This window comes from Parasteatoda tepidariorum, chromosome 9 (assembly GCF_982258835.1).
Source record: "Parasteatoda tepidariorum strain Cologne lab strain chromosome 9, Ptep-v5.0, whole genome shotgun sequence".
Classification (NCBI taxonomy): Eukaryota; Metazoa; Arthropoda; class Arachnida; order Araneae; family Theridiidae; genus Parasteatoda; species Parasteatoda tepidariorum.
In genome coordinates this window covers 53,131,001-53,201,969 of record NC_141763.1, presented here as the reverse complement: position 1 = coordinate 53,201,969, position 70,969 = coordinate 53,131,001, and the positions used below count along the sequence as shown (strand labels likewise).

Genomic DNA, 70,969 nt, shown 5'->3' with positions numbered 1-70,969 from the left:
CCGATTAAGGATTTAAGATCAGGGTAAGAGCTGCCAAAGAGTTTGTTCCTCAAGTGCTCGAATCGTTTGCAGTTGGTTAAAACATGCTTAATTGTTATGTCGACTTGACATAGAGAACAACAAGGTGCAGGATCAGCAGTCAGTAAATGTTTATGGGTGAAACGGGAATGACCAATACGCAGTCTATTAATTATAACTTTGGTTTTGCGATCAACGGATACTAATTTGTGGTCTTCTAGAGAGGGAAAAATTTCGTGCATTTTATTGTCTTTTTGTTTGCTCCAGTGTTGTTTCCAAGCCAGCTGTATTGCAAATTTACATATTCGTTTCAGATCCAAAGGTGTTAAGAGGTTCCTGCATACGTTTTGAGTGGTTTTAGCCGCGGTATCAGCGCGGTCATTCCCGTGTATGCCAACATGGGACGGTATCCAGCAAAAGTGAATACTGTAATTTTCACCACATAATTTTGTGAAGCGACTTTGAATTTTCTGCAATATGGGGCTTTTTCCAATGTGAGAAAAGCTTGAAATGAAACTATAAGAGTCTGTATAGATAATCCACTTACGGTAAGTTTGGTTTGAAATAAAATTAAGTGATAACAAAATAGCATAACATTCCGCAGTGAAAACTGATGAGTCATGATATAACTGTTCAGATATAGTTCTCAAATTTTCTATGACTACACCGCAACCAACATGATTATCGTGCTTAGATCCATCTGTAAAAATCGGTATAAAATCAACATAATCATTACGATGTTCATAAAATTTTTGAATAAAAATACTTGAGCTCGTGTCAGTTTTTTTTAAATTATTAAAAACATCTAAAATGTAAACTGAAAGATCAACCCAGGGTGGAATTGTCTCTGTATTAGTAAAAACATGGAAATTTAAAATGTTAAGGTCATTTAAAATGCGGATGATTCTAATTCCAAATGAAGGAATATAAGAGGGCCGTGAAGAGAAGTGAGTGACGTACTGTGGGTCAGTAATACTTGAATACAGTGGGTGATTTAGACTCGATTTAATTTTAAAATAATAATCCAATGAAAGTTTAAGATTACGAAAATGAAGAGATGGCTCAGAACACAACGCATACAGACTTTCAACTGGTGAGGTTCTAAATGCACCTGATGAGATTCTTAGACCTTGATGATGGATGGTATCCAGATATTTTAAAACAGATTGACGAGCTGATGAATATATAGGGATGCCATAGTCTAGTTTCGAGCGTATAACTGCACGATAAATTTTAATCATTGAGTCCATATCAGCACCCCAAGAACAATTTGTGAGGACTTTTAGAATATTTAATGATTGAGAGCATTTTTTCCTGATATAATTAATATGTGGCTTGAAGGTTAATTTAGAATCAAAAATCAGACCCAGATATTTTGTTTCTTCGAAAACCGGAATGACGATGTTATTTAGAGTGATTTCGGGATGGGGGTGAAGACCACGTTTGCGGCAAAAATGCACACAATGAGTTTTCTGAGATGAGAAGGTAAAACCATTTTCATTTGCCCATTTTAAAATTTTATTTACAGCCAGTTGCATTTGTCGTTCAATGAGTGACATATTTGTTGATCGGCATGAAATGCGGAAGTCATCCACAAATAACTCGCCATAAACTGAAGCAGGAAGTTCATTTAAAATGCCGTTTATTTTCAAAATGAAAAGCGTCACACTTAATACACTTCCCTGGGGAACTCCCTGTTCCTGAGGGTAAATGTCAGATAAAATTGAATTAATTTTTACTCTGAAAGTTCTGTTGGATAAAAAGTTTTCAATAAAATGAAACATATTTCCACCTATACCGCAATTGATAAGATCCCGAAGTATTCCGTAGCGCCACGTTCTGTCGTAGGCCTTCTCCATGTCAAAGAAAACTGAAACTAAATGTTGATTTTTTAAAAAGGCAAGGCGAATATCAGTTTCTAATTTAATTAAATTATCAATAGTGCTTCGCCCTCTGCGAAAGCCACTTTGATATTGAGTAAGGCAGTGTCGGGTTTCAAGGAAAGAGATTAAACGTCGATTGACCATTTTTTCGAACATCTTACAAAGGCAACTTGTTAGTGCGATAGGCCTATAACTTGAGGTCTCTTCGGGATTTTTTCCAGGCTTGAGAATGGGAATCACAAATGCTGTCGACCAGTTTTGGGGGAAAATTCTCTCTGTCCATATGCGATTATATAATTGCAGAAGTTGGTTTAAGGCTGTATTTGGTAGATTCTGTAACATAGAGTAGTGAATTCCATCGGGACCAGGCGTTGTTGAATGGGTGTTTTTTAAAACATATTGAATTTCATTAAGTGTGAAAGGTTTATCATAATCACTGTTTGAGTTCTTAGGCATTAATTTAATTTTTTCACTCTTTCTTTTTGTTGTGGCGAATGGTTCTTGATAACTAGATGAGCTAGAGACCTTAGCAAAAGCATCGGCGAGAGCATTTGCAATATCTGGAATGTGCGAGAAAGTTACATTATTACTTTTGAGGATTGGAATATTATGCTGAGTGTATTTACCGGATATTGCTTTAATTTTATTCCAGATAATGTTAGAGGGTGTATTATATGTTATGGAATTAACGTACTTTTTCCAGGATATATTTTGGGCGTTCCGTCGAACTCTACGAGCTACGGAGCGAGCTTTTTTAAATGCAATGAGGTTATCTATAGTAGGGTGTCTGCGGAAAACTTGCCACTGTCGTTTTTGTTCCTTTTGTGCTTGCTGACAATCATCATTCCACCACGGTTTTGGATGTTTTGGCAATTTATGTGATGACATTTTTGTACTTTGTTTAGCTGCTTCAAGTAATGTGTCTGTGAAATATTCAACTGCATTATTAATACTAGCTTGATTTATCAAATCTTCATCGACTTGTATGCATGATATAAATTTAGTCCAATTTGTGGTGTTCATCTTAAGTCGAGGAGTTCTGGGAATTTGGTAATTATTGAAGGCGGTATGAGTAAGTATTAATGGAAAATGGTCACTATTGAAGAGATTGTCATGCACATGAAATGACCAGTATGGAAGTTGAGATGGACTACAGATAGCTAGATCTATGGCGTGAAATGATCGTGAAGGTGCGTGGAAATGAGTGTTTTCTCCTGTATTCATAATGCATAAGCGATGATCGTCAATAAATTTCTCAATTATGAGTCCTCTACTATTGGAATCAGAGCTTCCCCAAATAGGGCTATGGCCGTTAAAATCTCCCAATATTATAAAGGGTTGCGGAAGTTGAGAGATCAAGTTATCTAAATCAGTTTGAGACACGTTATCTCGAGGAGGGAGGTAAATGCAACAAACTGTAAGCAGAAATTGAATGGAAATTTGAACAGCAATTGCTTGTAAATGAGTGTTAATTGTGATTGTATGGGATGGATATACAATGGAAGTCATGATCATGACTCCACCACAAGCTTTATTATTGTCTGTATTGTCTTTTCTAATTACATTATAGCCGCGAAGTTTGGTTGTTTGATTTGGCTTTAAGGAGGTTTCTTGAATACAAATGCAACATGGTGCGAATTTATTAATAATGTCAATGACGTCGGGTTTCGTAGAGTTAAAGCTTCTGCAATTCCAGGATATTATTTTGGCCATTACCTTTTAATTTTAAGTTTTGAATTTTTCGGACAGAGGTTTGGTGGAGTATCCAACCCTACATCGATTTGCATTTGTGGGTTTGGAAGTTCATCTGCAGTATTTTCATCTGTGCTCATTGCATCAGATTGGGAACATTGATGTTCTTGCTGATCTTTAGATTGTTTTAGTTTGTTTTTATGAAATCTGTTTTGCCTGCTTTTTGGTATGTATTTGTGTTTGGAAACTAATGGAGACTGGGTTAGTTTCTGTTGTAGTACACTTACTAATTTTGGAGTCAATTTCAAGTATTTTTGTTTTTCTGAAGTGCTTTGTGAAGGTGTTATAGATTTTTCAATATTTTGTGTTTGTCGATGAGATTGGGAAGATATTGTTTTTGATTTGCTAGCTGTTTGTCTTGGTGATAGAGTTTTTAGTTTTTCATTATGTGGCTCTGTTTCATTGATATCATATTGGATGCCAATAGATTTTGTACTTTTTGTGTTAGAAACTGCGGCAGCATATGAAATATTTTGTCGGGGCTAGGAATTCAGGAATTTAGCTTTAGCTTCAGTATACGATAAGTTTTGTAATACCTTTATGTTTAGAATTTGTTTTTCTTGTTTCCATTTCAGACACTGACGAGAATTAGCAGAGTGTGGTTCGTTACAGTTTATGCATTGCTCAGGGAGTGTACAGGTTTTAAATGTATGATTAGGTTGACTGCAACGCGAACATGTTTCTTTTCCTCTGCAGTTGTTGGTTGAGTGACCGAATTTCTGGCACTTGAAGCAGCGCAATGGATTTGGTATATATGGTCTCACTTTGCAATTGATATAGCCTACTTTAATGTCGGTAGGTAGCGTGGCTGAGTTAAATGTCAAGATTAAGTGTTGAGTAGTTATAATGTCATTGCCTTTTTTAATAGTTATATGGCGAGCATCGATTACATCTTGATTAGAGAGTCCTTGAACGATATCAGTAACAGAAAGGTCTTGAAGAGATTTAACAGTGATAACACCTTTGGATATGTTTAGAGAATTATGAGGAGTTACAATGATAGGAATATTGTCTATTTTATTTGATTTCAGAAGAGACATAGTTTGCTTATTAGAAACTGTTTCGACTAGTAAATCGCCAGATGGCATTTGACGCACATTTTTCGGATTTCCTATTTGTGATTCTAGAAATTTTTGTACTATAAATGGGGACATGGTGGAGAGTTTCTTTTCTGGTGAGCTAAGTATTAAGAATCTAGATTTTGCAGCATCAAAGTTTGGACATTTGGAAAGATCAAATCTAGGTGGATATTTGTTGAGACTGGGTGAAACACCAGTTGAAACCATAGCAATAGATAATTTTCGTCTGAACACTCTCACGCCCACCACCGAGCCCAACAAGGGGGGTAGAAACACCGGCTCTGAACACCTCAGCCTCGGTGCTCTGCCCAGAGTAGTGTCAGATATAGTACTACACCAGGGGAGTGTGTATCCGCCAAAACTATCAGAGTTCAGGGGCACTCTCCTTATGCAGCGCTAGTCCCTAGCAGGATGCTAAGCATGCCCTACCAGCCGGTTGAAAGGGAGGGGGACCTAACCTCCTTCCACTCGTCTACAGTGAAGCTCGGGCCAAAGAGTACGCAGTCTACCAACTCCGAGATTGAAATGCCCCCTTGGGCGCCACACTCGTATGAGCGAGCAGACAGGTAGCTCCAGGCTCCCGTTTTCCACCTTACGAGACGCAGCACACGGCAAACGTGCTGGTCAGCAAAAGCTAACGTTGTTAGTCTGTAAGCTTTAGAGAAAAATTGGTTACTTAAAATAAATAGGTGAAACATGATAAATCAGGAAACCTGACAAAAACAGTAAAACACAAACAAAAATCTGAAGATCTGTAAATGATAAAGTGTTTTTGAATGAAATGAAATAACATTCGCTCACTAGGTCATTATAAATATTTGATAAAAAGTCGGAAACTCAAAACAGGACCGTCGCAAGAGAGAAATGGAAAAATGCTCAGGTCCGGCTCGGGGCCCCGGGTGCGCCGTACCCGTCACACAAGAGTGTGCCCCTGGGGGGAAGTGCGAGCTTTGAGCCAAAGTGACGTCACTAGGGAAAATCGGAGGATTGGCGCGGCGAGAGTTTCTTCAAAGGAGTGAACCAGCCCTTCTATTATCTTTAGCCCTGGGTCATCACTTCTTCATATCGTTTCAAAAAGCTCTGGTGATATACGCCCAGTAGGCGATTATCGTCAATTAAATGCTCGTACAGAGCCGGATCGTTATCCTATCCCTCATTTGCAAGATTTTAATAATACGCTGAGCGGAAGGAAAATTTATTCAAAAATCGATATCGTTCGAGCTTATCATCACATCCCGGTACACCCAGATCATATTCCAAAAACTGCGGTCTGCACAGCATTCGGTCTTTTCGAATTTCCGTTTTTAAATTTTAGCCTTTGTGGTGCTGCGCAAACCTTCCAAAGGGTTATGAATGAAGTTTTAGGCGACTTAAAATTTTGTTACATGTACTTGGACGATATTTAGTATAACAGATGACGAGCATAAAGCTCACTTACGTATTATTTTTGAAAGGTTAAATTAGTATGGTCTGACAATTAATGTTGCTAAATGTGTTTTTGGCGTTACCGAAATCTCTGTTTTTAGGACACTTAATTAATGAAAATGGAACTAAACCCCTACCGAACAAAATCGAGCCGATCCTTAATTTTTCACTTCCGAAAACAATTAAAGATCTTCAAAGATTTTTACATTTTTACCGTAGATTTTGCATAATGTAGCCCAAAATCAGATACATTTAACGTCTTACTTAAAGGGAGCAAGGAAAAACGATAAAACGAAGCTTGTTTTGTCAACAGCAGCGAAAGACGAATTTAAAAATTGCAAAACATTAGTTGCGAACGCAGTTCGTTCAGCTCACCCTACGAAAGACTCGCAATTAATTTTACAAGTCGAAGCGTCAGATTTTGCAATCGGCGGAGCACTGTCACAACAAGTTAGCGAAAATTTGCAACCCCTCGCAAAAACTTATGTCCCAAACAACCTTCTTTGATCACTTCCATACGCTAGAAAAAATTGCAAGCGCAAAGAGTAGAAATATTGCCAAGCGACGCCAGGGCCAATTTTGACTATTCACTAAAAGTCCTTAAGAAAGAATATGAAACCCTAAGATCATTAGTAGGTAAAAGTGGCATCACTGGTTTTAACAAAATGGTTGACAGCAATATTCAAATAAAAACCAAAGATCCCAAACCTATCAAGTAGAGTTGGATACGAGTGATCTGAAACAAATTTTAAAAAACACGCAAACCCTTCAAACTAGCTTAAACAAAAATAACGAACTGCTGGCTGCCCTAGATAGTCAAATTAACAAACCCACCACCCCAACATCCTATGCACAGGCAGCGTAAAAAAACAAAAAACCAACTCTACTCTCAACCCCTAAGCTCCCAACCACCGCCAACCTTCCAATCCCCCCCAACAAGATAAGCAGGTAATAATCAACTACCTGAGCGCTCTACAAACCACAGCTGCCGTAAACAAGATTAATGTAAAGCCCAAAGTAACCTCCATTAACTGCAATACAGAAAAAGACAGGACCCAACTGGTAAAAGATTTGAACGAGAACGACTTCACCTTGGTTGTGCGTAAACAACGCAGGCATTATTATCACAAACGTGCCCTCTTTTATTACTACTGAACAACTCTTTGATAAAATCCACTTAACACAACCCAAACCAACTTCCCAATTAAAATCTACAAAGGCAACAAACACAGAACGAATGCCAACCTACAGCACTGGGTGGTTTCTGTAACAAAAGTTTCAGCAAACATCAGTTTCTATATTTCGGCCTAAGCAAATCAAAGGTATCAAAATTCAATAACATAATCAGGTGCAATAACTGCCAAAATCTAAACCACAAAGAACAAAACTGCAAAATTAACCCAATATGTATGCACTGTGCAGGAAACACCACACCCAGAGCTGTAAAAACCAGGACTCCTGTGTATGTTACAACTGTTACTACATGAATGACTGGACCCCTCTGCATATTTATCACAAGACTAACGACCGATTCTGCCCCACCTATATAAATGTTAAGTTTGGCTACTGGCCATAATTCTTAATTGATTAACCAATTCTAATTACTTCTAATTATCATTATATTACTACTATCCATCCTTAACTTAATTATCCACTTATTTCACTGACCATCTAACTATTTATTCCAGGATCACCCATTATTCCAATAAGTTTAATATACCATCAAGCAATTGCCAAACCAGCCACTGACACTGCCTAGACCTCATTCCCTAATTATACATATTAATTAAGCTCTCTAGCCATTAAGTTGTCTTATTCTATAGATATATTATAGCTATATAACAAATACTGTCAACCAACTAAAATAGCCAATAGCCTAACAAAGTTATTCCAAAATAATTGTATAATACTGCCAACCAAAACCTTCTAGATCAACAACCATTATTTAATTTCAGTTCAATAATTAGCATCACCAATAACACTAATGAATTAATGCACTAAGTATTAATAATAAGACCAACTTCCTCAACTAAATTAATCATAATTTAATTCCTGCTTTTATCAGTTCTCAAGGAATCAAGCTACAATGTCAGCTACAACAACCATTACCAACAATTAACATACAAATTAAATGCCTATAAATAAACTTAAATAACTGCAGAGCGGCAACAGCCCTCTCAGCCAGATACGCCCAAGATAACAATATAGACTTAATTTTAATCCAAGACTCATATGTAACAAACAACAACCTCTATGGCTACCCCAAACAGTGGACAACACACCACTCACAAAATTAGGAGGCCTGGTTGGTCATAACCAAAACAACCGCAGTTAACCTTATACCAGCCACGCTTTCAACCGCTTTCTCTAACTTAAATACAAACCTAGGTGATATAATAATCGGTTCGCAGTATGTCAGGCCACACACAGATCTTTTAACAGAACTAGATGAGTGGAACGGACTAATAAAGGACAAACCACTCATACTATGCGCAGATCTAAACGCCAGGTCAACCCAGTGGGGCTACAATGCAACAGACAACAGAGGTGACACACTAATCGATTTGAAAATAGCCCACGACCTGATGAGACTAAATAAACCAACACCCATAACAACCTTCTACACCCCTAACGCGCAGGGTAATCCAGATTTTACAATAGGTAATCGTGACGGCTCCACATTAATCAACAACTGGACCGTAAACGACACACACACTGCGAGCGACCACAGATACATAACGTTTAACTTGAGCCAAGCATTAAATCAACCTAAATCGAATCGACTAAAAACAAACTTCGGCAACCATAGCAATTTCACCAGACTAATAAAACGAGAGGCCAAAGGGCTAATAGATAATTGTAACGCAATAGGTACCGCGACCGACCTAGACGAATACACCAGAGATCTGATTAATACCACGACAATAATAGCTAAGAGAATCTACAAATATAGATCAGTGAAGCACTCCACCACGCCGACCTGGTGGACCAAAAATCTCAAAAACGAACGCAATAGATTAAAAGCACTAAACATCAAATTCAATAAATGCAATGACCCAGTCTCAAAAGAACTAAACAAACGAGAATATAACAAAGCAAAATATAAAAAACAAATCACCAAGGCCAAGGAGAAATCCTGGATTAATTTCTGCAATTCCTAAACTGATCCCTACGGCTCAGCTTATAAACTGGGTCATAACAAGTTATTCAAACCAACCGACCTAAACTTAATACTACCCGATAATAATATCCCAAACAAACAAGAAGCCCTGGTGTACTTATCAAAATTCCATTTCCCAGATAAGGACGCAACAATCGCGGACCAACCACCTCCCCACACACAACACAGAACCACCAGCAGTATGAGATGCACTCTTCGCTTTCCTAACAACCAAAGCACCAGGTCCGGACGGGCTAGACTTTATGATTTGGAGGCGCGTTTTCGACGCTGAGCCGCAAATATTAACAATATGGGTAAACAAATGCTTAACCTTAAACCATTTCCTGAGCAATCTAAAATCAGCAACCGTGGTGTACTTTTCCAAATCTGGCAAAGTTCCAACTCAACCAGACGCCAACCGGCCGATCTGCCTACTACCAACACTAGGAAAACTCTCAGAAAAAATAATTCACCAACGCTTAATACATCAACTGGAAACAAACAATAAACTAAGTAACACAGATCAACAGAATCGGCATTAAAAATAGTAATCAATGAATCTCAAGCAGCAAAAAAGAACAAAAACAGCACTATAAAATGCTAATCTCAGCGGACATAAAAGGTGTTTTCGACTCGATTCACTGGGACCAAATCATCAATAGACCAAATGATCTAGACTGTCCTACACAACTAATAAATCTAATGAATAGCTAATACGCCCCGCAATTATAGGTCGGTGGTTAATGAATTAGGCGGAGTACGATTTTCAAATTGAACACATAGCAGGAGTAGACAATCATTTAATAGATTACCTATCGCGATTTGTTGACTTCAGCCAGGGGGATAATAATCAGTCAAATGATGAGGAGAGTCAAAAGGAGCAGGGTATGAAACAGGAGAATAAGAAAGCGCGGACCCCTAAGAGTATAACAAAAGAGTTGCCTGGAAATCAGAATGAAGAAGAGGAAACTCTTATAAGGCAAGTTGTGATTTTAGAAGGAAAAAAAAGAGAATGATAATATCATCCATAGGTCAATATTACTTAAAGAGTCCTTGGAAGACAAAGAAATAATTAAATTTAAAAAAGGAATAATCAGTGGGAAATTGCCTATTAAACAAAATACGGAAAGATTCTATATAGATGAGTCATGGTTATGAATGCATTTAGGAAAAATTGATATTAATAAAGAGTTAGTCAAACAAATCGTTGTACCGAGTCATAGTCGGGCGACAAGAGCAATCGTGGCCCTGTCGTTCTTTATTTCTTTTAAGGTTTTTGGACTAATGATCTGCGGGTGGGGATCAAGGTAGCACCCTCGTTGGAGAAGGGACCCGACCAATAAAAAGGGGACCGAGGTTTTCTAAAGGCGAACAAGATGGAAAAAGAGGGAAGAATGCGGAAGGTGGCTAACTTGATGTAGAAAAAGGAAGACGCACAGTAGGCCAGAAGACCTTGAATTTTGGCCAAAAGTCAAAAATTAAATTTCAACTAAAACATGTTTAGTCAGCTTTAATATCGCCCAAATTAAGTATTCATAATCATTCCAAACATTTTAGTTTACTTTTTGGGCCGACGAGAGTGCAATGTAGTGAAAAATATGTTTGAAATTTTTTTTTAATATAACTTTTAAATTTATATTTCAGAAGTATATATATATAAATTTCACCTTTCTGTTACATTTTTATCAGAGTAATTAGTCTGAAAATACAGTGCAATTTTTCAATTTGTTGAATTAGTTAATACTCTTGACAAACTTATAGTTTATATTTTATCATTTGACATTTTACAATGTTTGACTCACTTTCAAAACTTATCTCCAAAAAGTTCCACGAGGTAATTAGCTAAAATTTTTTTTGTTGTCTTCTTTCGAAAAAACCTGCCCCATTTTGCCCATATTGCGAAGGTGGACTAAATATACCGAAAAACAAAAATTTTCTTTTTTTCATTTTTTCGCGTTATTTTGTATAAGATATTCATATAAAATATTATTATTGTTCTAAATGAAGTTTATTTATTGTGAAAATTGCATCCTACTGTCTGAAATATTTGTTTTACACAATGGTTTCAAATTTTTTTTTATATAGATGGCGCTGTTTTTCAATTCCTTAATATCTTATGATAATGCAATGGAGGATATCGATTTTTCTAAACGAACTATGTTATGTTTATAGTGAAAATAACTCATTAAATTTCGGATTTAATTATTAATTTTCGGATTTAGCATCATTTATAATTTATCGTATATGAATGTATTGAATAAATACGTTTCACAGGTGAGATACAGGTGAAATGCATAGAAATGATGCAATATTTCCATTGGTAGATCTAAACAAACATGAACTCGGACTTGGAGGTTAAAATTTTAAAACAAGAATTGGTTGATTTAGTCCACGGAAGATTCGGTTATGTGTCACAATGCACAAATTTAGTATTGAACTATATTATGGAAAAAAGAAATGTAGATATAAAGATGGTAGAGTCTGATGACTTAAGTAGATTAACGAATTCTGTGAATACATTGTTATGCAAATTCAAACAAAAATGGGATGCATCAAATCGGATGAAGGACAGATTTCTCAAACAAAATTCGAATTGGTTGCAATCTGCTTTTAAAGTTGGAAGTTTGAGAATCAAGATTAAAGATTTAACGTCTACTTCTTCCGAGAAAAAACGTCCAGGAAGACCAAGTCTCGAATTTTATGAAAAATCGGAACGTTCGAAGAGGCCAGAAATTGCTACAGTAAGTTTAGAACTTAAAAATGATCCAAATAAATTATTACAAGTGTGTCGCTACGCTGCTAAAGAATCGGGAGATAAAGATATGGTGAAATTTGTAGACAAAATTGTAAAAGATCGAGAACAGTCAGCAAAAACAAGGAAAATGTTTGATGAGCCCAGGAATTTAATAGTAAAAAAAAAACACCTGAAGAAGCTTTACTTTTTTTATTAAACAATTCACTTTCTAAAGCTCAGTATACAAATATGAGATTAGCCAGCATAAAAAGTGGGGCTGATATATGGCCTGCTTATAATATTGTCAGAGAAACTAAAACTATTTGTAGACCACCATCAAGTTCAATCATTATAACTGAGACAGTTGCAGAAGTATTACTTCAAGGTTTATTAAACCACACCGTAAGCAGAATTTGTAGTTATCAGTCAGAAGTGATTCTTCAACTCATGAAAACAGCAAATACAGCAGAAACAGAAGTTTTATTATTATTTTAGTATCCGTAACTACTTTAATTCCTCTTCAACTATCAAACCAAAATGGTGAGATATTATGGTATAATAGAACACCTCAATCCACAAGATTTTGTCGTCCCATTAAGCTTCAGTTTATTAAAGAATCTAAAGAAGTTATTCTGCAAAACAAGATCGCTTTTGAAGAACAAATAAGGAATTTCGATCAATGTACGATTTCTTTGGAAGACAAAATTGTTCATGTGCATTTTAAATTATATTTAACTTTGATTGATGGCAAGGTCTTGAATATAATAACAAACACAAAATCCATGCAATCTTGTCCGCTTTGTCATGCTACCCCAAAATCTTTTAATGATCTATCCAACATTAATACTGACAAGTTTTTTACGAGTTCATCATCATTGCAACATGGATTAAGTCCTCTACATGCTTGGATCAGAATATTCGAGTGTTGCTTGCACATCTCTTACCACATTCAATTTAAAAAATGGCAAGTCAGATCTGGTGTTGATAAAAAGTTATTTGCACATAGGAAGATAGACATCCAGCGAATTCTGTGGGAAAATCTGGGCTTGAAAGTCGACAAACCCAAAGTTGGTGGTTTTGGGAACACAAACGATGGCAATACCGCTCGCAAAGCATTTCATGATCCTGAAGAACTTGCTGCTTGTCTCGATATCAATAAGAAATTATTGTGCCATTTGAAAAACATTTTAGTGTCTCTATCTTGTCATTTACCCATTAATCCAGATTCCTTTGAACGATATTGTTTAGCAACTGCTAAGCTTTATGTTTTTTTATATCCCTGGTTTCCAATGTCAGCTACATTGCACAAAATTTTGATTCACATTAGTGAAGTCATTCGATCATGTACATTGCCAATAGGTGCATTAGCAGAAGAAACCTCAGAGGGAAATAAGAAAAACTACAAAAGTTTCAGAGCACATCATAGTAGACAATGTCGTCGTCGTGCAACACTACAAGATATTTTTAATCGTGCAATGGATTGTTCAGACCCCATTTTATCGAGTATGGATTTGCAGGAGCGAGTTTCAAAGCAAAAAAAGGAAATTTTTTCTCCTGGGGTGATAGCTGTATTGGATTTGCCTAAAATTCCACAAACAAATTGCGATACAGAATTGCTAGATGAAGATGGAGTAGAAAATTGGACAGATAATATGGAGTTAACAGCTTCTGAAGACGAAGATGACGGAGATTGAATGTTGGTTACTTAAATATCGCATTATAATCAAATTTTTTTATATTTTTGATAGCAAAAACAGTGAAATAATTCATTTCTTATGTCAAACAATCAACGAATAAATAATTTCTCGATTATGTTGCTTAATTTTTATGACCGAACATTGTTTTACTAATTTTAAGTTATATTTTTTATATATTAATAAAAAATTAATTGTTTTAAGCGATTGTTATTATAGATATTATTCGAAAATATAATATGCTTTTCATTTTTAATATAAAATTACGAAAATTATTATATTTCCACTGCTATATTTAATTATTTAAAGGTTCAATATTATTTTTTTATTTTTGCTCGCCATATTTCAGCCTCCCTTTTGTTTGTTTTTCGGGTATTTATAGTGTATTTCAAAATTTCAACTATGAATTCAATTAACCTGCACATAAAAACCCCTAAATACAAATTTTAAAACAAATTTTATCGAAATACTAATTTTGGCACAAAACCTTGGATGCTGGCCCACTGTGAGACGTGAAGGAAAGTACCCCCCTCTCGTGATGTATGGTGAGAGTGTTCTTAATTAGTGTTTTCTCTTGTTGATTTGCTAGGCCTCCTCCTCATTACCACACTTAATTTAAAATACCCCCTTTTAAATATCCTTATAATTCATAGAAATTAATAATTTCTAATCCCGTAATTTTTATTCTAATAATATGCATTTAATTTAAAACTGAATAAAATGTACTTTTTATTTAATGAATATAAGTTCTCTCCTCTGGATTCTTGGTCACATTACTTCAGTCCTAATCAGACCGAACTAGGGTTAGGATTAATCTAAATTATCTATTGAAGAATCATAGACAATTAATTCTCAGTTTCACAATAAATGTTGCAAATCTATTTAATCACCTTAAATAGCCACTACAAGCGAGTATAGTTCAAAATACTGAACAAGGAAAAGAAAAACTAAATCTTTGCCAACAACGATGGTCAACTATTGAGAGGGAAGCGTTTTGTGTCATCGAAGCTTTGAAAAAGTTTGATACTTGGACTTTTGATTCCAAAGTACAAATTGTGTCAGACCATAATCCCCTTACCTACCTGACCCGAAATACGCTTCATGGTGAATTTGAAAGTAAATAAAATAATATTCGCTCACTAGGTCAATGCAATTATTATGTGATTGTCAGAAATTCAAAACAGGACCGTTGCAAGAGAGAAATGGAAGTATACGAAGGTCCAGCTAGGGGCCGTACCCGTCACAACTTTGTGCCTGAGATAACACCATATCTAAAAAGGTTTGATCGTCTAACAGCTCGGATGAAAGAACGAGTCGAATGCAAACAGGATCAACAGAAAGCAAATTTTGATCGTCGTCAACGATCACTATACTTCAAACCTGGTGACAAAGTTTGGGTAAACATCCACCCAATTAGTAAAAATAAGAAAAGTAGAAAATTTATGCCCAGAAGAGAAGGACCTTACGTAGTTCTAACTAATCGATCCCCAACAACTTATGAGATTGCCGACCCGGCCAGTCCAGACCAAACTCTGGGAACTTATCACGTGTCATCTTTAAAATCTTATATGGAACCCGAAGTAAAAAGAGACACTGGAGGATCTGTCGCTCCTGTAAAAAGAAGGGGACGTCACAGGAAAGATATACTGGTTCCTCCTCGAGGCGCCATCAGAGCCACAGGGGGAGTCTGTGGAGAAACTAGAACTAGCAACGCCTCCTAGAAGAAACTAGAAAAAAACTCAGAGAGTGCGTGGTAATAGACGAACGATGCAACCTGCCATGCAGAGCTCCTTACTTTTTACTTCTTCATATATGTTTTATATGCTATGTCTGTGAATGTGCTGTGTGTTTAATTATAATCATGTTGGTTAAAATAAAATAAAAAGTGAGCTAGCCATTGCCTTTTATTCCCCCCTATGCACCACACCTCACAAGTGTAAATAAAAAATAACTTATGCATGTGGATGGTAACTTCTTAAAAATTTTACAGTATAAACAAGTACATATATTTATGATCAACACTCTATTTAAGATAGAGATAATGATTTTGCCCTATTACATCAAATATCAAACCACAAAAGTGAATTTAAAGAAGCATAGTTATAGCAGTATAGTTATAGAATTTATAGAAGCAGTATAGTTATAGTAAAACTAAAAGATAAATTTAGGTAATATATTCAAAATTACTCACTGTTTTTACAAAAATTAAATTACCATCATTGTCAACTTTTACACATTTTCCACCAATTTCTGTAGCTTTTATGGTATAAGTTATTTGGTTATTAGTAAAAAACAAACAGCATACATTTTTTGAAACAAGACCTACCTTGACGTACTCTTTAAATAATATTATAACATCATTATTTACATTATCATGGACAATCTCCAACTTTATCATCATTTGAATGAATTAATGACTCTGAATAGTTGACATTTTCTATGGAAAATATTTAATTGCAAAAAATCATCTTCGGATAAAGTGTCAGGTTTTCACAGTTTGAAAAAAATATTTGGATATTTTTCAATGGTTTACCAATCAAAAGCACAGGACTAACTGTACTTTGAATGGCATGTCTTTTATTACCATGAAGCTCTGACACATATGATACAACTGGCTCGCTACAGCTTTTAAGAATTGATGGAGAAGAAAACTGCTGCTGAAGCAAAAATTTCCTAGTTATTTGACTTCGAATGCCAGTGGGCCCTGTACAACATTTCCTTAATAAAGAATTCTTTTCTTCATCGACGAACATAGATCTAATCCATATAGAACCCCAGTTCAACACACTCCTCGTTATATGAAGGAGAGAATGTACGTTGAAAGTCATATGCACCTTACCATACAACTCTTGCATGCCAACAACGAATCTTACCAAGAATTTATCGACGATCACCAGTTCTTCTTTAGATGTAGACTTTTTCAGTAGTTTAAAAACTGCTCCAACTAAAAGACTGACATGCTCAAAGTACTTCTCAGGTAACAGTCCTGTAACTGATGGAAGACATATGTACAGTAAAAAATTATAACTCTTTCTGTTTTCTATTGGTCGAGGTGTACGCCCTCCAGGTTTTGGCATTATGAACGATGACGTTCGCTTGTTAATTACCTTGGTTCGTGATTTATTACCAATATAATACTCTTGTCTGCAACTCGTTATGTCAAACCATAAACTTTCCAATTTTTTTACAACACCCAAATAAATTCCATGCACAGAATCAGTAGAAAAGCCTTGAATAACATTAAATTTTGGGATAGATATCAGAGAAGATGGTCCTTTAATACCTAAAAAATTTCTGCCAATGGAGTCTGGCAGTTTCAACCTCATCTCGGTCCTCATAAAAGACTTTCTCTTTAGCTATGCGAAGATAGCCCCCGAAAATGAGGAAATTCAAAAATTCAAACTGCATTCGTTTGACCATTTTTTGACCACAAATGACCACCTTTTAAATTTTTTTGACCACCCTTATTTTGGACATAATCCTGAAAATTAAATTCGGGGGCTAACTTCACACTTTCACGCCAAATGAATAAAAATCAAATTTTTATATTGTATTCGTTTGACCACTTTTTGACCACAAATGACCACCCTTTAATTTTTTTTGACCACCCTTATTTTGGACACAATCCCAAAAATTAAATTCGGAGGCTAACTTCGCATTTTTTCGAAAAATATATAAAAATCCAATTTTTATATTGTATTCGTTTGACCACTTTTTGACCACAAATGACCACCCTTTAATTTTGTTTGACCACCCTTATTTTGGACATAATCCTGAAAATTAAATTCGGGGGCTAACTTCGCATTTTCACGCCAAATGAATAAAAATCAAATTTTTATATTGTATTCGTTTGACCACTTTTTGACCACAAATGACCACCCTTTAATTTTTTTTGACCACCCTTATTTTGGACATAATCCTAAAAATTAAATTAGGGGGCTAACTTCGCATTTTCACGCCAAATGAATAAAAATCAAATTTTTATATTGTATTCGTTTGACCACTTTTTGACCACAAATGACCACCCTTTAATTTTTTTTGACCACCCTTATTTTGGACATAATCCTAAAAATTAAATTAGGGAGCTAACTTCGCATTTTTTCGAAAAATAAATAAAATTCCAATTTTTTTATTGTATTCGTTTGACCACTTTTTGACCACAAATGACCACCTTTTAAGTTTTTTTGACCACCCTTATTTTGGATATAATCCTGAAAATTAAATTCGGGGGCTAACTTCGCATTTTCACGCCAAATGAATAAAAATCAAATTTTTATATTGTGTTCGTTTGACCACTTTTTGACCACAAATGACCACCCTTTAATTTTTTTTTTGACCACCCTTATTTTGGACATAATCCTAAAAATTAAATTAGGGAGCTAACTTCGCATTTTTTCGAAAAATAAATAAAATTCCAATTTCTATATTGTATTCGTTTGACCACTTTTTGACCACAAATGACCACCCCTTAATTTTTTTGACCACCCTTATTTTGGACATAATCCCAAAAATTAAATTCGGGAGCTAACTTCGCATTTTTACGAAAAATAATTAAAAATCTAATTTTTATACTGTATTCGTTTCCCCACAAATGACCACCTTTTAGTTCTGGTTGACTACCCTTATTTATGCCGTAATCCTAAAAATAAGACTTGGGAGAAGCATGAATTTAGCCCCCGAAAATAAGAAAAATTACTTTCTTAACAACATTCGTTTGGCCACAAATGAACCATTTGAAAATGAGAAAAATTAAAAAATTTCAAGTGCATTCGTTTGACCAATTGTTCGTTTGATCAGTTGTTTAAAGTAACTCCATCAGCAATCGAAACTGGCATGTGTCCTCACTGTGGAATTTTGAAGAAAGATTATACTTTGATTGAAATTCCTTATGATGAAATTATTGAGCTATGTTTGAAAGAGTACATTGAAACCTTTGTGGAACAATATTTCTTGGATAAAAAACTGAAATGTCCCAATTGCGAATCAGATATGACAAAGAAAAAAAAGCCTGGTATCCATATATTCTGCGACATAGAAATTGTTCAACAGTTTCGCCAACATCACAATGAACAGACGGTACTTCAAGATATACCAGAAAAAATATTGATTCAGAAACAGCAGTATATATTAGCTGGATTCGTACAGTATATGGGACCAATCGAACACAATTCAATAGGACATTATATTTCCTTTTGCAGACGAATACGGAATTCCTGGGAAATACGAGATGATATGCTAGGTGAACGTAAACTTTTAAATGATTCATTAAATAAAAAAATTAATCCACATATTTTGGTCTATACAAATTATGAAGATTAGTCGAATTAATCTTTTTAAATACTGTTCGAATTTTTCATAAGTAGTTGTTTAATGTAGTGCACAGAAAGAAAACATATTTTCTTAATAGCTAATGATCATTTGATCGGATTTTCAATTTGATCATAAGATCAAAAGATTTCAAGGTGTTCGCTTTCTTAACAATTGAAAATTATTTAAATTGTAAAATACGAAAAAGAAAGTTTTGATATTAAATTATAAATATTAAAATATTTGTCTTTTCTGAAACTTAAATTTCAATGGGTCTACGAGACTTCGAATTGTTCAATTGTTAAAATAGTAACGAAATGATTCATGAAAGAATACCTTTTGAAAAATGTGTTAATACACGATTGGATTTACTTCTATTTTATGTTTTTTTTAGTGCTTTTAACAATCTGTCTTTATCTCATTTCATTTGTACATACTTTACATATGTTCTTACTTGTATTAGAGTAATTATTTAACACATTTATTTGGTTACAACATTGTGAAAAAAATACCTTTCTATTTGTAATTGCTAAAATTCTAATAATGATTAAGACCCGATTGTAAATAGTATTGGTAAGTTTTGTGCAGTTTGTTTGAAATCGTTTTCTCCATTGTTTTTGCATAAATTAAAGTTATGTCAGTTTGAGAATGTAATTTAATATAGTGATAAGATATGTGTTTCTATTTTGTATATAATTATTTCTATATTTTACAAAAATCAATGTTTTTAAAAATAAAATGCCTAAATGCTAATGAAGAATTCTTAGCTACTCTTAGATTTGAGAATTTAATTTAATATAGTGATAAGATATGTGTTTCTATTTTGTATATAATTATTTCTATATTTTACAAAAATCAATGTTTTTAAAAATAAAATGCCTAAATGCTAATGAAGAATTCTTAGCTACTCTTAGATTTGAGAATGTAATTTAATATAGTGATTAGATATGTGTTTCTATTTTGTATATAATTATTTCTATATTTTTCAAAAATCAATGTTTTTTAAAATAAAATGCCTAAATGCTAATGAAGAATTCTTAGATAGTAAAGCTAAATAATACTTGTTATTGTATGCTAATTTAATATATAACTAATTTTATGTACCATGGCTAAAGAAGAATAACTATTTACTATCTATATATATATAATATTGATGAGAGCTAATACACTACTGGAGAAAAAGGTGTTATGGTTGGTTTCTAAAATAACTTTATTGCTATGAAACTATTTCTACTCTTTTATGGAGGAAATATGTTAAATTTTATATATCATTATTGAGAAAAATGTTTTTAAACAGTATAACTACTTAATAATTGTTTTAGAAATGTTTTAGATTTACTACAATAAATATGTTAAATTTTATATATCATTATTGAGAAAAATGTTTTTAAACAGTATAACTACTTAATAATTGTTTTAGAAATGTTTTAGATTTACTACATCTTATTAAACTTTTATTTTTCTACTTGTAAAACAATTTTAAAATAACATTGCAGAAAATAAAGATACGATTAATGTGAACAAAACTAATACATATAGTTTTTAGCATTCCTCGTTTTTATGGATTATAATCATTGCATTTGAAGTACATAGTCATTTTGGAATTTATTTTTAAAATTTTTATATTGCAAGAAAAAGTTTTTGATCATTACTACGTTTAGATGTCAGCTATAATTAAAATATATTATATCGATATCGCTAAAAGAAAGACTGAAATAAGAATTGTCGGAAAAACTTCAAGGTCGTCATTTGTAGTCAAAAATGTTGTGCAGTTGAACGAGTTGAACGAGTGCAGTTGAAATTTGTTATTTTCCTGAATTTTGAGGACTAACTTCACGCCAGTTTTATCTTTAGGAATATGTCCAAAATAAGGGTGGTCAAAAAAAATTAAAGAGTGGTCATTTGTGGTCAAACGAGTAAAATATAAAAATTGGATTTTTATATATTTCTCGAAAAAATGCGAAGTTAGCCCCCGAATTTAATTTTTGGGATTGTGTCCGAAATAAGGGTGGTAAAAAAAAATTAAAGGGTGGTCAAAAAGTGGTCAAACGAATACAATATAAAAATTTGATTTTTATTTATTTTCGTGAAAATGCGAAGTTAGCCTCCGAATTTAATTTTTGGGATTGTGTCCAAAATAAGGGAGGTCAAAAAAAATTAAAGGGTGGTCATTTGTGGTCAAACAAAAACAATATAAAAATTGGATTTTTATCTATTTTTTGAAAAAATGCGAAGTTAGCCTCCGAATTTAATTTTTGGGATTGTGTCCAAAATAAGGGAGGTCAAAAAAAATTAAAGGGTGGTCGTTTGTGGTCAAAAAGTGGTCAAACAAAAACAATATAAAAATTGGATTTTTATCTATTTTTTGAAAAAATGCGAAGTTAGCCCCCGAATTTAATTTTTAAGATTATGTCAAAAATAAGGGTGGTCAAAAAAAATTAAAGGGTGGTCATTTGTGGTTAAAAAGTGGTCAAACGAATACAATATAAAAATTGGATTTTTATCTATTTTTTGAAAAAATGCGAAGTTAGCCCCCGAATTTAATTTTTAAGATTATGTCCAAAATAAGGGTGGTCAAAAAAAATTAAAGGGTGGTCATTTGTGGTCAAAAAGTGGTCAAACGAATACAATATAAAAATTTGATTTTTATTCATTTGGCGTGAAAATGCGAAGTTAGCCCCCTAATTTAATTTTTAGGATTATGTCCAAAATAAGGGTGGTCAAAAAAAATTAAAGGGTGGTCATTTGTGGTCAAAAAGTGGTCAAACGAATACAATATAAAAATTTGATTTTTATTCATTTGGCGTGAAAATGCGAAGTTAGCCCCCGAATTTAATTTTCAGGATTATGTCCAAAATAAGGGTGGTCAAAAAAATTTAAAGGGTGGTCATTTGTGGTCAAAAAATGGTCAAACGAATGCAGTTTGAATTTTTTATTTTCCTCATTTTCGGGGGCTATCTTCGCATAGCTTTTCTCTTTTATGTTATACTTTACCGCGCCGTTTATGGTAAAACCTGGATGAAGGCACCAGGAATAGCTATAGAATCTGTGAAGATGGGTTCGCCGCTCATCGTAAAATCAAGTTTATACTCATCGTAAAATTTCATTAGCTGTTTGTCTTTAATCAATTGTGTTTTTAAGAGTTCCGACGTCATCATATTCTTAGAATTGTATAAATACTAGCACGCATATGGCAGCCTGCCAGTATTTTTCCCATCACCTGCTGTGATGATGTTTCATGTAATTCAAACCAACTTGTATATAATGTAAATATGTTCAATAAAATATTAGTATTACAAAGGAGCTATCTTCGCTTACTTCAATGGTGACCCGGACGTCTGACGATACAAGCAACTTTTATTTTTCATCTTTCCTGTGTTTGCTTCTTGTATTATTCTTGGATTAATAGGAAACTGCAACTATGGCGGAATCGTCTGCAGTAAAAATTCCCATATGGTCGAAGCAACTTTCCAGCTTGCGGCACCGAAGCCAATTACAGAGAGCAAAACAAAGTTTAACTACTGTCTCGCCCACCTTCCTCCCGAAGTAGCCACAGTTGTAAGGGACGTCATTATAACTCCTGACGCAGACGATCCTTTAAAAAAGCTGAAAGAAGAAATTATTGCACGCTGCGGGGAAACAAAGTCCCAGGAAATTCGACGTGTATAGTTGTTTCCTAGTTGTTCTCTGGAGAGCAACTAGGAGATAGAAAGCCTAACGAACTATGCAGAAGAGCTGAATCCCACAAAATCTCAGATTCCGTACTTTTGGAACTATTTTTAAATCAGCTACCGCAGCATGTTCAGTCGATATTGGCCGCAATCCCTTCACTTAATTCAACAAGAGCTGCTGAAATTGCTGATAAAGTAATGGAAGTGTCAACTTCAAGTGAAGTTAGCGAAGTCTCTTCAAACCAACCATGCACCTTTGAGCTTTTAGAAGAAGTTAAAGCACTGCGAGAAGAAGTAGCAGCATTGCGGACACGCAGTAGGTCTCGCAACCGGAACTATGTACAATTTCGTAATCGCCAAAGCCAATCCTCATCTCCACATCGAAACTCCAAAACGTGCTTCTATCATCGAAAATTTAAATCGTATGCTAGAAAGTATGTCAAACCCTGCATCTACCAGAAAAACCAAGAAAGGCAAGAGTGAGTGCGACTTACATCTTGCCTCCAACAAATTGTCGCCTTTTTGTTAGAGATAGACAATCTAACAAACAATTTCTAGTGGATACCGGAAGTGACTGCTCAATTATTCCAGCAAATAAAAAAGAAAAAACTCTTTCTCCGATACAGACCTTTAAAGCTGCGAACAATACCATTATAAAAGTATACGGTAAGAAATTGTTAACTTTAGACTTCGGTCTGAGACGAAAGTTTAATTTTCCATTTTATATTTGTGATATAACTAATCATAATTATAGGTGCAGATTTTTTATACTATTTTAATCTAAAACCTAATATTTATATTATAATGTATTTTTCAATAACAATTCAATATTATTATTTTCTGAAGTTATAAGACTATATCCTATATCCGAAGTTTTTATAGTAGTTGATGTGTACTCTACTATTTTAAAAAAATTTATTGTTATTATAAATTGTAATTTTTTTAATGTAATTACAAATTGGGTATGTAAAAAAATGTAAATTACGCAGGAGATTATATTGAAAAATGTTAATCTATTGATCTATATTACATATTCATATCAACATCTATATTACTTATCTAAATTATATGCAGCAGTGAAAAATCTAAAAATCACGTATTTTGTACCATTTTCCATTTGACAATCATTTTTCGCACTTTATGCTTACATTTTTATTAGTTAAATTAGAAATTTTAAGATTTCTGATTAAATGTTTTCAAACTCATTAGCATTTACGACGGATTTATGTGCGTGCTTAAAAATATAGACATTTTTATTATTATTATTATTTTTCAATATTCATTAATTAGGCTAAAAGTGTGATAAAAAAAGTTAATTAATTAGACTACGTCTGGCAATATAAATTGCGTCTTCCGACATATGCTAATTAATAATTAGCTTAAATAACATGTCCTATTTCTTGAAAGTCTGCAAAGTAGGGCAGTTATATAATTTAGTTTTATAAACTGAAATTAATTTCATCAAAAAATACCCACGCACCTTCTTCATGTTATCTTTGTAATTTGGCGAGTTTCGGTCAGTTTTTTAGACAACCAATTTATTCTAAAAATAAACAGTATCATAAGCTTTTTATTTCCGACTAGGGACTTCTGCCACCTGCTAAAATTTTCTTCTACGCAATTTTTGAGACATATCCATTTTCTCAAAGGTGTATTTCACGCTTAAACGTTTCACTTGAGCTATGTATGTCTAGGCACTAGAGATGAGTTCGGGCTGACTTGTAGAAGTTCGAGCTTTTCGGAACCAAAAGAATTTATAGATATATAGGATTGCTTAGAGCCAGAGATGTACAGTCAGTCACAAAAGTCTACATACACCCACTAATATTCGCAGATCTAGCACTTTACTCATATTTTTGAATATACAACTTAATTTTCGTTAACATCTTGGATAATAACTCAAATCTAACAAAAAAAATTATGAACAAATTCGCTAAAATATAGCAAAAATTAACAACATATTAAATTATATAGTCACAAAAGTCTACATACAGAGACAGAACAGTACATACTTTCAGAATTAAATGCCAAAAAATGTAACATTAATACTTTGTAGGACCCCCCTTTGAAGTAACAACTGCCTGAATTCGGTTTGGCATCGACATAACCAGATTTTTTGTCGTCTCAGGTGTAATTTGAGACCATGCAAGCTCTATTGCCTTCTTTAGGGTTTCCTTGCTTGTTACTCATTGCTCCCGAACTCTCTTATCAACTTCCTCCCAAAGGTGCTCGATGGGATTAAGGTCTGGGGACTGTGGCGGCGAATAGAGCTGTTTAGGCGTTTTATAGAGTAGCCATTCCTTAACAATCTTAGCTGTATGTTTTGGGTCGTTGTCTTGCTGGAAGACAAAGTTGTTCCCAAGTCCCAATTTTCGAACCGATGGAAGTAGATTGTCTTGCAAAATCTTCAGGTATTCAAATCGATTCATTATGCCATCGATAAACACTAAATTGCCAACTCCAGCGGCCGCCATTGCTCCCCAAACCATAACACTGCCTCCACCGTGTTTCACAGTTGAAGTCAAATTCTCGGGATTCATTTCTGTGTTTTTTTTTCTCCAGATTTTTCCGCGACCATCACTCCCGAACACGTTGAACTTACTCTCGTCTGTAAAAGCAACTGTTTTCCAAAAATTAAAATCTTGGTCAATATGTGCAGAAGCAAAATCAAGTCTCTTTTGTTTGTTAGTTGATGAAATGAACGGCTTTCGTCTAGAAACTCTACCATTGTAGCCGGCTGATCGAAGAATTCTACGAACAGTCTCTGGATGCACTTTCTTTCCACTAGCTGTTGCAATTTGATTCGCTAATTTTGGAGCACTAATTTTCGGATTTTTCTTCACTTTCCTTACTATGGCTCTTGCATCACGATCATTAAGCTTCCTTGGACGACCACATCGATATTTGTTAAGCACATTTCCACGCATAACATAATTTCTGTCGATTGTTTGAACAGTGGACCGACTTTTTTTTACAATTTTTGCAATTTCTGCATAAGATTTATTTTCACATTTCATTCTGACTATCATATTTCGAAGTTCTAAAGATGTTTCCTTTCCCTGACTCATTTTGTTGAAGTTACAATGTCAAAAAATCTCGGGAAATGAAGGTTAGAATAGATAACGAAACATGTAACCTCAAATTAAGACAATCTTCCAAAATCACTTCGTATGCAAATTTTTTTCTCCCTTTGCCAATCAGGTGTATGCAGACTTTTGCGACTTGATAATTACTATACAAATCACAAAATTACCTAGAAATTATTATTTCTGAATATTTTTATTATGGAAAACAAATTCTTTAGAGAAAACTGAAGGAGTGATATGATTTTTAAAATTGAAATTTAATTGCTTTTTGAGAAACCTTTATTTTGATCAGTGTATGTAGATTTTTGTGACTGACTGTATATGTAGATGTTCATACAATGTACTGGCGTATGCACTATGTTTTACCGATTTATATACATTAGTTAGCTCAGACAACGTACGCTCATAAATATATACCGACGTACATAAAAGAGTTTGGCGTTGATTACAGGAATCAATTACAGCTACGTAATCAACTACTTGTAATCGTGATTACTATTTTCAATGAATGTATTCACGTAAGCACAATATATGTATATACAATAATACATACACTCGGTGTGTGTATATATATATATATATATATATATATATATATATATATATATATATATATATATATATATATATATATATATATATATATTGTACAGACATTCGACAATTATCTTTATGTAAATAATAGAAGGACAGTAAGTGTTAAAAATAAATATTTTTCGCAAGGTCTGTAATTGGTACGTTTTACAAAACTGATTGCCTAATGCATGTCACTTGTCCTTAAATCATACCAATTATGTAATATTTATTAAGTAAATAAGTAGACCGCGAGGGATCAAAATCAATTAATTTAGTACATAATAATGTAATTTTGAGTTGTTACACGTATAGTAACAGTATCAGAGACATAAGGGACATGTAACAGCTGGAAGAGGACTGAGAAAAATTGGGAAGAAATTATTGATTTTATTACTAGCTTATTAGTAAAAATATTGAGTTTTAACGATTTATCGATGCATCAATATTTAAACTGCAGAAAAAGAAAAAAAATTGCTTTTTCCATTTTTAGTGCCTAATAAAAGTTTAGTCAATACGAATTTTTTTTTGTTGCTCTGTGGAGTTTTTTTAAAATTGGTATCGAATTCAAATATGGCGTCATATAAACCCACACTCACCATATATGCCCAGAAATATTCATTGACAGTCTTTTAAATAATCTCATTTACTATGGAACCCCTATGTCCGGATCATATCCATGAAAGTTGATAAATTTTATAATTTTTTTTATACTTGTAGTGTATAAATTTCTATTTATTTTTGGACTTTGTATACTTTCGTTTAAAAAAAAATATTGGTGGTCTTAAAATAGGCGTGCATGTGAACAAAAGTTTATAGAAAAATATTTATAGAATTTTTTTTTGTTAAAAAAAAATCTTATTTAGTCTATCTTAATTAGTTATTCCTATTTAGTTAATTTTAAACCGCTTATTAAAAAAATTATTAATGATTAGAAGGTTTATATGTTGCTATTTTTCATAGTTTCTTGCATTTCAAATTAAAATTTGGGTTTTCAATTTCCGAAATTTCTCAATTTTCTTGTATAAACGCATCTTTAAGATTGATTAAAAAGAAGTCTATTAAGCTTAAATGCTATTTTTAATTTGTAATAAATTAGCCATTCATTCTGAAATGAATAAAATAAGGGAATGGTGCTAAAATGAGAGTTAGGAAGCTATTCCAGGTCATTAACCACTTAAAAGACAGGGTTTATAACTCCTGCAATGTATATTTGTGCTTTTCTTATCTTAATATAATTCGAAATTACTCTATAACTTGAAATTTCAATTATCTAGAAGATCTTTGAAATGAAAATTTTAATACGAATAAATTATAACTAAACGTGTTTTTTTTTAGTCTATAATTATCTCAACCTTTCTTCTATTTCTTTTATGTAGCAAAAGTTTTTTTTTCATTTAACTTGTTCTATTTAAAAAAAAAAAAAAAACTTTAAGGTAACAAATTAGAAGACGAATAGAATAAGCAAAGTAAGGCTTTTTCTTAAGATTGTGGTTAATTTGATGTGTGATTCCTTATATATTATTTAGTACATTTTTTTAACAAATTTTCTAAAAAAATGAATAGTGAATGGCATAGAAGGGTTATATAATAAGTATTGAAAGATTCTTATTTCACTTTTTAAATGCTATTTTATATGATAGTTTAAATAACATTAATTCTAAATTTATTCAATTCATTTTCTAACAATTAGTTCTGATTTCTTAAATTAAAGAAAAAATAATCAAGGCATCTCATTCTTGAAATAAAATTGATAGCTACTAACAATTATCTATTGTTAGTGTATGAACAATGAGCCATTTTCATTGTTAGAAAACAATCTAAGCTTTTGTAAAACCATATTTGGCCATTCTAACTTGTGCCTTCAAGATTGAATGTGCTTCTTAGAGTTCTTGCTTTACAGCAAATTGATTTTGGGAATTGTTTCCTGCGTATTGATAAAAAGTTCGAAAAAGCTCGGAAATATCACTGATAACATGCAGTGTGGCCGGTATTTGTATGAACCTCCTGATCATCACCACCACAAAAGGGATGCCATGAAGATTTTGGAAACCAATCATTTTGTATGCGTGAGCAAACTTGGGTTTGGTTCCTTTGGCGACATGTATAAAATGATTGACTTATTTGGCCGAGAAGTTGCCGTGAAAATTGTTCCCCAAGAAGTCGCTAGGAAAAGCGAAATTGAAATTAGGCCAAAATTGTCTCATCCAAACATTATCCCCCTCCTCCTTAACTTCCATAGCCCGAATGTAGCTATTTTTGTGATGCCCATTCAGCGTAACACTTTGCTACATACAGTCCTAGACAGGCATTTTTTTAATCAATCAGGTGCCCTAGGCTGCTTAAAATCATGGCTTCATGGCACTCTTTGTGGTCTGAATTATTTGCACTCAAACGAGATCGGTCACTTGGATCTAAAAGCAGATAATGTGTTGATTTCGTATGATAACAGAGCTGTTATCAGGAATCATGGAATGTTCTCTTTTACATAAATTTTAACTTTAACACAGAAAAATATGACTAAAATGAACATTAAAATACAAAATGCACACTTCAAGCTTTACTTTTTAATTACTCTTGTTCATTTATATATTCATTTTACTCGTCAAAGCTCCTTAAAACTGTATGGGTATGTTTGCCACCTTGTGGCTGAGTAAGATTTTGAATTCTTAAAATTTCTTCATTTCATTATTAACCAGGATGAGTTTTGACTCGGTTTGAGTGTGTTAAAAGAATAATTTGGTTTTGCAGGTCTGAACTTGGATTGCCGTATATATACAGGCCTCCAGAGGCCTTCGAGAGTGAGGCAGTAGTTGAGGGTAAAGCGTTTGATTTGTGGGCGTATGGAATGATGGTTCTGGAGCTTCTTACCAACCAAGCTTTTGGCAGAACATCATCTTACGTCGGAAGTTGGCAAAAGGATATTTATCCTAATCTTTTCAGCCTTCTTCAGGTAAACAGATTTTCATACATATTTATAAATTTTTATTTAACTTTAATTCAACCTAAACTGACTCAAAGCATATTAGATTTCGATCAAAACTAAATTATAAAAAATTCAAATTAATCTGATAAAAATTATGTTTTGCACAAAAAAAATCTTTTTTAAGTCTTTTTTTTTAAAAAAAAAACTAACAATGAAAATTTTATGATTAATGTATTTGTTGATAAATTAATAATTTCAAGATATATTTATCGAATTTTATGATTATCTTATTTCATGCATTTATTTTGTATTCCTCTAAATACATCTCATCCATTTAACAACTTAAATACAGTGAAGTGTGTTTTTGTGAAATAGATGATTTAGAGAAATAAATTATATTTTTTTTTAAACGAATGCTCTATGCGTAAAAATAAAGAAGAAATGATTTCTGATTTAATATCTTAGTTTCCACGCAATCCTAATATTGTTCGAAATAATAACCTTAAATATTTTCGTACACGATATTTTAATGGGGTTGTGGCGGCAAGAAGCCAATAGATGGCAGCATCACGAGCCTGCAGAAGGCCTTGTAAGCAACACTAATAATTCCAACATTTCAAAACTAATTTTAAATTATTTGCTTTGTCACAATAATTGTATTATTGTTTATTTATTAATTTTATATTTATTTATTAATTTAATGTTTATTTATATTATTTGTAATTTATCTTATTAACTGTACAACTTCCTTTTAACTGTAACCACTAATAGATTGATAATTGATATAAATAAGCTTCTCGTAAAAACACACATGTTGTTACTGAATTATGTAAGATCTAATGAATTATAATGTTAAAATTAAATAACTGAAACCTTAATAAATGTACTAATGGAGTCAGAATAAGTGTATTTATTTATTGTCAAAGAAAGACAAGAACATTGGTGACTTCGGTCAATAAACACGGTCAGTCAGTAAACACGTGAACTTAGCGAAAGCATGCCTGAAAAAGGATCGGAAGCAAGTGCTGTGAGCATCAAAATACCCCCATTCTGGGTTGAAAGACCAGAAATGTGGTTTCTTCAACTGGAAGCTCAATTCCGGATTGCTGGCATTGTAGCCGAAGAAACAAAATTTAATTACCTCGTGGCGCAATTTGAACCACGCTTTATCGAAAATATTTGGGATATAATCAAAGACGCGACCTCAAATAAGTACACAGCTGCAAAAGAAAGACTTTTGTCTACATTCACAGAAAGTGAAAACAAAAAAAATTAAAAGACTGCTGACCGGAATTGAGCTTGGCGATATGGCACCAAGCCAACTTCGACGCCAAATGAGATCCCTTGCTGGAAATGAAGTCATTTCCGATAAAGTGTATTATATACTAGAATCAAGGTAAATCATATTTTATTAGGGAGAAGGTGAGGTTTACATCTTGTAACGTTTAGAGCTGAACAACAACTAACTAGCGCGGGATAACAAAAGGTTGAGTTGAGTCGCTGCAAGGCGCATTTACACTGAAGATTAAATACATGATAATTCTCTGGCGCTTAATTAGAAGGTTAATTATGAATTATTAAAATTTAAGAGTCAATAACGAATAATTAGAGAATTAATCTGGTGACTGGTCTTTTTTCCCGAGTTGATCTCCTTAACTGCATTGGATTTCTCTGGGTTACAGGACTAGAAACTGGAAGAGAGGAGGGTATGGTGGGTGTAGAGCTGGATACAGGAAGAGAGGAGGGAATGGTGGGTGTAGAGCTGGATACTGGACGAGAAGAGGGAATGGTGGGTGTAGAGCTGGATACTGGACGAGAAGAGGGTATGGCGGATGTAGAGCTGGATACTGGAAGAGAAGAGGGTATGGTGGATGTAGAACTGGATACTGGAAGAGAAAAGTGTACTGTCCTGGGCCTATCCTATTTTAAGTGAGAGTTTGACGCAACGCAAGTTGGAAACTGCGTACCTCACTCATAGTCTTGAAAAAATGAAGGAAATCAACGTAAAACTTCAAGGAAATAAAGTGAACATTATCAAGGCTAAGGGAATCATATCTTCAATCATCGCCAAGTTTGATATCTACAAGTCAAACATTGGTCGCAAAGAGCTAATGCAACTTCCAACTCTTAAAAAGTGTTCAATGGCAGATATCGAGATTCTCGAAAATAAAATCTTAATTTTTACTGATCACCTTGATCAGTTATGGAATCAAGATTTAATGAAATTAGAAATTCCGGATTGGATTTTCGATCCTTTCTCTTTTGAAGTTGTGGATAAGCTCACTTCCTCTTTGTAGACTGAGATTTTAGATTTGAAGTATGACTGTCAGGCTAAAGTCGTCTTTAAAAAATACGGTTACGAGTTAGCTTGGGTAAAGCTTATGGACACTTATCCACAATTGTGGAAACAAACTGAACCGCTTCTCATCTCGTTCCCGTCAACATATTTAGTGGAGAGAGGATTTAGTTCTGTCGTCCAGCTGCTCACAAAGCAAAGAAATAGGTTGGACATTTGCTTCAAAGGCGATCTGCGTTTGAATCTGACAAACATAAAACCTGACATTCAAGCTTTAACTGAAATACATCAAGCACAGGGCAGTCATTGAAGTGGTAAACATGTAAATTCTCACTCTTCATTTTTTTTCTCAAATTTTAGTTGTTAACGTCTTAAATTTTTCTTGATTACATTAAAATATGAATTTAAAAAAATTTACTTTTGTTTTGATGATTCCGTTTTAAATATTATTTCTTTGTGAAAAAAAAGATGCAAACTATTTTTCTAATTAATAAAAATGTCAGGATAAATTTGCCTCCTTAATTGCATTATAATTTAAATTAAAATGAAATATAACTTACCATATTTTCAGTGTTTGGTTACTCACAAGCAACAATGAATGGTTTTTGAACAAAAAGAGAAAGGGGCGATATGTGTCAGCCAACCCCAAGAGGGGGGCGATGGTCCACAAAAGGTTGGGAATCACTGCTTTAAAACATTTTAAGATTCTTAAGAATTTTTTAAGACATTTTGAATATCTTTAAGGTGAATTAAGTTTGTCTTCAAAAATTCTTAAGAATGCTTCCTGGGTTAATGTTGCCTTAAAACATTTTAAGATTCTTAAGAATTTTTGAAGACATTTTGAATAAGTTTGAACTAAGTTTTTTTTCAGTTCACACAAAATTTGTCTTTTGATATTTTCGATAATGACCAAATCTTAGTTTCTGGTTAATTTTGTGAGAATTTAAATAATTCTCTAATTAAATTATATATTTTAAAGATTTTCTGCCCTTTTTTTCCTAAAGAAATTCTTCAGATTTCTGAAGAATTTCTTAAGATTTGACTATCTCTAAAATTTCTTAAGAATTTTTGCAGACATTTTGAATATCTTTAAGGTGATCGAATTAAGTTTGTCTTAAGAAATTCTTAATAAAATATTAAGATGACAGTTTCCTAAGTTAACGTAGGAATCTTATTAACCTTAAGATTTTTTAAAAATATTTTAAGAAATTTTGCAGACATTTTTAATATTTTTAGGGTGAATCAAGTTTGTCTTAAAATCTTAAGACAGTTTCCTGACATAATTATGTTACCTTAAAGCATCTTCAGATTTTTCAGTTCACAGAAAATTTTGTCTTGTCATATTTATGATAATGATCATATCTTGGTTTTAGTCTAATTCTGTGAAAATTTCAATAATTCCTAAATTATATATTTTAAATGTTTCTGCGCTTAGTTGTAAGTCTGTTTTGCTGATCAAAAAGCGAAAAAAAATGTGCATTTATATATCCAGGTAATATATTTTTTTCTTTACATTTGCAAAATCTTGGGTTCCTGGGATATAATATTCAACATATTGTTTTAATTTATATTTCCAAAGCTAATATTGCTTTATTCTTATAATGAGGAATGAGTTACTAAATTAAAAAGTGAAATAAGATTTTTTTTCTTTTCAAGAACTTATAAGTAGATAAGAATATAACTTTTAAATATAATCATATTTTAATTTCCTCGTTGTGGTGTGTAAAATAATTTACGGTTTTTAAATCAATAAATATATTTTAATTTTACCCATATTTATTTCAAACTGAACAATTCATTAAATATGGAATTAATGTACACACTTGTAATAAAAGATTAAATCTTGTTCTGCCGATAATAATTCAATTTTAAAATGATTTCTGATCTAAATTATCTTATTAAGTATTATCAATAAATGAGTAAAGAACTTTAAAATCGGGAGCCCCTGTTATATTCGGTGACTTGTAAACACGCCTATGTATGTACATATGAAAACAAACTAAGGATTAATCACATAACGGTTAATAGAAATTGTGGTAACATGATGTTGACATCATTAAAGAAAAGAATATGGTAGTAAGCAGAAACTGAGTTTTATAGCAACATTTAACATTAGTCTAATTACGTAAAATCTGATTGAAATAAAAAATCCAATGCTTTACATATATACATTTTAATAAAACATGATTTTGTTCAGCTCTGCTAAAATGCCTCAATGTTTTGTCTAGGGCAGCTAAAACTGTTAGCATGGTGCAGGTACGAGCAGTATAAAAAAAGTCACTTATTACTTTCTAAAATGAATAAATACACTGTAAGAAAATCAAAGCATTACGAAAAACTCTGAGCAACTCCTTATATGTATGTATTTTCTTTAAATATCCCCATAATATATTTGGAAATTTAACAAACATAGAATTTTGCTAAGTTTTAAAATGACAAACCTAATACTTTTATTTTAAAATATATTATTTCATTAGACTATATCTATCTATCTATATAATATATATATAGAACGTAACAGTGTCATTAAAATGAGCATATTTTCACTGTAAAAGTACATTGCTGAACGAAACCAATATATATGTATATAATAATATGAATCTCTACATAATAAAAATAAATAAAAACATAAAGAAAAACATCCAAAGAAAGTAAATAAAAAATTTTATTTCACCAACTTAAAGAAAAAATAAGTAAAATCTATTGGTGTGCTGGTTCTTTGTATATCACTGTAAAAAAAGGAAAATAGATATACAAAACTAGAAAAGTAGTCATTACATCTTGATATTCTACAACTTGAATGTCATCTTTAATTTTAATTAATGTAAAATTAATCCAATAAGCACTTACTAATACAATAACATGCAAACAATCTCTTTATTCAAAACTTCATTAGCTATAAGAATTTATTACAGAAAATGCAGGTATAATTTGTGAACATGAACTACTTTTAAAACAAACTGTTTCAAGAATTCACAGGAAATTAATTTCAGGATTTTTAAAAATATGCAAAAATTAGCTGCGACAACGGGCGAAAGATTAATTGAAAAACAATAGAATTATGCTAAAAAGTGAATACTCAAGTAGACAATTTGAATTTCATGTATCATAATAATATTGAGATTTAAAAAAAAAGTTCAAAAATTAAACAGCAATAACTATATATACAATACAATATCATAATAATACTATATACAATACTATATACAATACACAAACTATATACAATACACATACTATATACAATATAATAATATAGAGATTTAAAAAAAAAGAAAATATAAAAATTAACAGCAATAACTACCAAAAAAAAAAAAAACTATCAAAATGCAACGTAAATTTAACATTAATCAAGGGTGTCATAAAGTAAGTACTTAAATGTGCAATTTAAATTTCTTGCATTGAAAGAGCTAATCGAAAAACAGTGGTATTTGTGGAAGAATTAGACAGAAGTTATTCTTCAGCATGAATTAATAATGGTACAAGATAGTAAACATTTTCGAGTTTTACCTGAGTATATTTTTGCAAAATAGAGTCTGCTGTAAATGCAATTATGGATTCGTTGTATCTATTTTCATGACTATCATTTTTAACACATAAAATATCTGAACAAAGATTACAAACATCAGCATCATTTTTATAAAATTTCCTGGTTTTCAATTTTTTCCCAAGAAAAATCGCTTTATCACAGCAAACAATTATTTTGAATATTTTAACAAAATATATCTTTGAAGTAAGAATGGAAATAATAGAATCTATACGGTTAAATTGTTGAGAATATTCCTCAGTAGAAAATAATATTTTTTTATGCATTGCTCTTTTAAATGTAAGGACTTTACTGTTATCTAATGGTGTATTTAAAATATTTTCAAGAGCTTCTTTTTGAATTTTAGGTAATTTTTCACTTGTGCCAGATCCAAAAAGTACAACGTCTTTTACTACGAGGGTCTTTTTTGTTTCCTTCTTACCACGCTTCATGTCTTCAATGAATTTTCGTACTCTTTCATTCCTAATGTCTTCTAACACTAATGTTTGAAGCAATGTTTTTTTTCAAATAAGCAAATAAAATTTGCATGGGAACTCCTTTTGTACCCTGATGGAAATTTTTTAATTTCCCTAGAGCATCCTCATATGCAAAACAGGAAGATGCACATAAGGGACCCCACGATTTCACTTTGTCAGGAAGATGTAACAATAAATGAACATTATACGTTAGTTCCCCTTCACCATAAATTTCTGTCACACCTGTCACAAATTTCTGAATGGCAGATTCAGCTGTCTGCAAATCACTAGACTTTATATTTGTGCCTAGAAGAATAGTTATAGCATGCACAAGTAATATCCAATGATTATACGTTGTTGGATTCAGAACATTTAATAACAGCACAGGTGAAGTGAGCAAAAATATTCTCCACTCTGATGCTTTCCAATGGATAACATCTCCGAAGGAATGGAGTTTTCTTGTGACTTCACTGGGCTCTTTCAAATTATTTATTCTATCATTTACTTCGGAAACATCTCTCTTCTTCAGACAATAAGCTTCATCAGATGTTGACAACCGTAAATTAACAAACTGTCTTGTAACGCCTAACAAAACAGAATGCATATAGTCGGGGACAAACCCCTCAACCATGTCAAAATAAGGATACAGTTTCATTAAAAGGGAAGAACCCTTCACACCTTTTACCGGTTTATCCATATTTACTGCAATTTCTGCATACTCAACAGATGTGCCAAATGTCCGTTTTGCAGGAAGAGGGTTTGAAACTTTATAAACTCTGCTGTGACCCCGCCCTCTTTCTATTCTCTCTCCCTCATTTTCACAAAATCCACAACTGAATTTTCCATTGTACTGGTTGAAATTTTGCAGCATGGCACGTGCAGGAGCATCTGCAGTGCATAAAATTGGAATCACTCTTGAAGAAAATATCTTACCATTATTTTTCCACGACAGTCCTTTTTCACATAAAACTTTAAGTTCTTCAACAAAAGGCTTTAAATAGGTTTTAAAAACAGGTTTGCTTGAACCAAACCATAGGCCACACATCATTATATTTTCCTTACGTTTTGAAGGAGGTAACTCATTGATCATACAATGGATAGGCCAAAGGTTATACTTTGCTTTGTGGTACATTGGAATACCATCCACATTGTACTGTAGAGTTAAATTGCTTGTCATTTCAGACATTAAGTATTTATCACCACTAATAATATCCTTATAATAACCGTCTCGATTAATACAGTGAGCACGATAGTTCTCTATATCAGCAAAGAGAGTCTGCTTTTCAAGTTTTTTTCTCAGTTGATCCTCTAAAGGTATATAAATAAAGAACTTCCCTTCATCTAAGAGCTCAGATGATAATTTCTTTTCTCACAAAGAGTGCACAAAACTTCTTCATTACTTTTCTCCATTTCTGAAATATAATTATTACAATTGGCACAATAAAGGTGAATTTTGTAAGATTTGTCACCTGTTGACGATTTTATTGCTTTGTTTAACAGGTACTTGGTACCTGGAATAGAACATGGTGGTAATAAAAGTTTCAACAACCGGAGTAATTCTTCAACACATACACCAGATAAATGGAACCGTACACAAATTGACAAAATGCTTAAAAATGCTTCATAATTTGAAATATCGGCTGATTTATACAGAGGAGAAAAAGGATCTTCCACACCAAAATTATTCTCAAAATGAAGTGGATCATTAACTTCCTCAGTCATCTTTGTTGCGGAACAGACTTCATCTTCTGACAGATTTTCGAAATCCATAGATTCACAGGAATCACTAGTCACGCTATCCATCATAGAATCAGTAATCTCCCTATAGAGAGAAGTAAATTTTTAAATGTATGTTAAACATATACCAAGATATAAAAATGCATTCTGAAAATTTAATTTTGCGATTTTTATTTCCCCCTCCCCGTAAATTTAATCTAAAAGCAATAAAATGATCTAACAGCAATTAATGAAGATTTCTATATCATGATATGTGGCAAAATAATCGGCAAGTCTTGGCAACTTCTAGGTGGTGGCCTGCGAGAAAAAAATTCTAAATGAAAAATACATCACAGAAAGGGACCAACTTGAAAGGTATAACTCGTAGCCGCCACTTCCGTGCAAAAATTTGAAACATTGGCGATTGTGATTGGTGAAACAGGTCACGATATGGAAATATCATGTAGTATATGAAGTAGAATATGGTAGGGGTCCTATTCCATATAAAGAATCCCGTGGCAGATAGTTTGTAAAAATTCTGCTTCAGGGGATAAAGAACATGTTTTGTAAAATGACTAAGCTTTTAATCTTAACACTATTTTGAGAAATCTCAGAATTCAGTTGTAATTTGTAAAAATTTAATGATAAAATAAATTTTTCTTACAATTACAAGTAATTTAAATTGATAAAATAATAGCTTAAAAATAATAAAATAACTTTAAAGTTACATTAAAGTTAATTACAAATTTCTCATATTGATGATCTCTTGAACGGATAAAAATGAAAATTAGGATTTTTGCTTCAATTTTCGATACATTTTTTTTATCTTTATGAAAGCTTTAAAAGTGATTTCGAAGTTTCATACGACTACTAGTAGGTAATTAGACGGATATTGAATCTGCTGAATCTAAAAATGCTTCTTGAATATCATAACAAATTTAATCGATTCAGTTAAAAACAGATCTTAATACAAAAATTTCTTATATATAAAATAAATTACATAAATGAAACATACCTGGAATCAACTGGGTACACAATTTCAGATATTGCATCATTCTCTTTCACAGAATTTTCTTGTATTCGACGTCTGTAGATAGTTCTTCTAGGAATTGCTCTCATTCTGGGATCTGTTAAAACTCATAATTTGTCAAATAAAATTTACTTTCGACATCTGGCAGCTAGATAAGTAGTATATAAGCTCCGACTGATTTCAATCCTTGCTCTTGCTTTGTATTTTCGCATATTATTCGGCTTGATTAAATTCTCCTAATATTGTTTTCTTTCTTTTTTTACTATTGTTTAATCATCTACTTTACAAATATGAATCAAGCAAATTTATTTGAGCTTGTTAATTTTCATGAGGAAAACAATTTCAGCGTTCTACGCCTAAAGGATGCATTGACCACCACAACATCCCATTACTTTGCTAATGATATAAATTTAGCATGTTGGGATACAAATCGAGAAATCGAGGCTAAATATGGTGACGACATATATCCAGCAAAATTTCTTCAGTTTGGCTGTAAGTATTGTTTTTTATATTAACTAAAAAGCAACTTATTATTTTCATGTATATCATATGTTAAAATGCAGAATTTAACGTGTATGTGCGCGATGAAAAAAATTTAATTTCTCAGAAAATATTTGATTGATTTCGTCCTAATTTTGAGATTTATTATAATCCCCCCCCTTATTTACTATTTTGCCATGTTTTATATTTAGCAAGCAAAGAATGCTGCCACATTCTTTAAAATGATATAAAAAATTGTGTACCTTAATATTCGAAATCTTTTCCATTATTATTAAATAAAATAATGAATAATTGTTAAAATTATATTCCGCATGAAATTATCTTAACATAGACGAATTTTACGATTGTGTGCAAAAACTTTTCAATTCACTAAAGTTCCCAGAAAAACGCGATTACTCGAAAAGTAATATTAACTTTTAGGGGTCCAAACTTTGGACTGAAATATATCTGATCAAACTAATGTAAATCAATTTTATAGATTGTAGCTACCCTCTTTATTTTGATATTTCTGTTATTCTCCTTAGTATTTCTGTTAGGAATTTTTATCATAAAAAATTGTACATTTATCAAAATAATATATCTTTATTTATTTTTTCCCATATAATTATTTTATCCTTACTTTATTTTTCAGCCAATAAAAAGAGCATGGAAGAAATTGTAGATAAACTAATTTCGAATGAGATATCACCCGAGGATGTCGAGTTAATTCAAAAGGAAGAAGTCCCCCCCCCCAAGCGCAAGAGGGAACAAGTAAAGGAAAAAGTCAGCAGTTCAAAGTGAGCCTTTTAGTTATATAAACTGTATTATGTTTAATGTAGCTTTAAAACACGTGTCATAGTGTAAATACCATATCGAAGTTTTATAGTGGGATACTTTCATTGGCTTCTTGCAACTGCAAAATGTGTTGTTAAGAAGTTGGGCTATGGAACAGAGACGCTACTTCAATTTACCCCTTGCCTGTAGAGGAAAATTTCAAAATTCACCTCTCCTCTTTTGATGTGTGTTGGACAGAAAAAAAGAGTGACGTCTAACTGAATTTGACTGAAATTCTTTTTAGGTCTATTGCTTGTAAAAGCTGCGGGAGTAGTTTTACTAAAACCAACCTTCTCATTTCTAAATGATTTTAAAAATGCGTGCTAAAAGTAGAACGTCCTGCGAAGTATGTAATTCTAGAAACAAGAAAGCAGAGCATTGTGTACTTGGGAGAGGAGTATATAAACGCCAAGAGTAGTTAACACATCGGCTCGGCAATTGATTGATTGAATGTAGGGTTTAATGGCACAAAGTCCAAAGAAGGACATGCTGCGCCAAACAAACGGTTTTAAAATAAAGGTAAATGTATATTAGAAATTTTCCTCATTAAAAGTCACACGGAATTTATAAAACTACATACAACGTGACAGAAGTATTCAAAAGTGAGTAAAATCAGATAAAATGTAAATGTAGTAAAGTATTATAAAAAAGTTGCATTTAAAGCTGAATAAAATCAAATAAAATTGTGAATAGGATAAAACAGTTATATACAGTATAAAAGACCAATTGCGCGTAGAAACGCAAAAATGTTAGGATGATGCGAGTCACCTAACAAATCCTGTAGAGTTAAAATAGAACTACCAAAAAAGGTTAGACGATGACGGTTAAAACATGGGCAGATGATTAAAATATGATGAATAGTGAGTAAAACTTTACAGGTGTTGCATTGGGGAGGAGGTTCCCCAAATAACAAATGTAGGTGGGTCAGTCTAGTGTGGCCGATTCGGAGACGGTTTAACTTTACATCTGCATGCCGCAGACTCAATACAGGATAAAGGTTCAAATCTGTTTTTATTGAGTGTAACTTGTTATAAATTTTTAGATCCCATTGTTGTTGCCAAACAGATGTAATGAACTGTTGAATATAAGTTTTTGTGTCCGAGAAAGGTATAGATAGAGTTAAAACAGAGGTAGCAGATTTTGCAGCCGAATCAGCCAAGTCGTTCCCTGGAATACCGACGTGACTCGGCACCCAACAGAATAAAATATGAAATCTATTTTTGTGAAGGGTTATCAACAAGTGATTAATAAAACATAAAATCGGATGAGTATCACTGTTAAAATTTTCCAACTGCCTCAAAACACTCATACTGTCGGAGTATATGCAATACTTCCTTCTAGAACGAGTGGAAATCAGCCGCAGTGCCAAGAGGATGGCAGCAGCTTCAGCAGTAAAGACGGAGCAAATACTTGGGATTCTGTAGCTATAGGTATCATCAGCGATAATGACGCCACAGCCTACATAACCCGCAGATTTTGATCCGTCAGTAAACACAGGTACATACTCTGAATATTGGTGACGATGAGAAATGAACAGTTGCTGGTAGATAATGGGTGCAACATTAGATTTATTATACATCATAAAAGGGGAATAAAATTGATACGGTATAATGTTCCATGGAGGTATGAGAAGATGATCGACTGATTGCGATGGCGATTTGCAAATGTCAAAAGTTTGAATGAGTAAACGCATGCGAGCATGAAATGGACGGACGTGAGAAGATCTAGCTGCATATAATCTCTCCAAGCTTGATGAAATTACATAATTCTTTAGTGGATGATATCTAGAGGACATGATACGAAAGTAATAACTGAGAGATAGCTTCATGCGATGTAAATCTAATGGTAATTGATTGCAGACAACGTATAAACTTTCAACGGGAGATGTACGAAAAGCTCCCGAACAAATGCGAAGAGCTGAATGGTGTACGGTATCTAAGATACGTAGATTGGAGGCGGTTGCAGAGCCATAAACTGCACATGCATAGTCAAGGCGTGAAAGTATCAGCGCTTGATATATGCGTAGCAGGGCTAGACGATCAGCTCCCCAAAATTTATTACACAGTACACGCAAAATGTTCAGTTTCTGTTCGCATTGTTTACGTAATAGCCTGATATGAGGTATAAAAGTTAGTTTATTGTCGAAAATGACTCCTAAAAATTTCGTGTGTGGCACGACTGGTATATTAATGTTTCGAATGGAGATGTCAGGGTCATTATGAATCGAGCGTTTACGGCAGAAATGGATACAGCAACTTTTAGATGGCGAAAGAGTGTGACCATTCTGATCACACCAGTCTAAGATCTTGTTCACAGCTAATTGTAGTTGTCGCTCGATGACTCTCATGTCGGATCCTGAACACGAGATGTGTAGATCATCGACATAGAGAGAGCCAGAGACAGTAGGGGGCAAGAAGTTTAAAACTGGTGAAATATGCATGATGAATAATGTGACACTTAAAACGCTGCCTTGTGGGACGCCTTCCGCTTGAACGTAAAGATCAGAAAATGTTGATCCAAGTTGAGCACGAAAATAGCGCCTCAGCAAGAAATTTTTGATGAAAATTGGCAAATGACCCCGGAGTCCAATGTCAAACAGTGTCTGGAGAATTCCATAACGCCAAGTCCGATCATATGCTTTCTCAATATCAAAAAAGACAGAGACAAGATGATTCCGCCGGACAAAAGCGTTACGAATTCTGGATTCCAGTTCAATAATATTGTCTAAAGTTGACCGGCCCTTACGGAAGCCACTTTGAAAATCTGGTATGACACGCTTTTTTTCAATGTAATACACAAGTCGAGAGTTAACCATCCGCTCAAATGTTTTACCAAGGCAGCTGGTCAAGGCTATCGGGCGATAGTTGACTGGATCGTTAGCATCTTTACCTGGTTTTAGAACAGGTATTACAATTGCTTCACGCCAGACAGATGGGTACGTTTGTTCTGTCCATATTCTGTTGAATAGAACAAGGACATTTGACAAAGACGTCCGATCTAAGTGGCGGAGCATGTGATATGTAATACCATCAAAACCAGGGCTTGTGTTTTTATTTCGATATAGGGCTCTCTGTAATTCGGCAAAACTAAATTCACTGTTATATTGGCAGAGACGACGCGATGCAAAGTTTATATTATTCCTTTCGACGGTCTGCTTATGGTGTTGAAATGCTGGGCTGTAACTCTCTGGACAGGAGACAGCAGCAAATGCATCACCAAGCATATTACAAGCGTCTGTAGGAGAAGAATACATGGTATCGTTTTTCTTAAATATCGGAAGGCGAAATTCGCGATATATGCCATTAGCTCTCATAACTCTCGACCAGACTTGTCTGGAAGATGTCGAAGATGTTATGGACGAGACATAACGGGACCAAGATTCTCTTTGACTTTTGCGTCTGATCTTTCGTGCTATAGCTTTTGCCCGTTTAAAGGCCAAAAGGTTAACAGTATTAGGATAACGGCGGAAGATGTTCCACAAACGCCTCTGCTCTTTGTAGGCAGCTGCGCATTCCTTATTCCACCACGGCTTGCGGTGGCGAGGAAGCGAACTTGACGACTTAGGAATACTTTCTTCTGCCGCTTGGAGAATTACAGACGTTATATTATTAATAGCAGCACCTATAGTATTGCGAGTTATCATATCCTCCGTAATCTGAGCAAGCATTGTAAATAGAGGCCAGTTAGCGCGATGAAATATGAAAGTTGATGGTCGTGAACTCATGGGAACAGAAGTAAAATATGAAACAATGAGAGGAAAATGGTCACTGTTGTGAAGATTATCACTCACAGAGAAGTTTATAAAAGGTAAGATAGCAGGTGAACATACTGCTAGATCAATTGAATGAAAGGTTTGAGTAGGTGAATGAAAGTAAGTTTCTTCGTCTTTATTAAGCAAACAGAGATTATGGTCGTGGATGAGTTGTTCAATTTTACGCCCCCGGTCATTGGAGGCGGAACTACCCCATAATTCACTATGACCATTAAAATCTCCGAGCAAAATAAAAGGCGAAGGTAATTGAAGTATCAGTGAGTTCAAATCTGTTTGAGAAATGGATGCATGAGGGGGTAGATAGACAGAGCAGACTGTAATGAGAACATTGATGTGAATTTGAACTATGGTAGCTTGTAATGAGGTTGATAATGAAAGGTGAGTTGATGGAAAAGCTGATGAAGTTAAAATTGCTACGCCGCCATGAGGTTGATTTCCATCATTAAAATCCTGTCGATAGCAAGAATAGTTGCGTAGTTTAAAAGCATTGGATGACGTTAAATGTGTCTCCTGCAAGGCAATGCATGCAGGTTGATATTTTGAAATAATGTCCTTGACATCAGAGACCTTATTTCGCAAACCGCGACAGTTCCACGATATGAAACATATGGACATTATGAAGTATAAAAGGATGATTTAAAGGTAACGTCATTATTAAGAGGTCAGTCAAGTAGGCACTCGTCGTCAGAAGGATGCAAAGACAATTCTACCTCACAATCCATCTTCTGTAAAGCAGAAGTGGATTGATTGGCAAGTTGAATGTACTTTGCATCCTTTTTCTTCCTGGAATAGCCAGGCTTTTGACTTGGGGGTAATTTTTTTAAAGGTATTTGTTTTGGAAAAGGTCGGGCCTTTTCGGAATTATCTATTTTAGATGTTTTACTAGGTGGAGGTGAGGTGGTCCTATTAGATGTTGATGCTGCGGTAAAGTTAAAGTTAGGTTTTGGAGTTGGTGGTTTAATCTGCTTATTTTTAGAAGATGTTTGTGCCGGGGAATCAGTTTGAGTACCTATAGTACAATATGAAGTCTTAGTAACCGTAGAATATGAAACGCCCGGACGGGGTGTACGGGCGGTAACGATTCGACGGGCTTCACTAAAGGTTAGGTTCTGCATTACTTTAACTGATTGAATTTCTTTCTCCTCTGACCATCTAGGACAACTCCTTGAGTAAGCTTCATGAGCTCCCTTGCAGTTAATACAAAGGGGTTGTAACTCACAAGAAGTGTCTGAATGGCCTGGAGTAGAGCAGCGAGCACAAACAGGTGTACCACGGCAAGATGCTTTTGAATGCCCAAACCTTTGGCACTGAAAGCACCTCAAAGGATTTGGGATATAGGGTCTAACTGGGCAATTATACCATGCAAGTTTAACAGCAGATGGTAACGTTGGAGAGGCAAACGTAAGGATAAGATGTCTCGTTGGAATGAGTTGTCCATTCCTTCGAATCTTAATCCTACGGACCTCAACAACATGCTGGTCTTGCAGGTTTTCTAAGATGGTATTTTCTTCGTCTTCTATGAATTCCGCTTGGGAGATTACTCCACGACAGGTATTCAACGATTTGTGTGGGGTGACAGTTATCTGAAAGGAACAGATAGCTGTAGAATTAGATAGCGCAGTGGCTTGTTTTTCAGATGTCGTATGCACTAAGAGGTCGCCAGAACGTAGTTTTTTCACAGAGGCTACTTCTCCCAGTGCGGAGAGAAGAGCTTTGTGTATTAAGAATGGTGAAACTTTTGAAAATGATGTATTTGGTATGACAGGATTCGTCAATGTTATTATGATTGATTGATTGATGTAAATTTTTGGCGCAAGAGCCATAGTTTGGCTATACCGCGCCCAAACCTAGGTAAAAATTACTGTAGCTTTGTTAAAATCAGAACAATTAGGCTGAAAAGAGCAACTTGTTCAAAATTAAAACTAATTTAAAATTTGTCAACTAGGTTATATCTAGAACTAAATCAAATTGTAAAATCCGATATGTTTGATGTACAGAATTAAATTAGGATGAGGTGTGTCTCCAAGTAAAAATGATAAAGTCGGAAAGTCACAGTTAAAGTACTGTCGTCTTTTAGATTTAAATTTCATACACTGGGTCAGAAAATGTTTTACTGTAAGAGACTCTTTGCAAAAATTGCATTGTGGAGGTGCTTCATTTAAAATTAAATATTTGTGTGTCATGCGGGTGTGCCCAATCCGTAGTCTGTTGATAAGTACCTGGGTTTTTCTGTTGTAGTTAGTCAGTGGTGCAAATGGTTTAATATCTGATTTGATCTCATGTAATTTGTTGTTTATTTCATTATCCCAGTTGGTCTGTCTGAGTTGGGTAAGAGTGTCTGCCACTAAATTTCGAATGTCAGGTAAACAGTGTGGTTTATTTGTAAGATTGTGTGTTGACTTGGCTATTGAATCAGCTTTTTCATTACCTGGAATGCCTACATGTCCCGGGATCCAAACAAATATTATTTCAAAGCTATTGTTACTGAGGCTTAAATATGTATTTATTATATGATGTATGATAGAGTGAGGTTTATTGTCAAGATTCTTAAGTGCATCGATGCAACTTTTAGAATCAGAGAAAATCAACCATTTTTTGTACAGTTGCCTAGAAATAAACTGAAGAGCAAGCAAAATAGCGTTGCATTCAGAAGAAAAAACGGAAAAGGCGGAATGTAGCTTCTCTGAAATTACCTCTGAGTCACACACAACCGCGCTGGCAGCATGATTATCAAATTTAGAGCCATCAGTATAAATTGTACGAAAGTCATTAAAATGCTGTAAGAAAGCATAAAATATTTGTTGATATATAACTGGAGACGTTTCGTCCTTAGTCAAACCTTCAAAAATATCGAAAATTTTAACTTTGATGTTATTCCAAGAAGGAATAAGTTCTGCAATCTCTAAAACATTAAAATCTTCTAAATATAAATCAGTCAAGAGTTTTTTCATCCTTAATCCAAAAGTAGGAATTAAGGCAGGTCGGTTGCTAAAATGTGTAGAACATGATGGTGTTAAAACATGAGAGTACAATGGATGTGAAGGATGACATTTTATATGAAAGTAAAAGTTCAGAGACAGTTTATTTCGCCTCGAACTAAGAGAAGGTTCGTTATACAATGCATATAAGCTACTAATAGGTGATGTGCGAAAAGCTCCTGTGGCAATTCTGAGTCCCTGATGATGGATGGTGTCCAAATACCTTAAAACAGACTTTCTAGCTGATCCATAAACAGTAGCCGCATAATCAAGTTTAGAACGGATTAAAGCGTTGTGTATCCTAAGCATGGATTGAGTATCTGCCCCCCATGATGTATTTGCAAGTACTTTTAAGATGTTTAATTTTGCATAACAGGATTTTCGTATGTTTTGTATGTGAGCTGAAAATGTTAATTTAGAATCTAGTGTTACACCCAAAAATCTCGTTTCTTGAACAATAGGAATTTGTGCATGATTAATGTATAATTCTGGATCAGGGTGAATTCCTCTCTTTCGGCAAAAATGAATGCATGATGTTTTAGAAGATGAAAAGGTAAAACCATTGAGTTCAGCCCATTGTATAATTTTGTTTATCGAAAGTTGTAGTTGCCTCTCAATTGTGCGCATGCATGAAGCTCTACAAGTTAAACGGAAGTCATCTACAAATAACTCTCCATTGACTGTATTTGGTAGAATAGATAAAAGCTCGTTTATTTTGATGAGGAACAGCGTTACGCTAATAACGCTTCCTTGTGGAACTCCTTCAAGCTGGTTAAAATTATCGGATAAAATTGAATTGATACGCACCTGAAAAGTCCTGTCAGCTAAAAAGTTCTTGATGAAATGAAACATGTTTCCTGAAATATTATATTTGATCAAGTCCATTAGAATACCATGTCTCCAAGTTCTGTCATACGCTTTCTCAAGGTCAAACAACACTGTTATGAGGTGTTGTTTTTTGAGGAAAGCTAATCGTATTTCAGTTTCGAGATTTTGTATATTGTCGATAGTTGATCGGCATTTTCTAAAGCCACTCTGTTTATTATGATAAATATTTTGGATTTCCAAGAATTGTACGAGTCTATTATTAATTATTCTCTCAAGTAGTTTGCAAAGACAGCTAGTTAATGCTATTGGTCTGTAATTGGATGGGTTTTTAGTATCTTTACCAGGTTTGGGGATAGCTATTATGATAGATGTTCGCCAAGAAGATGGAAAGTCTCTCTCCAACCATATTTTGTTAAATAGTTTTAAAATTACTTGAAGATCAGAATCTGAAAGGTTTTTCAGCATATAATTATGAATATTGTCAGGTCCTGCAGTTGTAAGTCGGGATACACTGAGAGCGGATTTTAATTCAGAGAATGTTATTGGACAATTATATTCATTAAGCGGATAATTTGGTGGTTTCAAAGGTATTTTTTCGATTTTATTTTTGTGAGATTGAAATTTTGACGAATAACTAATTGGATTTGACGAGTTGCTGAAGGTTTCGGCTAGAACATTTGCTATATTTTTAACGTCACATATTTTGTTGTTGTTTATTTCTAAATGAGGGATAGATTGATTTTGATAATGACCTGATATGGATTTAATTTTTCGCCAAACTTCACAGGATGTGGTGCTGCTATTTATGTTCGATACATATTGTATCCAAGAATTCTTTTGGCTTCTTCTCCTAATATTTCTGGCTAGGGCTCGTGATTTTTTGAAAATAATAAGATTTTCGATGGTGGGAAACCTGCGAAATGTTCTCCACGCTCTTTTCTGTGCTTTATGAGCGGAGCTGCATTCCTGGTTCCACCAAGGTTTAGGGTACCTTGGGAAATTACCAGTAGTGCGCGGTATAGATTTCTCTGCAGCAGCCAGAATAGCATTAGTAATTGATGTTGTAGCTTCGTTGACAGAGTTATTGACTAAATCATCATTTAAATTAACTGAATTTCGGAATAAGGTCCAGTTAGCACGTTCAAACTTAAATTTAGGTGATGCGGGAAGATTCCTTTGTCCAGATCCAGTAATAGATAGAAGTAAAGGGAAATGATCACTCTGACCTAAATCATCGTGAACATTTAGGTTCAGTAAGGTATAAATGTTGGGACTGCAAATAACTAAATCAATAGAATGATATGTTCTGGATGGAAAGTGGAAATGAGTTATTTCATTGCTATTCAGTAAACACAGTTGATGATCATCTATTAATTTTTCAATTTGTGAACCCCGAGCGTTAATATCTTTACTTCCCCAAATAGTATTATGGCCATTAAAATCTCCCAATAAAACATAAGGTACAGGTAGCTGATTTATTAAATTGTCAATGTCTAATTGTGAAATATGTTCGTTTGGGGGAAGGTAAACAGAACAGAAAGTTATAAGCGAAGTTATTGTTATTTGAGCGGCAACTGCTTGAAGATTAATACTTGAAAATGGATAACTGTTTGAAATGAGAAGAGATACGCCTCCACATGCTTTATTTCCAATAATATTGTCTTTTCTTATGTGTGAGAATTTTCGTATAGTAGCCGTATGAGTTGGTTTAAGAAATGTCTCTTGTAGAGCAATGCACGCGGGATTATACACCTCTATTAAATTTTTAATGTCCGAACAGCTTGAATAAAATCCACGACAATTCCAGGTTAAAACTTTCCTCTCCATTATCTTTTAAGTTTTAATTTTGATTTTTTGGGAATGAGGTTAGCTGGCGTTTCTAACCCTTCATCTACTTGCATTTCTGGTTCTGGCGGGTCATTTGTATTATCTTCATCTGTACTCATTGCGTCCGAAAGCAACTGCTGGTCTTGCTGAGTACCATTTAACTGTTTTTGACGGAATTTAAATTTATTTTGTCTGCTTTTCGGGATGTATGTATGTTTGCTAAAACTTGAAGGTTGAGATAATTTTTTATGCAAAGCATTTACTATTTGAGGAGTTAATTTTAGATATTTGTTACTTTCTGTATTGTTTGGAGCTTTAGATTGAGTTGATGTGGGTTTTGAAGTGCTGGGTGCTTGTTGAGTAACTTGGGATGCCGTTGATTTCGATTTAGTAGATGTTTGTCTTGGTTTCAGAATTTTTAATTTCATGTTTTGCGCATCTAATTCAGCTATGTCATATTGTGTTCCTATTGATTTTGTTGGTTTTTTGGCAACAACTGCTGCATATGAAACGTTAGGTATTGGTTGGGAGCCTAGTGGTTTTGCTTTAGCTTCGAAATAGGTCAGATTTTGTGTAACTTTTATATTTAGGATTTGTTTCTCTTGTTTCCATTTTGGGCAAATTCGAGAGTTTGCAGAATGGGGTTCTGAACAATTTATGCATTTTTCGGGAAGGTTACATGTTCTAAAAGTGTGGTCAGGTAGGCTACAGCGTGAACAAGTTTCTTTTCCTCGGCAGTTACTAGTTGAATGACCGAATTTTTGACATTTAAAGCAGCGTATTGGATTAGGAATATAAGGACGGATTTTACAGTTGCGATAACCGGCTTTGACATCAGTAGGTAATTGAGCAGTATTGAATGTTAATATCAGATGTTGAGTATTTATTATCTCTGTACCTTTTTTAATTGTTATATGGCGGGCGTCAATAACACCTTGGTTTGATAGTCCTTCTAGGATTTCTTCGATTGGAAGGGACTGGGGAGCTTTATCAGAAATTACACCTTTAGAAATATTCAATGTATTATGAGGTGTGACTGTTATGGGTATGTTGCCTATAGTTTGTGTTTTTAAGAGTGAAGTAGTCTGTTTTTCAGAGATAGTTTCCACTAATAAATCACCTGAGGGAAGCTGTTTAACATGTTTGGGATTGCCTATTGAAGATTCAAGAGACTTTTGGACAAGAAATGGGGATACATTAGATAGTTTTTTTTCGGTTGAGCTCAATATTAGGAATCTGGCTTTAGCTGGGTCGTAAATTGGACATTTAGATAGGTTAAAACTAGGTAAAGGGGTTGTTCCGCTTTTGTTTCGGTGTGCGGAACTCAACACCATCTGTTCATTATCTGCCATACAAAAAAATAAATCAAGTTCCACTATCGGCGGCACCACCCACCACGGAGTCCAACTTAGGGGATGTGAGAAATAGATAGAAATCTGTTACTCAACAACGATGCTAGCCAATAGCTATACGCCCGAAGGTCACCCCTGGAGCAGCCTCCACCCTTAACGAGGTACTCAGTAAGTGACCCCGGGCTTGACCCTAGCCAACAGATGACATTCGAGACTGGCCGATTGATGCATACAGGCCAATATGCACCTCCCGTTTACCTGGAGCAGGGGCCAAAGCAGTGTATTGGGGTACCAGGATGCCCCTCAACTACCAGGATCCCCTTTTCCAAGGACACGGGTCTCCACGCACGGCGAACACGCGGGTGGTTTCTTCTCATCAGGGTTCAATATAACACCGAGCCAAGACGAAAAGTCCTTACCAGTTAATCTGGCAACCACGATAAGGATGAGAATTCATAAACATATAATGAATTGCAACAAAAGGAATAAATATATCAACGTAATGAAAAAACTAATCAAAAGTTTAGAAACCAATGTTCTGTAAATGATATCCAGAATTTTATAGTAAATAAAATAATGTTCGCTCACTAGGTCAATAAAATGATAAAGTGAAAGTCAGGAACTCAAAACAGGACCGTCGCAAGAGAGAAATTGAAGTATGCTAAGGTCCAGCTCGGGGCCCCGGGTGCGCCGTACCCGTCACACAAGAGTGTGCCCCTGGGGGGCAATGTTATTATGAAATAACGAGCGTATACATGCGGTGTAAGAGTTGTTCCGCTGTTTTTGCATTGGTGTGCGGAACTCAACACCGTACTAACTTCAGCCATAGAAAATAAAAAACAGTTCTACTACCAGCGGCATCACCCACCACGGAGTCCTACTAAGGGGATGCAAGTAACAAATATTCGTCACTTAACACCGATGCTAACCAGTAGCTATACGTCCGCGAGTCACCCCTGAAGCAGCCTCCACCCTTAACGAGGTGCCCAGTAAGTGACTCCGGACTTGACCCTAGCCAACAGGTGACGTTCGTGGCTAGCCGGTTGACGCATACAGGCCAATATGCCCCTCCCGTTTACCTGAAGCACGGGCCAAAGCAGTGTATTGGGGTACCAGGATGCCCCTCAACTGCCAGGATCCCGTTTTCCAGGGACGACGGGTCTCCACGCACGGCAAACACGCGGGTGGTCTCTTCCCATCTATGTCCAACACAACAGAGTGGTAATCAAACACAGATGACAAGCCCTCACCAGTAAATTTGGTAACCACGACAAGGGGGAAGTGAAAGGGGAAAGTAGGAGTAAAGGGAGAGGAAAACGAAGGGAGGACAGATCACTAGGGTACCCCGGGGCGTGACTCCCTGTGTTTACCTAAAGAAGGTAAACCCCCTCAGGGGCATCGGCTCGGCAAAGTGTGTATGCAGATCTGTGGCAGGCAAGGGGTATAATAAATGGTAGTCAAGAAATACAGAGGAAATAGTTAATTAAAATAAGCCATCATTGATGTAACAAAGTGACCAAGATGTCCGGTGTGCTTGAGCCAGCATGCAGTCTTTTTGTTTTTGCCAAGAACGTAATGAGAAAAGTGACAGTGAGAGAAATTATGAGAGTTATAATTTAAATTTAGTACTACGAAAACGGTTCCATTACACATTAGTCACTTTTAAATTTTGATCAACAAATTTTCTTTCTTTTCTATTTTTTTATTAAAATTATAATTTATTTTGTCTTGATTTTAAAGAAACTAAAAAACTGTTATTTTTTGTATTCAAGAAAGTAATTTAATAATGAAAGAAAACATTCTTTAACTTTATTATATTTTTGATGCATTTTATAATGTGAAGTAGAAAAGTGAACATTCTGTACTAACTTCTGTGGGTTACAAGTAACAAACTTTTTGTTCAAAAATCAAAGTAGATAATTTAGTAGATCTTTCTCTATCTTGGTGGATAACCGTTTAACACGCATAGATTAAATGTTATGCCGGCTGGCATAACATATTAAAATACAGCTCAAAGCCAGTTGTATTCTTAAGAGCTGATTTTGAAAAAAGAACATCTACTTAGAGCTTTGTACTAATCAAAACTAAAAACCAGTTAGATGTTGAATTAGAATTCTTAAAAATTATTTTTTTAAAGTTCTTAATTTATTTTTATACTTCAAAAAGATTTGATCCTTAATATTAATAATTTAAAAAAAAAAAAGCTGCTTTTTTAATTGAATTTTTGTGCATGGCGAAAATATTTTAATTGTAGTATTAAACATAATTTTTCTTTGTTTCTAAATAGTGTTATGTACTAATGTTCAGTTTTTGCTGCTATGAGTTTAATTTATCTGTTTACTAAAAGTGTATGGATGTTAATCAAATATTAATTCCTTTCTTTTGCTTCTAGAAAAAAAGCAAAAAACACTAAATCTGCTATGAAAGAAGAGGAATTTAACATTATTAGATATGCCAAGGTTCATGCAGCAGGAGTAGCCGCCAGCAGTGATAATTGTGCCGATTGCCTTATATTCAAAAACAAAGTTGAAGTTTTGTTAAAAGACAACATCGCAAAAGAGAAGGAAGTCGAAGAACTGAAAAATTCTAATAGTGTTCTCCGAGAAAAATATTTGAAACTTAAATCCAAATATAAAAGTGTGAAGGATCAATTGAATAAAACAACTGCAACTGAGGCGAAAGTTGAAACAAGTAGTGAACTCACTGTGTTAGGGCCAACATTGACAGTGGACACTTATCGCCTCAGTTGTTGTCGTATCAACGACTTCTCTAAGTTTACAGGGGATTTGTTGGATGTAGTCTTTGGACCAGAAGTGCTGGGCACCAGTGTGCTTAAAGGAATTAAAGGGTGTCGAAAGTCGACCATTTTAAACCCTGACACTATAATGGAAATACAAATGTATGTTTCAAAAAAATTTAACGTGTCTGTTCTCCAACTGAGAAATGTTATCAGACAAAAGTTAAATGTATGTCATAAAGCATATAAAAAAATGTTTGATGATGTTGCGAGCCAATAAGTGTGTGAAATTATGAATAAAATTTATTTTATACTGTGCATTATTTGTTTTAAAGTGAATTTATTTAGTCCCTTTTCGAATTAAAAGGTAAGTAATATCTATTTATTCCTTTTTATATAAATTAAATAAGTAAAAGTTAGTATTACTTTTCTATAATTCGAAGGAAAGAAATGATTGTGAATGCTGCAATCTGTATAGATGAGCTTTGCAAAATGTGAATTATTTATACTTTCAACGCATACTCTCCACTTTGTTTAATAGGATGGTCATTCAGTCTACTTAAGCCCAAATTAAAGTTTATAAAAAATAAATGCATTTATAACCTACAGTTTTCTTTTTCTAAGAGGTTTTTTGAATAATATGCCTTTACTGATAATTATTTAAGTATATCAGTCAAAATGTTTTATTAATTGCATCGTCATCTAGAATAAGAAACTTGATTTAAAAATTAATTTCGGTAATAGATTTTGAATACACAAATGTTCATTAAACTTTTAAATGAAATAATAAAGTTGTTTATTTTCTAAGGAAATTTGTCATATGTTTGTAAAGTTCAGAAAAATATTGTGTTAGCAAGCAAAGTTTATGTATATATAAATTTATACAATGTAAGTAAGAAAAATTTTATAGAATTTCTTAAATATGCTTTCAGCTAACATTAAGAAATATTTTTAGAAAAAAATTAAGATATCAAAGATATATGTTCTCTAGAATGTTAAATATATATTTTCTAAAAGAAAAGAAATCTGTTGAATATCTCTAGTTATTTGTCCCACATAAACCTTAAGAAAACCTTAAGATTATATTCTGAAGATTTTCTTCAGACAATATTCTTAAGAAAATCTTAAGAATAAGTGGGCCAAATAACTTGAAGATTTTCTTAAGATTTTTTTTTAAGAAATTCTTAAGAATTTTTTTAGTGGGGTATTTTCAAATACCAATTGCTGAAGAGAATAAGCGAAAACTTCCATAACAACACCATTTGGACTTTACGAATTCAACGTCATGAGTTTCGGCCTGCGAAATGCTCCGTCTACCTTTCAGCGGTTTATAACTGAAGTTTTACATGGATTAGATTTTGTCTTCCCATACTTGGATGACCTTCTAATAGCCTCATCATCACCAAAAGATCACAGACTACATCTTTCCCTACTCTTTGAACGTTTACAGAAATATGGATTTTGCATAAATTTAGCTAAGTCAGTGATGGGTGTTGACCAAGTTGAATATTTGGGATATCTCATTACTGCAAATGGCTCTCAGCCACTTCCAGAAAAAGTTCAAGCCATAACTGATTACAAAGTACCACAAACCATAAAGGAACTTAGAACATTTCTGGGAATGATAAATTTCTTTAGACGTTACTTAAAAAATGCAGCGGAAACACAGGCACCTCTACACGAAATGCTAAAGGGCGCAAAGAAAAATGACAGACGGCCTGTGCCATGGACAGAGGAAACCATACAGTGTTTTGAAAAGTGCAAAACAGTTTTGGCTAATGCTGCCCTCCTTAGTTTTCCCAAATCTTCTCTACCATTATCCTTATGCACTGATGCCTCAGATGTAGCTGTTGGTGCTGTATTGCAACAACTAGAAGATGGAGATTGGAGACCAAACAGCGCACATTGTCAGCATAGCCTTTTACGAAAACTGGATAACCCGTTTGGTGTGCCTACACAAATAATAACAGATCAAGGGAGGCAATTTGAATCACAACTGTTCAGAAGTTTGGCTGTGATATGTGGTGCTAAAGTACAGCATACAACACCATATCACCCACAGAGTAATGGAAAGGTGGAACGTTTTCCCAGAACCTTAAAAACAGCCATAAAGGCCCATTCCAACATCCGATGAACAGAAAGCTTACCTACAGTGCTCTTAGGGTTGAGAACGGTTGTTAGACCAGATACCAATTTTTCTATAGCCCGAATGGTCTATGGTACACATATTAAAGTACCTGGGGAATTTTTTACCCCGCCAGAGCAGTACATGGACCCTGAAACTTTCGTAACAAGATTACAGCGTTTCATGGACCAACTTCGACCAGCCAAATCACCTATTATTACTTCACAAAAAGTATTTGTTCACAAAGATTTTAAATTGTGCACACATGTATTTGTTAGGGTTGATAGAGTAAAGAAAGGTTTGGAACCTGCATATGAAGGACCCTTTTCTGTTGTGGAGAAATCCGATAAGTATTTCTCAGTGTTAATTAAAGGAAAACATGTAAATATTTCGATCGATAGGCTAAAGCCAGCCTATTTGTTAGCAGAAAAAGAACCACCGGATACAAATAATGACCCTGACGAAAATGCTTTTAATGTACATAATAATGACCAAAATTTAATTACTCGTAGAGGTAGAAAAATTCTAAAACCTGTAAGATTTAAGGATTAATCATGTTCATGTATTCACCCCATCATCATTAATTTAATTAAATGATATTAGTGAGTCACGATGGCATGTGTGAATAGTGAATTTTACTTTGTTTCATTAGTTATAATTTAAGGCTATATCATCCAAATTATGTGAATTTTATTTCAAACTACAAATTAATTTATATTTATCAATTTTAAATGATTTTTATATTAACTAATTGAAATATGTGATATATAAAAAATAATTTCTTTTTACGATTTTAACCGTCCACTATGTAAATATATAAATTCTCTTGTTTATTGGTTATACAGATTATGTGCTGTGATTGTATGTATTAGCACCATGTATATGTATAAAAATTAATTCTCAAGCCTATTTTCTAACATCGTAACTTAGTTGCTGGTGAGGGAGTAATGTGGCGGCAAGAAGCCAATAGATGGCAGCATCACGAGCCTGCAGAAGGCCTTGTAAGCAACACTAATAATTCCAACATTTCAAAACTAAATTTAAATTATTTGCTTTGTCACAATAATTGTATTATTGTTTATTTATTAATTTTATATTTATTTATTAATTTAATGCTTATTTATATTATTTGTAATTTATCTTATTAACTGTACAACTTCCTTTTAACTGTAACCACTAATAGATTGATAATTGATATAAACAAGCTTCTCGTGAAAACACACATGTTGTTACTGAATTATGTAAGATCTAATGAATTATAATGTTAAAATTAAATAACTGAAACCTTAATAAATGTACTAATGGAGTCAGAATAAGTGTATTTATTTATTGTCAAAGAAAGACAAGAATAGGGTGCTAATGCGTACGACACAATGTCCATCCTAATATTGATCTACGGTGCAATGACAGCCTAGTGGTAAGTTCGTGACACCCTTCAGCCTTATGTGCTGCCCATTATAGCTAAGCTCCTAAGAGTTTCTTTCAATAAGACACTGCTGAGTCATGGTAGCTCAGGGGATAGAGCACTCGCCTCCCAATGAGATGAATCGGGTTTGAATCACGGCGATGGTTTGTCGATACGACTTCCGCATCCGACTTGCAACGACCACGGTGATGACGTAAAATATCCTCACTGATAGACGGGTCATGGTTTAGAGATCCCATGGATGTTTTCGTGGTTTTCCTACATACGTACGCAAATGCGGGTTAGTTCCATCAAGAAATCACCCACGGCAGTTATAAAATAAAACAATTCTCAGTCACACACAGAAAAAGTTGTCACAGGAATGTCTCCTATATATTTCTTTCCTTTCCTGGCCTGCTTTTGTTTGTAAATTTTTAATTTTTAATCTGCCTACTTACATTTGTAAGCTTCGTGTTATGCTTTGAGGAACATCAGGAGTTGTGTAATAAAGTTAAAGAAATTTAATTTTAAGTTTTTGAAACATCATTCATATTTGAAAATATTAATATTTTTTTTCTTTGTAGGAAAATAATTTCAAGCGTTGCGTGCGCTCTGTGTGGGGTATCTCAGACAGGCAAATTAAATTTGCTTTGAATTTCATTCATATCTTTTTGATGCCCGATAGAAGACTGAGATGGAATTCTGCAAAAGCAGCTAACCACTGCTTCCTTGAGGATGGCAGTCAGATCGGAGCAGGGCCTCATCAAACATAGGGCATTTTTTGTAATCATGACTGTGAAGAAAGTCATGTGAATAGGAATCGAGGTATAAAACGCCTTGCTGATGAAAGTTTGAAGGTACTGCTTCCGAAAAAAGCCAACATCTTTTTTTTTGGAAGAAGCATCTGAAAAACAACAACGAAATAAATGTAAGAATTGCAGGCGTACTAAGGTATGGGTAGACTTAAATGAGAAATTTGAGATGTTAAAGCGCAAAAATGCGGCATTGGAACACGAGGTTCGGGAATTAGAAGTGTATGAGAAAATTGACTCGAAAATTGAGAAAAAGAAAACGCCTGCTATATCTAAGAGTGCACAAACTTCAAACAGTTTGTAAGCAATAAAAATTGATTGTCCTTTATCTGAGAACATTACAACTAATAGCAACACGAGTCGAGGAGATAAATTTGTGAACTGGTTACGAACAAAGCTAATTGCTTGCAAAAATAAAATAATTCGATTTAATTTTAAATAGTTTCGCCCGGTGGCTGAGTGGTAGCGCTTCGCGCTGCCGTGCCAGAGGTCCTTGGTTCGATCCTTGGGCCGGGCAAGGCCGACTCAGCCTTTCATCCCTTCAGTGGGTCGATAAAATGAGTACCAAGCATGCTTGGGAACTAACACTGGGGGCTCCGCATTCGGCTGACCACCTGACCGGAACATATGCTCCTGCACCCCAGAGCCCAAGGTCAAGAAAACTGAGATGGGCACAGTCGGCCTTGGCCCTCTTAATGGGCTGTCGCGCCACTGAGTTAGTTTAAATAGTTTGGATTTAAAAACGAAAACAGACCTCACAACTGAATGCGAGCAATTGTCTAGACTTCCATACACTGTGACTTAAATCAACTTGATATTAAACAGATCTCACCTAAGAAATCAGATAAAGAAGTCACCAAAATAATTCCCGAAGGAAGGTTGGTTGGTTGGATTTTATTGGCGCAAGAGCCAGAGATGGCGCAAGAGTCAGAGCTATACTGCGCCAGGCACTAGGTTAAAATTTGGTCACAAGGTTAAACTAAGGTGTTATTTTTTAAAGCAGAGAATAAAGTCCTATGACGTTGATAAATTTTAAAAGATTGTGATGTATAGGGTCACCAAGTAAAGATTGAAGATCAGGGTTAAAACTGCCAAAAAATTTGTTTCTCAAGTATTTGAATCGTCTGCAGTCAGTAAAAATATGCTTAATGGTGATAACAACTTGACAGAATGAACAAGCAGGTGCAGGTTCGTTTTTCAATAAGTGCATATGGGTATATCGTGAGTGGCCAATGCGTAGCCTGTTTATTAAAACATGAGTTTTACGGTCAATGGATATTATTTTATTGTTATCAATAGAAGGGAAAATTTCATGTAATTTATGATCATTTTGTGTATTCCAGTGTTCTTTCCAGGCTTGATAAACTGATGATTTACAAATTCGCTTGATGTCCAATGGTGTTAAAACATTCCTGCTTTTGTTATGAGTACTTTTTGCAACTACATCAGCACATTCATTCCCGTGTATACCGACATGGGATGGTATCTAACAAAAATAAATATTGAAACCTCTGTCATATAGTCGAGTGATGTATTTTTGGATTTTGAGTATGACTGGGTTTAGACCGATGTCTGAAATACTTGCTGTAAAACTACGTGAGTCAGTATATATTATCCACTTTAGATAAGTTTGGTCGAAAATATAGTTAAGGGCTAGTAAAATAGCATAACATTCCGCAGTAAAGACTGAAGAATCAGGAAGCAGTTGCTCAGATACAGTAGAATTTTCGGTAACACCACAAGCAACATAATTATCGTGTTTTGATCCGTCAGTAAAAATTGGTTTAAAATCGATATATTTAAGGCGATGTTCATAAAATTTTTGAGTGAAAACACTTGAGCTAGTGTCTTTAAAATTATTAAAAACGTCTAACACACATTTTGAAACATCAATCCAAGGTGGGATGATGCTTGTGTTAGTAAGAACCTCATAATCTAAAATGTTAAAATCATTTAAAATATTGGTGATTCTAATCCCAAACGAAGGTATATAAGATGGACGCGAGGAGAAGTGAGTGGTATATTGTGGATGAACGAGACATGAGTATAGTGGATGAAGTGACTTCGATTTCATTTTAAAATAATAATCCAATGATAGTTTAGAGCGACGGAAATGAAGAGAGGGTTCCGAACATAACACATACAGACTTTCAACTGGGGAAGTCCTAAATGCACCTGATGATATTCTCAATCCTTGATGATGGATAGTGTCGAGGTATTTTAAAACGGATTGACGAGCCGAAGAGTATATAGGAATACCATAATCTAGTTTGGAACGTATAACTGCACGATATATTTTTAACATCGAATCCATATCAGCTCCCCATGAACAGTTAGCGAGAACTTTAAGAATGTTTAATGATTCAGAGCATTTTCTCCTAATGTAATTTTTATGAGGTTTAAAAGTTAGTTAAGAGTCAAAAATCATTCCCAGGAATTTTGTTTCTTCAACAGAAATAGCTTTATTATTTAAAATAATTTCAGGATGAGGATGAAGGCCACGTCGTCGACAAAAATGAACGCAATGAGTTTTTTGAGGTGAGAAAGTAAAACCATTTTCATTTGCCCATTTTAAAATTTTATTTACAGCTAGTTGCATTTGTCTCCCAATTAGTGACATATTAGTGGATCGGCATGAAATCCGAAAGTCATCCACAAATAATTCACCATATACTGTTACAGGAAGTTGGGTTAAAATGTGGTTTATTTTCAATATGAAAAGCGTTACACTTAAAACACTTCCTTGAGGAACACCTTGTTCCTGAGGAAAAATATCAGATAAAATGGAATTAATTTTGACCTGAAAAGTTCTATTGGATAAAAAGTTTTTAATAAAATAAAACATGTTACCACCTATTCCACAGTTTATAAATTCCTTAAGTATACCATAGCGCCAAGTTCTATCGTATGCCTTTTCCATATCAAAGAAAATTGAAACTAAATGCTGATTTTTTAAGAATGCGTGGCGAATGTCAGTTTCGAGTTTCAGCATATTATCTTCAGTGCTCCGCCCTCTGCGGAAACCACTTTGGTATTGGGAAAGGTGATTTTCGGTTTCAAGTAAATGCATAAGGCGCCGATTTACCATTTTTTCAAATAGCTTGCAGAGGCAGCTGGTTAAAGCGATGGGTCTGTAGCTTGTGGTTTCTTCTGGATTCTTTCCTGGTTTGAGAATGGGTATTACGTAAGCTGTAGACCAGTTTTTAGGAAAAATTCGTTCTGTCCAGATTCGGTTGTATATTATTAAGAGAAGACTTAAGGTTTTATCAGGCAGGTTTTGAATCATAGAATAGTGAATTTCATCAGGACCAGGAGTTGTAAAGTGGGTATTTTTTAAAACATATTGAAGTTCGTTAAGAGTAAAAGGTTTATTATATTCGCTGTTTGTGTTCTTTGGCGTCAGTTTAATCTTCTCACTATTTCTTTTTATCGTGGCAAATGGTTGTTGGTAAGCTGAGTCGCTTGAAACTTTGGTAAAAGCATCGGCTAGTGCATTTGCTATATCGTGAATATGAGATATAAGTGAATTATTACATCTGAGGATAGGAATATTATTTGCCGTGTATTTACCAGATATTGCTTTTATTTTATGCCAGATAATGTTTGACGGTGTGTTATATTTGATTGACGTAACGTAATTTTTCCAAGATGTTTTTTGGGCATTACGTCGAACTCTGCGAGCCACGGAGCGAGCTTTTTTGAATGCAATTAGGATATCTGCTGTTGGGTGCTTACGGAAAACTCCCCATCGTTGTTTTTGCTCTTTCTGTGCTTGATTACACTCCTGGTTCCACCACGGTTTCGGTTGTTTTGGTAATTTGGACGATGTCATTTTTTTACTGTGTTTGGCTGCTTCAAGTATTTTATCTGTAAAATGCTCAACTACAAGATCTATATTATTTTGATTTATAAGATTATCTTCCAGTTGTATGCTAGAGGTAAATTTAGTCCAATTTGTTGTATTCATTTTGAGTCGCGGGGTTTTGGAATGCTGATAATTATTAGTGCCTGTATGAGTGAGTATTAATGGGAAATGATCACTATTGAAGAGATTATTATATACGTGAAATAACCAGTATGGATACTGAGATGAACTGCAAATTGCTAGATCTATGGAATGAAATGTTTTTGAGGGGATGTGGAAATGGGTGCTTTCTCCTGTGTTTAAAAGGCATAAAATATGGTCTTCGATAAGTTTTTCAATCATAAGTCCTCTATTATTTGAATCAGGACTCCCCCACATAGGGCTATGGCCATTGAAATCACCGGTTATTATGAAAGGTTGAGGAAGTTGTGCGAGTAAATTGTCTAAATCTAATTGGCTCAGATTATCATGAGGAGGAAGATAAATACAACAAACAGTGAGAAGGAATTGAAGAGATATTTGAACAGCGACTGCTTGTAAGTTAGTGTTAAGTGATATTGTACGAGTTGGATACAGAGTGGAAGTCATAATCATGACTCCACCACAAGCTTTATTTCTGTCAATGTTATCTTTTCTAACTGAATTATAACCGTGAAGTTTAGCATTTTGGTTAGGTTTCAATGAGGTTTCTTGGAGACAAATGTAACATGGAGAAAATTTATTCACAATATCAATGATGTCAGGTTTTGTAACATTATAGCTTCTGCAATTCCAAGATATTATTTTTGTCATTATTACAGTGAAACCCCGATTTTACGTTTCTCAGGGGACTGGGTAAAAAAAACGTAAAATCCGGGAAAACGTAAAATACGGGAAATACTTAGATAGCAAAAAATCATGTAATAATAATGGGAAAATAAAACAAACGAAAGGTAGTAAAGATGACTCTTTCAAAAGGTACTATTAAAATCTATATTTTACGAAAAGAATATTAGTATTTAAAGAAAAAAACATACCAGTTCAATATCACTTTTACAATTTTTGTTAAGAGTCATGTAATTTAGGTGCAAAATAGTGCGTAATAGTAGATTGTTTTTTAGACATTGAGTTCAAAGTAAATGCCTCATCTTCCAGGACTGAAATCATTTGCAAATTTTTTCCTGGTCTTTGTATGATAGAAAATAGTCTTTCACTATTAGCAAACTTCTCAATGCTGTGTTGAAGGAACGGGCTGTGCTTCTGTTCCTTCTTGTTCATCTTCATCGGCGGATGAAAAGTCCATAACATCGTCCACGGATGGAGCAGTGGTTCTCTCAGCTTCGCATGTTGCTAAGTTTTCTCGGATGTACTCGTCGAAGTCATAGCTAACTGTTTCATTGTCATTTTCCGAGTCTAGTCTAGCTAATCCTGCATCTGCTAACGGTTCATTAGAAGCTACGATTCCGCTTTCTTCAAAACAGTGGGAAATGCACTTTTGTGTAACGCTTCTCCAAGCAGCAGAAATAAAATGCATAGCCTCCAGAACACTTAACTTTAGTTTACAGGCGTCATTTAGGTCTCCGTTCTCTAGTTCAGCTACAGCTTTCCGGACAAGTTGCTTTCTGTAAAAAATCTTAAATATTGCTTATTAAAACGTTTTTTTATTTTTTTCTTTCTACAAAAAATGTAAAATGCGGGAAATTCCGTAAATTAAAAACTTACAATCCGGGTAAAATTAACATTGGAGGTATACGGAAAAACTGGGTCCTGATGAAAAAAACGTAAAATGCGGGAAAAACGTAAATTCGGGGGACGTAAAATCGAGGTTTCACTGTATATATATTATATTTTTTATATAGTGAATCTAAAAATTAATAAACTAGGTGGTCCGTATAACACCTCACCTTCGTAAGTGCCAAAAAAAACATCTTTGGTTGATAAATTAACACTTCTAAAAATACAGAAATATATACTTGAGGTTACGAAATAATAACTTAAGGTAGAACATGGAGCACATGGCGCTAATTAAAAATAACCTTTCCAATTGTTGAAAATACACTTCAGGTTGATTTATAACAACCAGAAGTGTAAAATGGCCCACCTTAGGCTGAAAATATATACCTCTACAAGCATAAAATTATATGCCTGAAGTTGAAGAATAATTACCTGAGGTAAAACAAAATACACCTGAGGTTGATTTATAACAACCAGAAGTGTAAAACGACACACCACAGGTTGATAAATATATACCTCTACAAGCATAAAATTATATACCTGAGGTTGAAAAACAATTACCTGATGTCGAACAAAATGCACCTGAGGTTGATTTATAATAACCTGAAGTGTAAAATGACACACCTTAGGTTGTTGAATAAATACTTCCACAAGTGTAAAAAAATATACTTCAGGCTGAAACATATATACCTCTGGAGGTATATTTAAGGTATATTTGAGGTTGATTTTGAGGTATTCATTTGCACCCTTTTCAACCTTTACGACGTATTTAAATAACAACCTCCTTTATACCTCTAAAATATACCTCGTTTATACCTCATTTATACCTCGATTTTTTCATAAGGGCAATTTGATTCATTTTTAATAGTGCAGTTGTTTGTTCAGCAGAATTTGTTTCGACTAATAAGTCTCCTGATGGCATTTGTTTGACACTTTTTGGATTTCCAACGTGAGTTTCAAGAGATTTCTGAACTAAAAAAGGTGATATAGAAGACAGTTTCTTTTCACTAGAACTAAGTATCAGAAATTTTGCATTTGAGAGATCATAATTTGGACAGTTTGACAAGACAAAACTAGGTGAGGAGGTTGTCCCGCTTTTGTTTCGGTGCGCGGAACTGAACACCTGTTCATTTTCAGCCATATAAAGATAAATAAACTTCCACTATCAGCGGCACCACCCACCACGGAGTCCAACATAGGGGATGCAAGTAATCAATAATGAATATGTTACTTTGACACCGATGCTAACCAATAGCTATACGCCCGAGAGTCACCCCTGAAACAGCCTCCACCCTTAACGAGGTGCCCAGCAAGTGACCCCGGACTTGACCCTAGCCAACAGATGACGTTTGTGACAAGCCGATTGATGCATACGGGCCACTATGCACCTCCCGTTTACCTGAAGCAGGGGCCAAAGTAGTGTGTTGGGGCACAAAGATGCTCCTCAGCTACCAGGATCCCCTTTTCCAGGGACACGGGTCTCCACGCACGGCGAACACGCGGGTGATTTCTTCCCATCAGAGTCCGTTGTAACACGGGGCTAAGATGAAAAGCCCTTACCAGTAATTTGGCAACCACAACAAGGGTTAAAATTTAAGGAATATAATGCAGGTAATGAAGTGAAACAAAATTAATAAATATTCATATAAACGCAACGGAAATAGGAGATAATCAAAGGTATAAAAACTCATAAATGTTCGCTCACTAGGTCAGTGTAATATATTATGAAAGCCAGAAACTCAAAACAGGACCGTCGCAAGAGAGAAACTGAAAAATGATCAGGTCCAGCTCGGGGCCCCGGGTGCGCCGCGGCCGTCACACAAGAGTGTGCCCCTGGGGGGCCCGAAGGAAGGCTCTTGCTACTAAATAAAAAACAAATGTCAAAAAGAACCACAAAATTACAATACGTAATAAAAGAACTAAAGAGTCCTCAGTGAGTACCTGAACATTTCCCACCAGATGAAGTAAAACGCCTCGTGTACCTTAAATCGAATAAGAAAGAGATTTCTCCAAAATAATCTCCAATGGAAAATTCTTCTTGCTAAATGGAAAAAAATGTCAAAATGACAAAAGAGGAACAACATACTGTTATTAATCAAAGAGCAAAAGAGTCCTTAAAGAACAACTGACCTGTTTCTAACAGATGAATCAAAACGCCTCGTAAACCTTCAATCACAAGTACAGCCGCAGATGAATTTTTTTAACAATATTACAGACCTTTCAACTTCTAGAATGACTGCGTATACGCAAGGATTGCTCATGATGCTTAGTAAAGCTTAAGATGTAAGCAGAGAGATCATCGTCTTAATGGTTTAGCGTAATATCTGCTGTAAAAACGCTTCTCCTCCATTTTTACAAAAAAAAAAAAGAAGTGTAAAAACAACGTAAAAGATATATTTTGCTGTTAAAAGATGGTTTGAATGTAGAATATCTGAACATTGTACTATAATCACCTTAAAACAAAGTTGAATAAATGTATTGTTATCGTTAAAGTTTGTTGTTTATGCACAAATATTTCAATTATTTAATTAATGCATGTTAGCTTGAATTGTGCAATAAATACTATTTTCAAACTTGTTTTAAATTAGTCATTAAAGATTCGCCGTGCTCTAATGTTGCTGTCAAGGTTCGTATAGTATCAAGCACTAGTGTTGAACTCAGTGCTTCAGCCAATTATGGCTGCTTGAATTGACAGTCAATGTAGAATTCAGAAATTCTACATGTTTTTGTTAACCTTTAACTTTTTAAATCTCTTTTATTTTTGGTAAACTTTATATATTTTTTACTTTCTTTAAAAATTCAGTTTTTTTAGATATATAATTTAATTAAATTTATTAGGCTATTAACTTTTTCTTCTTAGATATATATTTAACTATATTTATATTTAATATAGTGAACAAGTTTCAGTTTTTTTTAAAACATTTGTTAAGTTAGTTTCTTTCTGAGCAGACAGGTGGCAGCATCAGTTCTACTATTGGATTGTAAAGATCCAGAACAAGTTGTTAATGTTACTTTCAGTTTACGTTTTTCTTCTTCTGCTAATTTGATATATTATCATAATTAAATTTTTAAAACTTTGTTAAATGATGATGAGGATATTTCACACCATATGTAAGTTATTTTTTTGTATTTATCTTTCGATTATTGTTAAGGCAATAATATTATTTTTAAAAAATTATTTCTCTTTGTGAGTTTTGTGGTGGTGGCAATGGTGGTGGTTTTGGCAGTGTATAAAAACGAGTGTATGCGGTGAGCGCGTCTCTCTTCTTTTTTGCTACTCTCTGGAGTTATGACGCCCTGATATATCACGAATTTGGTTCAAGAGGTGCAGTACCATGTGGTCTGAGTGAAACATCTTGCCATGGGACATGGAGTTTGTTGAGAGTCCTGAATATTAATGGATGATTCCTCAGCGCTGCTTGAAAAAAGTGTCGATTACCATCTAACGCAGTACCAACATCCATGAGAATTCCACTTCTCAACTGTGCCTGGGGCACGTGGTATGATTCCATCTTCTCCATTTGTGACTTTCCTTAAGTTTTTGCAGAACATTTGTTATTTTTAAGCATCCACCACAGAACGTAATCCAATGATCTAAATTTTGTTAATTAGCTAAATTCATCATATATTTTAACTGAATATGCCAGAATCATCTACAATAAACTTTTTTATTTCTACCTTTTTAATGTTTGGAGTCACTTTTTAATGAAATGTTAGTTTTCCTTTTTTCTGTTTCATGTAACATGTTATAGGTAATCAAGAGAGGGGGGGGGGAGTTCAGATTTTACTTTTCAACATGTGTGTACACTGAAGCTGAAGGTAAGTAATTTTTTTCTAAAAAATAATTTGATTCTTTCGGCTTGAACCTAATTGGCAAAATTAATATATTTTCTTTTTAGTAAGGTTAAGTCATTTTTTTACTATAGGATCATAAGGATTTTTCATACTTATTATTTGTCTTGGCTTAATCTTTTATTCTATCAAAATTGTACACATGGTACATCAAATGTTCTGCCCATTGGTGAAAGCCCTGAAACCTAGAAGGAGAAGCAGAAGGGGATGTTGGAGATATCGTCAACAATGAAACCATGTGAGGATGCCGATAAGAGAAGCCTTGGCCACTTTTTATAGCCAGAGGAAAGGTATCAACAGTCTGAAAACTGTTTCAGACTTGTTAAGTTCCTGGCCTCTACCTTTTACAGAGAAAGGCTTCTTCCAACATTTTAAATTGTTGGTTGGGGTGAACATTCCGGAGCTCTTGGCAAAGGCTTCGGAAACTAAAATTCCTCGCATTATCAATTTTAAGTCTATGTCGAAAAAGAAAAACGCAATCCAAGACATATTGGAGATGTTTGATAACGATGAACTGTGCTCAGTCATATCTCTGCTTCTGGAGTACTTCATTGAAAAAAAGAAGCAATTTTTATTTCCGTTGACGTCAGTATTTATCATATATTTTTCTAAAATAATCTTTTTTATACATCTTAGGCACGTTTTCTTAACTTCAGACATCTTTCTGTAGTCAACCACAATAAGATAAAACATCTGCAGTTATTGACTTAGCTTCCTTTTTATTTCCAAAGACAAGGCAATGCAAAAACTAACCCATTCTTTCCGAATAATTTGAACAAATTGAAACAAGCTGGGTTTTCAAATTTCTGACACCTTTTGTGTAATTCATCCAATAAGGATCACCTATTCTAATCAGTTTCTCATGTAAAAGTAAGACTTTTTCTTCAACAGTAGCTGTAATACAGTTATTGTTTGTCAAATTGTTGCTGTCATAAATTGCTCATAGCATATATTAACTTTTTATAATATATTAACTAACTTTTAATTAGTATAGCACAAATATTATAACATGCTTGTTGATAAGTGTGTTTAATTGTGATGAAATAGTTATGTATATCAGTAAAAATTATCTGATCTGCATTTTCTGTTTTAAAATGATAGAGCTTCATAAAATTCATAACAGCATGGCTGTTTCTTAATGAAGGCAAAATTTATGCAGTTTGACAAGAATGTATGTTGGTTAAATTTCATGATTGGAGGATCTTAATTTTATTGATTGATTGATTGAATGTAGGGTTTAGTGGCACAAGGTCCAAAGGAGGACATGCTGCGCCAAACAGTACGGTAAAATAGTTTAAAAGTCTAAGTGCATTCAAATTTAATTGTAATACATTTATAACTGATAAAACAGTACTAGCAGGTGAATAAGACAAGATTAATTATTTAAATAAAATCAGATAAAAAGTATGAATAAAATCAGATATAAAGCATGAGTACAGTATAATACGTAGTAAGCAAAGTGGACGAAGGTGATAAGATATTTACAAAAGTGTATAAAACAGTAGACGTGTTAAAATTTTATTATGCAGTTAAAAATACCAACGACGCGTAAAAATGCTGATATCATGTCAAAGTTAAAACACAGTAAAATTTTGTGAGACAAGTAAAATGGTAAAAAGTGAATAAATCATGAATAAAATAAAACTTATATACAGTTTAAAATGCCAATAGCACGTAAAAATGCAAAAATGTTAGGATGATGAGAGTCACCCAACAAATCTCCCATAGATAAAATAGAACTACCAAAAAATGTAAGACGATGTCTGTTAAAACACGGGCAAATGATTAAAATATGGTGAATCGAAAGTAAAACATCACAAGTGTTGCATTGAGGAGGTGGTTCACCAAACAACAGATGTAGATGGGTCAGTCTGGTGTGTCCGATTCGCAGACGGGTAAGCTTAACATCTGCACTACGTAGTCGCAACACAGGGAAGGGTTCCAAATTTGACTTATGAGCGTGCAACTTATTGTTCACTTGGTTATCCCACTGCTGCTGCCATAAAGATTTTATATACTTTTTAATATGTATTTTTACATCTGAGAATGGTACAGATAAGTTTAGGGCAGTAGTGGCAGATCGTGCTGCTGTATCGGCTAAATCATTGCCTGGGATTCCAACGTGACTTGGAACCCAGCAAAACAAAATATCGAAACCATTCTTCTGAAGTTTAAATAGTAAATGCTGTATAAAACACAAAATGGGATGAGTTTCATTGTCAAAATGTTTGAGTTGGCGCAATACGCTCATGCTATCCGAATAAACGCAGTATTTCCGATTCAAACTGGTTGAAATAAGCCTTAATGCCAACAGAATTGCAACGGCTTCAGCGGTGAATATGGAACATATAGTTGGTAATTTATAACTGTAGGTGTCGTCAGAAATAACAATACCACAGCCTACATAGCCAGGAGATTTTGAGCCATCTGTGAAAACCGGAACATGTTGACAATATTTATGACGATGAGTTTTGTATAGTTGCTGAAAAATGATAGGCGCTACTTGAGACTTACTATATACTTCGAATGCAGAATGAAAATGATACTGTGAAACGTTCCAAGGTGGAATAAGCGAGTGATCGACACATTGTGTAGTAGATTCACAGATATTGAATGATTGGTTGAGCGAGCGCATACGAGCATTAAGAGGGCGAACATGTGATGGTCGAGCATCATAAATTCGTTCTAAACTTACTGGGAGTGTTTCCCGTTTAAGAGGGTGTGATGAGGATGAGATTACGTGATAATAATATGTTAAACCGAGCTGCATTCGTCTCAAATCTAGAGGCAATTGGTGACACACAGCATACAGGCTTTCCACTGGAGAAGTACGAAATGCGCCGCTACATATACGCAAGGCAGTATGATGCACTGTATCCAACCTTTTAAGGTGTGAAGTTGAGGCAGTGCCATATACTGCACAAGCATAATCAATACGCGCTAGAATAAGTGCCTGATATATGCGTAGTAATGCGATACGATCTGCACCCCAATGCGTATTTGAAATGACGCGTAACATGTTCATAGTCTTCTCACAGCGTTTTCGCAACTGTTTAATATGAGGGCCAAATGTCAACTTCGTGTCGAAAATCACTCCCAAAAATTTTGTTTCCTCTACAATGGGTATAGCAGCATTATTAATGTAAATGGTAGGATTATTATGCAGTCTGCGTAGCCGACAGAAATGCATGCATGAACTTTTGGATGGTGAAAGGGTATGACCGTTCTGGTCACACCATTCTATAATTTTATTCACTGCCAGTTGTAGTTGACGTTCTATTACTCTCATGTCAGATCCTGAGCACGAGACGTTAAGATCGTCAACATAAAGGGAACCAAAAACTGTTGGTGGTAGTATGTGTAAGATGAGAGAGGCATGAACGATGAAAAGTGTGACACTTAGGACGCTACCCTGTGGAACACCTTCGGATTGAATGAAGACATCAGAGAAAGTACTACCCAATTTGACTCGAAAATACCTCTGACTCAGGAAGTTTTTGATAAATGCAGGGAGATGACCACGGAGACCCATGTCAAACAAAGCCTTCAGAATTCCGTAGCGCCATGTCCGATCGTACGCCTTCTCAATATCGAAGAAGATAGAGATAAAATGGCTACGTCGGACGAAAGCATTACGTATACGAGATTCTAAAGCTACAATGTTATCCATAGTCGATCTACCCTTGCGAAAACCGCTTTGAAAGTTGGGAATTAGATGTTTCTTTTCGAGGTAATAAACAAGACGAGAGTTTATCATACGCTCGAGAATTTTGCAAAAACAACTCGTTAGCGCGATTGGACGATAATTCATTGGTTCTGTCGGATCTTTACCCGGTTTCAAGATGGGTATAACTATCGCCTCACGCCAGCTATTTGGATAGATCTGCTCCAACCATATTCTGTTGAAAAGCACTAGAATGTTGTGCAAGGACGCGGTATTCAAGTTGCGAAGCATGCAATATGCAATACCATCGCGGCCAGGGCTTGTATTGGGGGATTTAGCGAGTGCTCGTTGTAATTCTAGGACTGTAAATGCT

At 34.3% G+C, this 70,969-nt stretch overlaps 3 protein-coding genes across 3 annotated transcripts; 1 reads left to right on the top strand and 2 right to left on the bottom strand.

The window, feature by feature from the left end:
* Positions 1 to 10,987: 10,987 nt before the first annotated feature.
* Positions 10,988 to 36,792, bottom strand: LOC147804064 (uncharacterized). The gene is made up of 4 exons (XM_087150460.1): positions 35,616 to 36,792; positions 30,966 to 31,194; positions 24,925 to 25,687; positions 10,988 to 17,101 (listed from the first exon to the last, which is right to left on the bottom strand). Exons 1-4 carry the CDS (start codon positions 36,790 to 36,792, stop codon positions 16,196 to 16,198), a joined length of 3,075 nt encoding a protein of 1,024 aa, XP_087006586.1. The 3' UTR covers positions 10,988 to 16,195.
* Positions 36,793 to 36,947: 155 nt separating this feature from the next.
* On the bottom strand, positions 36,948 to 40,324 carry LOC107448063 (uncharacterized). The gene is made up of 2 exons (XM_016063151.4): positions 38,338 to 40,324; positions 36,948 to 37,428 (listed from the first exon to the last, which is right to left on the bottom strand). Exons 1-2 carry the CDS (start codon positions 38,439 to 38,441, stop codon positions 36,948 to 36,950), a joined length of 585 nt encoding a protein of 194 aa, XP_015918637.3. The 5' UTR covers positions 38,442 to 40,324.
* Positions 38,643 to 53,440, top strand: LOC139426754 (uncharacterized). The gene is made up of 3 exons (XM_071186643.2): positions 38,643 to 38,844; positions 39,485 to 39,629; positions 52,816 to 53,440. The coding sequence occupies exons 1-3, from the start codon at positions 38,643 to 38,645 to the stop codon at positions 53,438 to 53,440; spliced, it is 972 nt and encodes a 323-aa protein (XP_071042744.1).
* The last annotated feature ends 17,529 nt before the right edge of the window (positions 53,441 to 70,969 follow it).

Bases quoted from the DNA above. Each gene is read 5' to 3' on its own strand.
- LOC147804064 (XM_087150460.1), bottom strand. From the start codon at position 36,792: ATGTCTGAAATGACAAGCAATTTAACTCTACAGTACAATGTGGATGGT. The intron at 31,195-35,615 runs AGGAATGAAAGA...TTTCTCTTCCAG, and splicing joins CATTAGTGTTAGAAGACATT to TATCCAGTTCTACATCCACC. The intron at 17,102-24,924 runs GTTCGGGAGCAA...ATCTTCGCATAG, and splicing joins GGGAGGAAGTTGATAAGAGA to CTAAAGAGAAAGTCTTTTAT.
- LOC107448063 (XM_016063151.4), bottom strand. From the start codon at position 38,441: ATGAGAGCAATTCCTAGAAGAACTATCTACAGACGTCGAATACAAGAA. The intron at 37,429-38,337 runs GTATGTTTCATT...TTCTCTCTATAG, and splicing joins GTGTACCCAGTTGATTCCAG to GGAGATTACTGATTCTATGA.
- LOC139426754 (XM_071186643.2), top strand. From the start codon at position 38,643: ATGAATCAAGCAAATTTATTTGAGCTTGTTAATTTTCATGAGGAAAAC. The intron at 38,845-39,484 runs GTAAGTATTGTT...TTTATTTTTCAG, and splicing joins AAAATTTCTTCAGTTTGGCT to CCAATAAAAAGAGCATGGAA. The intron at 39,630-52,815 runs GTGAGCCTTTTA...TTTTGCTTCTAG, and splicing joins GAAAAAGTCAGCAGTTCAAA to AAAAAAAGCAAAAAACACTA.